Source organism: Anolis sagrei, chromosome 1 (genome assembly GCF_037176765.1).
Source record: "Anolis sagrei isolate rAnoSag1 chromosome 1, rAnoSag1.mat, whole genome shotgun sequence".
NCBI lineage: Eukaryota > Metazoa > Chordata > Lepidosauria > Squamata > Dactyloidae > Anolis > Anolis sagrei.
Window position 1 is genome coordinate 4,759,982 of NC_090021.1, and position 71,240 is coordinate 4,831,221.

At 45.6% G+C, this 71,240-nt stretch overlaps 5 protein-coding genes across 6 annotated transcripts in view; 1 reads left to right on the top strand and 4 right to left on the bottom strand.

The window, feature by feature from the left end:
• Positions 1 to 900, bottom strand: part of LOC132777565 (zinc finger and SCAN domain-containing protein 2-like) — a 7,899-nt gene extending 6,999 nt beyond the window's left edge. The window contains exon 1 of the mRNA XM_067461900.1: positions 868 to 900. The gene's annotated coding sequence lies outside the window, so the exon portion shown is untranslated. The remainder of the gene's footprint in view (positions 1 to 867) is intronic.
• A 6,443-nt stretch (positions 901 to 7,343) lies between these two features.
• LOC132778955 (zinc finger protein 135-like) lies at positions 7,344 to 33,937 on the bottom strand. 2 transcript variants are annotated; one of them, XM_067461277.1, is made up of 2 exons: positions 33,895 to 33,937; positions 7,344 to 10,127 (listed from the first exon to the last, which is right to left on the bottom strand). In XM_067461277.1, exon 2 carries the CDS (start codon positions 9,944 to 9,946, stop codon positions 8,702 to 8,704), a length of 1,245 nt encoding a protein of 414 aa, XP_067317378.1. In that variant the 5' UTR covers positions 9,947 to 10,127; positions 33,895 to 33,937; the 3' UTR covers positions 7,344 to 8,701. The 2 variants fall into 2 exon arrangements, with proteins under 2 accessions (XP_067317378.1, XP_060638559.2); XM_060782576.2 differs by lacking the exon at positions 33,895 to 33,937 and adding an exon at positions 16,132 to 16,388.
• LOC132761656 (zinc finger protein 420-like) lies at positions 20,580 to 33,948 on the bottom strand. The gene is made up of 2 exons (XM_067460579.1): positions 33,895 to 33,948; positions 20,580 to 25,441 (listed from the first exon to the last, which is right to left on the bottom strand). Exon 2 carries the CDS (start codon positions 25,258 to 25,260, stop codon positions 23,650 to 23,652), a length of 1,611 nt encoding a protein of 536 aa, XP_067316680.1. The 5' UTR covers positions 25,261 to 25,441; positions 33,895 to 33,948; the 3' UTR covers positions 20,580 to 23,649.
• A 13,233-nt stretch (positions 33,949 to 47,181) lies between these two features.
• Positions 47,182 to 51,456, top strand: LOC132761682 (zinc finger protein 658B-like). Its single transcript, XM_067460700.1, has 2 exons — positions 47,182 to 47,239; positions 49,123 to 51,456. The coding sequence occupies exon 2, from the start codon at positions 49,293 to 49,295 to the stop codon at positions 50,745 to 50,747; it is 1,455 nt and encodes a 484-aa protein (XP_067316801.1). The 5' UTR covers positions 47,182 to 47,239; positions 49,123 to 49,292; the 3' UTR covers positions 50,748 to 51,456.
• A 10,637-nt stretch (positions 51,457 to 62,093) lies between these two features.
• Positions 62,094 to 71,240, bottom strand: part of LOC132761652 (zinc finger protein 850-like) — a 14,907-nt gene continuing 5,760 nt past the window's right edge. The window contains exon 2 of the mRNA XM_067473265.1: positions 62,094 to 65,611. Coding sequence (XP_067329366.1) covers positions 63,092 to 65,437 — 2,346 coding nt within the window. The 5' untranslated portion in view covers positions 65,438 to 65,611 and the 3' untranslated portion in view covers positions 62,094 to 63,091. The remainder of the gene's footprint in view (positions 65,612 to 71,240) is intronic.

Below are 71,240 nucleotides of genomic sequence, written 5' to 3' on the forward strand. Positions count from 1 at the left end.
CCTCTCTTGTAGTTTGAAGCCATTGTTCCGCGTCCTAGTCTCCAGGGAAGCAGAAAACAAGCTTGCTCCTTCCTCCCTGTGGCTTCCTCTCACACATTTATACATTATTATTATTATTAACTTTATTTGTACCCTGCTAGCATCTCCCGGAGGACTCGATGCGGCTTACAAAGGCCAAGGCCTCAAAACACAACACAACAAGACCTAAAGCAAATTAAAAACAGTTAAAGCAATACATGGCTATCATATCTCCTCTCAGCCTTCTCTTCTTCAGGCTAAACATGCCCAGCTCCTTAAGCCGCTCCTCATAGGGCTTGTTCTCCAGACCCTTGATCATGTTAGTCGCCCTCCTCTGGACACATCCCAGCTTGTCAAGTTACAGCAGAAATGAAACACATTATAAACATGATTTTAAAATCCTTAAAATACAAATACTAAACTGTGCTTCTATAAAAGGTGCGCATTAAAACGTGTTTCTGTAAAATACAGGTTGAAATGCACAGAACAGAGATTGAAACACAAGAAGCAGCGTTTAAAATCTATGCTGAAAACTAGATGGGAAGCTGAATGCAGGCTCTGCGAGGAGGAGACTCCCTCCAGAAGGGCCCGGATGTCTCTCTCTCTCTCTCTCAAGGCCTGGCCTCCAGGGAGGAAGGAAGGAATCCCTCAGGAAAGAGGAGGCCGCGGCTGAGTTGGGAAAGGAAGGCCTCCCTCCCTCTCTCTTGATCTGCCTGAGGCAGGAGAAGAATCCCTGGCCCAGCTCAGCCTGCCTTGGTCGAGTGGGAAGAGGCCCAAAGGGGTCCCGGGTGGAAAACAGAGGAGGAGGAGGAGGAGGAGGGCATGAGGCTCCACAGCAACAACTCTCACCTGCTTCTGCCTTCCTTGTCTTTCTCCCAGACAGTGGCGGAGGGGGCGTGGCCTGGGTGACGACGGCGCCACTGTGACGTAAAATGGGCGTGGCCACGGGGGCACACAAATGGGGCGGGGCCTGCCGGCAAAAGGTGGCTGGACTAGACGGCCTTTGGGGCCCCTTCCTCCCACTCGGGGCTTCTCTCCTTCCTTCCTTCCTTCCTTCCGGAGGGCTGCCAGGCTGTCTTGGCTGCAGGGAAGGTGCTGCCCTCTGCTGTCCATTGTGAGGCTCAAGCAGCTCCCAAGCCCAGACTAGGGATCATTCCCAGGCTGAACCCTCAGGAGAGAGGGCTCTGTGCAGGGCGAGGGAGGAGGGCCCAGCCCCCAAGAATAACAAAACATGGTCCCTTCTGGGTCTGCCTGGCCTGAGTCCCCCGAAGGAAGGAAGGAAGGCCCCGCTCTTTCCTGGCTGGCCTGCGAGGCTGAGCAGGGACAGCCCTGGATGGGGCTTGGGTGGGAGGCCCCCAGGAGCCCCAAGAGGGAGAGAGGGAAGCCCAGCTGCTCCCACCCAAGGAAGGAAGGAAGGCTGGCCCTCCAAGAAAGGAGATTCCATCTGAACATGAGGAAGAACTTCCTGACTGTGAGAGCCATTCAGCAGTGAAACTCTCTGCCCTGGAGTGTGTGGAGGAGGCTCCTTCTTTGGAAGCTTTTAAACAGAGGCTGGGTGGCCATCTGTCAGGGGTGATTTGAATGCAATATTCCTGCTTCTTGGCAGAATGGGGTTGGACTGGATGATAGCCCAGGAGGTCTCTTCCAACTCTTTGATTCTAGGATTCTATTACTGTGAGAGCCGTTCAGCAGTGGAACTCTCTGCCCCAGAGTGTGGTGGAGCCTCCTTCTTTGGAAGCTTTTAAACGGGCTGGATGGCCATCTGTCAGGGGTGATTTGAATGCAATATTCCTGCTTCTTGGCAGAATGGGGTTGGACTGGATGGCCCATGAGGTCTCTTCCAACTCTTTGATTCTAGGATTCTATGACTGTGAGAGCCGTTCAGCAGTGGAACTCTCTGCCCCGGAGTGTGGTGGAGGCTCCTTCTTTGAAAGCTTTTAAACAGAGGCTGGACGGCCATCTGTCAGGGGTGATTTAAATGCAATATTCCTGCTTCTTGGCAGAATGGGGTTGGACTGGATGATAGCCCAGGAGGTCTCCTCCAACTCTTTGATTCTATGCTTCTATGATTCTAGGACTCAGGAGTGGAGGGGGGGGGGACCCCAGGAGGGCCTGCCTGGCCTCCCTTCCCCCCACATGCAAGCCCCACACCAGCACACAGGAAGCAACAACACTCTCCAATCAGGAACACAAGCTGGTTCACATTGTGTTACATAGTTCTGCTGCTGCTATTATTATTATTTGAAACACAACAAGATGAGTCCACAGCAGACACTCTGCTGCCTGTTGAATTGGACCACACGTTGGACCCTTCCCAAGTGTCTAGGACTGTGTGATGTATCAGCGAATAATGCGTGCAGATCCCAGGAAGGTGGCCTTTTGCAGCTAGCAGATGGTAATTTTGTCAGCGCCAATTGTGTTTAAGTGCAGGCCAAGGTTTTCAGGCACTGCACCCAGTATGCCAATCACCACTGGGACCCACTTGACTGGTTTGTACCAGAGTCTTTGCAGTTCGATCTTTAAATCCTCATATCGTGTCATCTTTTCCAGTTGTTTCTCTTCAATCCTGCTGTCACCTGGGATGGCAACATCGACGATCCATACTTTGTTTTTTAACACGATCATAAGGTCAGGAGTCTTGTGCTCCAAAACTCTGTCTGCCTGAATCCGGATGTCCTAGAGTATCTTGACGTGTTCATTCTCTGTAACTTTTTCTGGCTTGTGATCCCACCAGTTCTTTGTCGCAGTTATTTGTGGCACAAGTTCCAATGAATCATCTGAGCAACGGTGTTATGCATCTGCTTGTAGATTGTCTGCGCGATCTTCTTCTTCTTCTTCTTATTATTATTATTATTTATTGTGTCAGGAGAAAACCAAACAGTTGTACTGCATTAAAAAACACACAAAGTTTGCAGGCTTGGTATTCTATTAAATGTCCTTTGAGCAGTATCTGGCCACTTGGAGTGCCTCTGGTGTTGCTGCAAGAAGGTCCTCCGTTGTGCATGTGGCAGGGCTCAGGTTGCATTGCAGTTGGTGGTCTGTGATTTGCTCTTCTTGCATGTTGTAGACTCTACTTTGTGGCCCCATTTTTTAAGGTTGGCTTTGCATCTGTCCAGCGCCTTCCAAGTTACCCAGTCTTCTGTTTGCTCAGGAGGGAGTCTCTCATTTGGTACCAGCCACGGATGGTGCTGGGTTTCTCCAGTGGTGCAGGGTGCAGACAGCCTGCGATAATTGCGGCATGTCTCATTAAGAGCCACATTCACTCATTAAGAGCCACATCCAACACACTGTTGCTCTTGCTGGGGGAACATTAAGAGGAGTGGTGGTTCTCATGAAGCTTTCCCTTCATTTGAGTGTACTGGGAAGAGGCTGATAGCCATGCAGTGGGTGGCTTTCACACATTGCGGGGGGGGGGGGGGGGAATGCGGCTAGTCTGTAGAGTTTATCAACAGGTGTAGGTTTGAGACATCCTGGTTTCTAGGGTAGGGGCTTTCCTAATCTCACCAGGTAGTGAGTTCCAGAGTCAGGAGCTGGAGAGGAAGCGAAGCAGCAGGAGAAAAGAGAGGCACGCTTCTCTCCCTCTCCGGCTCCTGCTTGGAAAGGAGAAGGCAGCGATGGCGGGGAAAGAAGGAGAATATATTCCCCTTCCTTCCTTGCTATCGCTGCCTTTTCCTTCCCAAGCAGGAGCTGGAGAGTGAGAAAAGCAGCAGGAGCAAAGGAGGCCCGCTGAGGGCAGCGAGGTAGGCCCTGGCGGCAGCAGTGAGGAGGCAAAGGAGGAGAAAGAAGCAGCAGCAGTAGCAGCAGTGTGAAGAAGGGAGTCACTACTCACACACACACACACACACACACACACACACACACACACACAGGCCTGGGTCAATTTTGACCCTCCGTCCAGGTGTTTTGGGCTTCAACTCCCACCATTCTGGCTGTTAGGAATTGTGGGATTTGAAGTCCAAAACACTTGGAAGAAGGGCCGAAGTTAGTTTAGACCTGATAGACAAATATATGTACATGCACACAAAAAGTGAATAGGAAGAAGACGGGGAAAAATGCGGGGAGGGGGGAGGTAGGAAGGGGATATCTCTAACACACACACACACAAAGAATAGGAAGAGGGGAGGGGAAAGGCGGAGAAAGGAGGACAGGGAAGGTAAGAAGGGGAAAGACAATAGGAAGGGGGCAAGGAAAAGGGTGAGGAGAAAGGAAGGACCCACACAAAGCGAATAGGAAGAGGGCAGGGAAAAGGATGAGGGCCCTTCCACACAGCCCTATATCCCACAGTATTAAGGCAGAAAATCCCACAATATCTGCTTTGAAAATCCTGAGTCCACACTCAGATAATGTGGGATTTTCTGCCTTGATATTCTGGGGTATAGGGCTGTGTGGAAAGGCCCTGCTAAGGAAGGAAGGGGAATAATAGATCTAGATATAGACTCACATACACACAAGAGAATAGGAAGAGAGCAGGGAAAAGGGTGGGCGGGAAGGAACGGGAATACACACACACACACACATATACAGGCCTGGGCCAACTTTGACTCTCTCTCCAGGTGTTTTGAACTTCAGCTCCCACAATTCCCAACAGCTGGAATTGTGGGAGTTGAAGTCCAAAACACCTGGAGGGACGGCCGAAGTTGGCCCAGGCCTGAGATAGATAGATAGATAGATAGATAGATAGATAGATAGAGATATAGACACGTGCACACACACAAAGAGAATAGGAAGAGGGCAGGGGAAAGTGTGAGGGAGGAAGGGAGGAAGGGAGGAAGGGAGGAAGGAAGGAAGGAAGGAAGGAAGGAAGGAAGGAAGGAAGGAAGGAAGGGGAATATATATAGAGATATGTACAGATATATACCCACACAAAGAGAATAGGAAGAGGGCAGGGAAAAGGGCGAGAAGAAAGGAAGAAGTGTGTGTATAATGCTCTGTTCGTTTTGAGTGACATCATAACTCAAAATCCACTGAACAACTGGCCACCAAATTTGGCCACAAGACACCTGCTAACCCAAGGAGTGACCATCACTAAAAAAAATTGAATTTGTCACTTGGGAATTGTAGTTGCTGGGATTTATAGTTAATTACAATCAAAGAGCATTCTGAACTCCACCAATGATGGAATTGGGCCAAATTCGGTACACAGGACTCCCATGGCCAACAGAAAATACTGAAAGGGTTTGGTGGGCATTGGCCTTGCGTTTGGGAGTTGTAGTTCACCTACATCCAGACAGCACTTTGGACTCAAACAATGATGGATTTGGACCAAACTTGGCACAAATACCCAATATGCCCAAATTTAAACACTGGTGGAGTTTGGGGGAAAATAGACCTTGACATATGCAAGTTGTAGTTACTGGGATGTATAGTTCACCTACAATCAAAGAGCATTCTGAACTCCACCAATGATGGAATTGAACAAAATATGGCACACAGAACTCCCACGACAAACAGAAAATACTGGAAGGGTTTGGTGGGCATTGACCTTGAGTTTTGGAGTTGTAGTTCACCTACACCCAGAGAGCACTGTGGACTCAAACAATGAAGGATTTAGACCAAACTTGGCACAAATACTTCATGTGCCCAAATATGAACACAGATGGAGTTTGGGGAAACAGACCTTGACATTTGGGAGTTATAGTTACTGGGATTTATAGTTCACTTACAATCAAATAACATTCTGAACCCCACTAACGATAGAATTGGGCCAAACTTCCCACATTGAATCCCCCATGACCAACAGAAAACACTGTTTTCCGGTGGTCTTTGGCGACCCTTCTGACACCCCCTCCCAACCCCCAGGTTGAGAAATGCTGTCTTATGGCCATCCCGACCAACTCCCTTCAGCAGGGCAAGAAAACATAATCAAAGCCCTCCTGACAAAGAGCCATCCAGCCATAGATATAGATAGATCTATAGGATTCAAACACACACACACGTAAGATATAATATCATAGATTTGAAAGGGATCCCTAAAGAAGGACAATATGTTTTATGTTCCAGAGTAGGCAAACCAGATAATCGCTACATCAACACTGACAAAGAAACAACAAGAAATACTGTTTACCCACAAACATCAAGAAATTACATATATTAGAAACCAACTTTCTCATTACTTTCTTTTCAAGATCACCAGACAGGATCACAGCAACGCGTGGCAGGGAACGGCTAGTGTGTGTGTGTGTGGTGTGTATATATATGGATGGTATGGGCCAACTTCGGCCCTCCATGTGTTTTGGACTTCAACTCCCACAATTCCAAGCAGCCAGTAGGAAGTCCAAAATACCCAAAGGGCCAAAATTTGTCCATGCCCATATATATATTACAGTACTACAGCAGCTGTTATGGCTTAGTTGGGTGTGTTATCTTACTGTATAAAACAGAGGTCCTCAAACTAAGGTCCGAAGGCCGGATACGGTCCTCCAAAGTCATTTACCCAGTCCTCGCTCAGGGTCAACCTAAGCCTGAAACGCCTTGAAAGCACACCACAACAACAATCCCATATCATCAGCCAAAAGCAGGCCCATACTTCCCATTGAAATACTAATAAGTTTATATTTGTTAAATTATTCTTCATTTCAATTATTGTATTGCTTTTAATTTTTTTGCACTACAAATAAGATATGTGCAGTGTGTATAGCAATTCATTCATGCTTTTTCCAAATTATAATCCAGCCTTCCAACAGTTTGAGGGACTGTGACCTGGCCCTGAGTTTAAAAAGTTTGAGGACCCCTGGCATAAAACAAGGCACAAAGTGTGTGGTTGTTGAGCTTTGCATTTTCTAAGCTTGGTTCCGTTTTAGAGCTGGTAGCTTGTCAGAGATGGAAGCAACAGGTGGCCGTTTTTTGTTGCTGGGAGCTGACATGCAACTGGAAACTGAAGCTGAAGTCAACACCAAGAAAAACTACTTGTCTGCGGCAAGTCAAGGGCATCTTATTTTCAACAAAGTAGACAAAAACTGAAATAATTACTATCCATATTTCCCTGTTGTAGTTAAAAGATGACGACTCGCTGAAGAAAATGTTTGTTGATATACTTTGGTGAGATCAACTATTCTGATTTGCTTTGTATTATTACTGAACAAAAGTGACTGAACAATTTTTTCTACTTAAAGTCACAACTGATGCGTGTATGTTTGAGTTGCGGGTCACACTGTATTAAAAGGGGCTGAAATATCTTTAACAGGCTAGATGCTTCCTTCCGCGGTCTGCTATCACCAGCCTGACATGGGGTGTAGAGATACAGGAACACCCAGACTCAGATGCTTATTAAAAGTGGTTTTCTTAAAGTCAAGAATTTGCCCACAAGAATATATGATACATGTAGATTTATAAGAAAATACATCTTTAAATACAAGATGCTACAATTCTAACAGCAATTATGGCAAAAAGAATGAATGCATTTTATACACACACACACACACATATATATGGTTTCATAGCAGGGAGAAAAATGTCAAGTTTAATGGACAGGGTTTTAAATATAATATATAATATAAAAAGAGAAATGTAATGTTGGTGTACAGGAAAAGAGATTTAAGGATGAGTTTAAAGCCAACTTTAAAAACTGTGGCACAGACACAGAGAACTGGGAATACCTGGCCCTTGAGAACCCTAGCTGGACATCAGCTGTGACCAGCAGTGCTGCAAAATTCGAAGAGGCACGAATGGAGGGCGAAAGGGAGAAATGTGCCAACAGGAAGGCGTGTCAAACCAACCCTGACAAGGACCGCCTTCCACATGAAAACTGATGCGGATCAAGAAGAGGGCTCCACAGCCATCTACGGACCCAGCGCCAAGACACTACACTTGGAGGACGATCATCCTCGGTCTATGAGGGATCGCCTAAGTAAGTAAGTGTTGTGAAAAAGTGATAAAGAAGTCCCAATCTTTCTTGAAGTTGCTCAAATATTTCCCTTCAATCAACAGTCACTTTTTCTATCTCAGATCGGTTGTAGATTTCAATTAGCCATTCTTCTTGTGTGGGATAACGACTTCCTCCCATCTCTGAGGATAAATGATGCTTGCTGCAGTTATAATATATTCTAGGCATCTTCCAAATGTTTCTAGGCAACTGTCAAGCATTCCTATGAAACAAAATTTGTGTTTCACTGTAAATTTAAACTGTACAATTTTTATCCAGGATCATATATTTTTGTCCAGTCCAGTATTTCTGGAAAAGCACCACAATATCATAAAAATATCCCAACAATATTAACGAATATTGCCTTTGTATATTTCAGATCAGAGCTTTCCAAACTGTGTGCCATGACACAATAGTGTGCCATTGTAGTACACAGAATCTATATAGATTTCAACTCTTAAAGACCTAAATTATGAGTGAAGCTCTGTGCACACTCCAAGTATTCACAAGGTTTCTCCCCAGTGTGGGTCCTTTGATGGGAAGGTAGATTTGAATTATGAGTGAAGTCCACGTTTCATGCACTTCTAGGGTTTCTTTTTTTGTCGTGTCAGGAGCAACCGCTCCTGTTGTGAGAGAATTGGCCGTCTGCAAGGACGTTGCCCAGGGGATGCCTGGATGATTATTTTGATGTTTTATCATCCTTGTGGGAGGCTTCTCTCATGTCCCCGCATGAGGGGCTGGAGCTAATAGAGGGAGCTCATCCGCCTCTCCCCGGATTCGAACCTGCGACCTGTCGGTCTTCAGTCCTGCAGGCACAGTGCTTTAACCCACTGCGCCACCAGGGGCTCCCTCCTCAATGTGAGTCCTTTGATGTGAAGGTATATTTGAATTATGAGTGAAGCTCTGTCCATGTTTCATGCATTTATAGGGTTTCTCCCCAGTGTGAATCCTTTGATGCGAACGTAGACTTCCACTCTGAGTGAAGCTCTGTCCACACTCCAGGCATTTATAGGGTTTCTCCCCAGTGTGAGTCCTTTGATGTGATTGTAGGTTTGCACTTTGAGTGAAGCTCTGTCCACACTCCAGACATGTATAGGGTTTCTCCCCAGTGTGAGTCCTTTGATGCCGACGTAGACTTGAATTGTGAGTGAAGTTCTTTCCACACTCCAGGCATTTATATGGTTTTTCCTCAGTGTGAACCCTTTGATGTGAATGTAGATTTCTACTATGAGTAAAGCTCTGTCCACATTCCAGGCAAGTATAGGGTTTCTCCCCAGTGTGAGTCCTTTGATGTGATTGTAGATTTCCACCTTGAGTGAAGCTCTGTCCACATTCCAGACATGTATAGGGTTTCTCCCCAGTGTGAGTCCTGAGATGTGATTGTAGATTTCCACTATGAGCGAAGCTCTGCCCACATTCCAGGCAAGTATAGGGATTTTCCCCAGTGTGAACCCTTTGATGTGAATGTAGATGTCCACGTTGAGTGAAGCTCTGTCCACATTCCAAGCAACTGTAGGGTTTCTCCCCAGTGTGAGTCCTTTGATGTTTTTGTAGATTTCCACTATGAGTGAAGCTCTGTCCACACTCCAGGCAAGTATAGGGTTTCTCCCCAGTGTGAGTCCTTTGATGTGAATATAGATTTCCACTATGAGTGAAGATCTGTCCACATTCCAGGCAAGTATAGGGTTTCTCCCCAGTGTGAGTCCTTTGATGTGATTGTAGATTTCCACTTTGAGTGAAGCTTTTTCCACACTCTAGACATGTATAGGGTTTCTCCCCAGTGTGAGTCCTTTGATGACGACGTAGACTTGAACAGTGAGGGAAGTTCTGTCCACACTCCAGGCATGTATAGGATTTCTCCTCAGTTTCAATACTTTGATGCGAACATAGATCTGAATTCTGAGTGAAGTTCTGTCCAACCTTTAGGAATTTATAGGGTTTCTCCCCCGTGTGAGTTCTTTGATGTCTATGCTCCTCACCAGTATGGATCTTTTCATGGTGCTGGAGATGATCCCTCTCTGTGAAATACTTTCCACACTCCAGGTCTTCAGAAGCGTTCTCCTTCATATCAATAGTAATATGGGTGTTGAATTGCAACACAGATACTTGGCTCTCCTTTTTTCCTTTCTTATCTGTAAGTGAGGTCAAGAATTCAGCAAGGTTATCACATTGAGAGGATTTCTTCTCTTCCTATATTAATGGTTTCCTTACTGCACCCAAGAGGTGGCTCCATAGAATCCTCATCTCCCTGGTCAAGAAAGAAGCAAAAGATCAGTGATGAAACTTAAAACCTTCTTTACCTGCAAGATGTCCCCACTTTCCCGTCACAGGTCATGTTGAACATGGAAATGACAAGAAATGCTGGACTCAAGGTCTCAAGCACATACACTGATACCAGCAAAGGCAGTAACGGTTCTAAAAAAGGATTTAATTCAGAAAAAAGAAGAAAAAGAAAGGACTGAGGAAAGAAGAAAAGAAAAAATAATGGAAGGAAGGGGAACTCTTTCCAATACTGGAGCATCACACTGATTTCATTGGTTTCAATACTAAAAAGGTGAAGGTAGGCAAACAGGCAGAAATATTAAAGGGTGTCACTCACTGGATAATGAGTTTCACTGAATTACCAGGATGTGCTAAATGCTGAGGGTCTTAAAGATTACTGGGCTGCCCCCCTCCCACACTGGGTCCCAGGTCCGCTTCCAGAACATCTCAAATTAGATGTTTGCTGTTCTCTCTCTCTCTGTTTACATGGAACACTTTGAGAAACAAGCACCAACAGTTTTATCCAGGGAGTGGGCAGGGAGGACAGCGAGGGTGTGGAGAGTCGGCAGGGAAGGCACCTTGGATGTGAAACAGTAGGCATGGAGGGTGTCTTTAGTGTGGTGAATGGGAAGGGAGGGGGCTTGGGTGTGGGGAATGGGCAGGGAGGGCAACTTGGGAGTGCGATTTGGGTGTGGGCAGGGTGGGCAGCTTGGGCATGAAGAGTAGGAAGGGAAGGTGCCTTGGATGTGGAGAAGTGGGCTTGGAGGGCGCTTTGAACAGGGAGGACAGCTAGAGTGTGGGGAGTGGGCATGGAGGGGTGGTTTGCATATGGGCAGTGGGCAGGAATGGCAGCTTCCATGTGGGCAGGTGTAACAAGAAATTCAATGTGCAGATTTGACAAATATGAATTTAATATGATGAGTGGGAATGAATGGAAGAATGAAAACTGTATGGATGGATGTATTTTGGAGACACCAGTATAATATTAAGGCCTGCAATGACTAACTACCTACTTGCTGCTTTGTGATTAAAACCTGTTGATGAGATCTGAAGAGTAAACTCTCATAAGAACGGGACAGTGATAAAGGAAATGTTTTCAACCTTCCTTATGTTAAGAAGGAAGTCAACACAAGCCTTGTGTTGGTTAACACCAATCAAGAAGATCAACACTGAGATGGATCCAGGATGGAAGACGTCTATCATTAATTTACAACTTTGGGACTACATCAACAGAATATTATTATAAAACTCAGTCTAATAATTTATTTATTTATTTATTATTTACTTTACTTGTATACCGCTGATCTCAGCCCGAAGGCGACTCACAGCGGTTCACAGCCAACAGGAACAGCAGAAATTCAATGCCAGATATAAAACAGTTAACAATCCCGCGCAACACACAATTAATAAACACTTACTACAATAACTAATCACTATTGTCTCATCCACAAAAACATAATCCAAACATAATGCTCAAATTATGACAGACAGAGACGCTGTTCACCCACCATGCTCTGCTCCATGGGAAGGAGAGAGATGGTGTATTTGGAGAGTGGCAGATCTGCAAGGGAGCAGTCTGGTCACTTTGAGGCTTCTTTCTCAAGGGAAGAGGAAGAAGTGCGATTTTGGAGTCTTGAATTTTGTGCAGGGAGTCAGGTTCTGCTGTATGGAAAACACAATTAATTGTATGGACAATACAATTAATTGTATTGTCCTTGGCATTGTGCTTAGGGAAGAAGTTTTGGCATTTCGGTGTTTTGAAGTTTTGGCATTATGGAAGTTTTGGAACTATGCATTGGCAGGCTGCAGGAAATCAGGGTTTGGCCTAACAGGAGTTACTCCAAGGAGGGAGAAAATGATACGGTAATATTTTGGATGCATGTGGATGAATGCGTGTACATGTGTGTGAATATTGAGTGTAAATATAATTCCCCTTTGTTTGTTTGTTAACCAATGAAAGTGTGAATCCAATGTAGTTGCACAGAATCTGAATGTCTGTATGTCCAATGTCATTCTTTATCTAAATGTTTTCTGTAATCTGCTATACCTTCTCACACTGGAAATTGCAATAAAAAGAACCTATGCTTCAAAGTCATGACATAATTGGTGTCAGAAGTGGGATATTCTTTTCCAATGTGGGAAAGTTATTCATAACATTATATTTTTATTTATTTATTTATTATTCAAACTTATATGCCGCCACTCCCCTAGGGCTTGGAGCAGCTTACAAAACAAACTGGAATCTAACACAAATTAACACAACAGATCAAAGGTCAAAAGCCTGTTGAAACAAATATGGCATCACGAACAGGATTATTATTTTCCAGTATGAGAGAACAAAGCAACACTTTTGGTTTCTGGAGTAGGATATTTTTTTTTTCAGTGAAACAAAATAAATTTGGAGTAGTGAAAGGAATTTTTCTTCCTTTAGAGAAATAAAGTGTTTAGAACATCTTGAAGAATTGCAGAAAATGAGGGAACAAGGGAGAGTCCTAATTCTCCGAAAAGTAAATGTCCTGGAGTAGTTTAAATGGATTGGAATCCCCATATGGAGAGGGGGAGGAAGATCACTGGTGTGGAAACTTACTAAGTTGCTTGTTGTTCTTTAGCCATGGAAGGGTTAAATATGTTTAAGTTTTTAAAGGGAATTTAGAGAAGTCTTTCCAATGAGGGAAGATAGCCCTTCCCATGGACCAGAGCACAACGGGTGAACCAGACTCCTCAGGTCTGTCACAATTTGCGCATTATTAGATTGAGTCTTTTATAGGAATATTCTGCTGATGTTTTCCCAAAGTTGTAAATTAATGATAAAGGTCTTCCATCCTGGCTCCATCTCAGTTTCCTGGCCAGATGTTGATTCTTCTTGATTGGTGTTAGCCTTGTGTTGACTTCCTTCTTAACATTGTAAACATTTCTGTTATCATTGTCACAGTTCTTATCACAGTTTACTTTCTGAGCTGTCATTAGCAACTTCTAATTACAATCCAGCAAGCAGGTTTAGTCATTGGAGGCCTTAATATTATATTGTTTTTTCCAAGATTATTAACTCTATCCATACAACTTCCATTCTTCCATTCATACCCATACATCATATCAAATCCATATTTATCGAACTTGCACATTAAATTTCTTGTGACACCTGGATATGGGGAACAGGCATGACCGGGCCAAATGTAATGAATAAATTAAAAGTGCTGGACATGACAGGTGAAGTGTAAGGATTTTAGGGTAGGTGCAATGTGCAGGCAATCTTAAATCTCTGGTAAAGTGCGTTTGGGACATGATGCTGGGAGAGGGCCTTCTCTGTGATGGCCCCTCGACTCTGGAACTCACTTCCTAAGGATATCAGGCAAGCCCCCACATTGGCAGTCTTTAGGAAGAGCCTGAAAACGTGGCAGTTCCAGTGTGCCTTCCCTGAATAAGGAAATAATTCCCAGCGAAATGTCCTCAGAAGCACTTTAACTACTCGTTGGGTTGCTCTCCCTTCATTTCTTTTAAAACCCTCCTATCAGATACATCCTTCCTCTGTTCATTCCCAGCGCTTATTTTTTTAATTTTAAATTATTACATTTGGCTCGGCCATAGGTTTTTAAATCCTTGTGTGTTACTGTTTATGTGTGAGTTATATTAATTGTATTGTTTTTACCTACTGTTTTTTGTTTTATTGATATGTTGTCAGGCTTGGCCTCATGTAAGCCACTTCGAGTCCCCTTGGGGAGATGGTGGGGAGGTATAAATAGTTTTATTATTATATTATTATTATGTTATGTATTTTATTTTGCTGTACTTGTATTGCATTTTGTTGTAATTCTGGGCTTGGCCTCATGTTAGCCGCTCCGAGTCCCTTGGGGAGATGATGGTGGGGTATAAATAAAGTTTTATTATTATATTATTATTATGTTATGTATTTTATTTTGCTGTACTTGTATTGCATTTTGTTGTAATTCTGGGCTTGGCCTCATGTTAGCCGCCCCGAGTCCCCTTCAGGGAGATAGTGGCGAGGTATAAATAAAGTTTTATTATTATGTTATGTATTTATTTTGCTGTACTTGTATTGCATTTTGTTGTAATTCTGGGCTTGGCCTCATGTTAGCCGCCCCGAGTCCCCTTCAGGGAGATAGTGGCAAGGTATAAATAATGTTTATCATTATTATTGTTGTTGTTGTTGTTGTTGTTGTTATTCTACAGCCTGAAAAACTGACAACAACCCAGTGATTCTGGCCATGAACTCCTTTGGCAATACAATAATAATAATAATTGTATTTCTAACCCACTTCCCCTTGTTTGATAAGGTGGGTTATTTTATTTATTTATTTATTTATTGACACACCTTGTGTCTCAAGGTGGGTTGCAGCAGAACTAAAATACATTATAAACATGATTTTAAAAATCCATAAAATACAAATATTAAAATGCATATCTATAAAAGGCGCACATTCATAGAATCATAGAATCATAGATGGTTGAACAGAAGCTCTCCGCAGCTCTAGGTGCCCTTACTGCCTATTACAGGGAAAACCAGCTGATCCCTAACCTATCTAAAACACAGACATGTGCTTTTCATCTCAAGAACAGACAAGCATCCCGAGCTTGTCCTAGTCTCCAGGGAAGCAGAAAACAAGCTTGCTCCCTCCTCCTCCCTGTGGCTTCCTCTCACATATTTATACATGGCTATCATATCCCCTCTCAGCCTTCTCTTCTTCAGGCTAAACATGCCCAGCTCCTTAAGCCGCTCCTCATAGGGCTTGTTCTCCAGAACCTTGATTAAAACGTGTTTGTATAAAAACATTAGACATCATTGTATAAATACATTAAAACGTGTTTGTATAAAATACACATCAAAATGCACAGAACAGAGATTAAAACACAAGAAGCAGAGTTTAAAATCTATGCTGAAAACTAGATGGGAAGCTGAATGCAGGCTCTGCAAGGAGACTCACTCCAAAAGGGCCCTGATGTCTCTCTCTCTCTCTCTCTGTCAATGCCTGGCGTCCATGGAGGAAGGAATCCCTCAGGAAAGAGAAGGCCCCCCTCCCTGACCCTGTTGATCTGCCCGGAGCACAAAGGAGGCCCAGAGGCAGGAGACAACAAGTTAAACATGAGCCAACAATGTGATGTAGCGGCAAAAAAAGCCAATGGGATTTTGGTCTGCATCAATAGGAGCCTAGTGTTTAGATCTAAGGAAGTAATGCTCCCCATGCTCTATTCTGCTTTGGTTAGACCACATCTGGAATATTGTGTCCAATTCTGGGCACCACAATTCAAGAGAGATATTGACAGGGTGGAATGTGTCCACAGGAGGGCGACTAAAATGATCAAGGGTCTGGAGAACAAGCCCTATGAGGAGCGGCTTAAGGAGCTGGGCATGTTTAGCCTGAAGAAGAGAAGGCTGAGAGGAGATATGATAGCCATGTACAAATATGTGAGAAGAAGCCACAGGAAGGAGGAGGGAGCAAGCTTCCTTTCTGCTTCCCTGGAGACTAGCACACAATGGAACAATGGCTTCAAACTACAAGAAAGGAGATTCCATCTGAACATGAGGAAGAACTTCCTGACTGTGAGAGAGCTGTTCAGCAGTGGAACTCTCTGCCTTGGAGTGTGGTGGAGGCTCCTTCTTTGGAAGCTTTTAAGCAGAGGCTGGATGGCCATCTGTCAGGGGTGATTGGAGTGCAATATTCCTGCTTCTTGGCAGAATGGGGTTGGACTGGATGGCCCATGAGGTCTCCTCCAACTCTTGGATTCTAGGATTCTATGAGGCTGGATGGCCATCTGTCAGGGGTGATTGGAGTGCAATATTCCTGCTTCTTGGCAGAATGGGGTTGGACTGGATGATGGCCCATGAGGTCTCTTCCAACTCTTTGATTCTAGGATTCTATGAGGCCCTTCTCAATATGTATTTCTCGAGTTAGAAGAGACTGGAATGGCTCCCGGATGGAAAGCTGAGGAGGAAGGGGGGGAGGGGGGGGAGAGACCTCGTTCAAAACCCTCACCTTCTCCTCAGGAAAGAGCAGGCCGCGGCTGAGGGAAAGGCCTCCCTCTCACACTCTCTCTCTCTCTGGGCCTGGCCTCCAGGGAGGAAGGAAGGAAGGAATCCCTCAGGAAAGAGGAGGAGGCCGCGGATGAGTTGGGAAAAATGGCCTCCCTCGCTCTCTCTTGATCTGCCTGAGGCAGGAGAGGAATCCCTGGCCCGTCTCAGCCTGTCTTTGTCGAGTTGGAAGAGGCCCAAATGGGTCCCGGATGGGAAACAGAGGAGGCTGTGGCGCAGGGGGCGGGGCCTGGGTGACGTCGGCGCCTTCCTGCCGCAAAGTGGGCGTGGCCACGGAGCTCACAAAGGGGGAGGGGCCTGCCAGGCGAAAGGGGGCGGGGCTGAATGGCCTTTGGGACCTCCCTCCCTCCCTCTCTGGGCTTCTCTCCTTCCTTCTCAAGGGCTGAGAGGCTTTCTTGGCTGCAGGGAATGTGCTGCCCTCCCTTCTCCATTGTGAGGCTCAAACCCCAAAGGGATCCCAGGCTGCATCCTCAGGAGGGCCCTGGGGAGGGGAGGGGATGGGTTTATATATCTGTGGAATGACCAGGGTGGGACAAAGGACTTTTGTCTGCTGGGGCTAGCTGTGAATGTTTCAGCTGGTCACCTTGATTAGCATTCAATGGCTTGGAAGCGTCTGGGGGGAATCTTTTGTTGAGAGTGATTTTGAACAAATGAACAAAATCTGGCTACCAGTATTAAAAAAACTCAAAAATTACAACAGCAAAACAACAGAGGGGAAACAAACAGGCACATAAAATCACTCTCAACAAAAGATTCCCCAGACCTTGGCATATGCGAGTTGTAGTTACTGGGATATACAGCTCACCTACAATCAAAGAGCATTCTGAACTCCACCAATGATGGAATTGAACCAAATATGGCACACAGAACTCCCATGACCAATAGAAAATACCAGAAGGGTTTGGTGGGTTTTGAACTTGAGTTTTGGAGTTATAGTTCACCAACATTCAGAGAGCACTGTTGCTCTCTGAACATGGCACAGATGTTCAATGGTGGAGTTTGGGGAAACAGACCTTGACATTTGGGAGTTGTAGCTGCTGGGATTTATAGTTCACCTACAATCAAAGAGCATTCTGAACTCCACCAATGATGGAATTGAACCAAATATGGCACACAGAACTCCCATAATGAACAGAAAATATATATCAGTCATTGGTTGGGGGGGGGGGGACCAAAATACTGTTTGCTTACCGTTGAAAATTACCTAGAGCCACCTCTGCCCCCAGGACAGCCGTCATAACCCCAACGGGTCCCTTCTGCCTGCCTATGTACTTTATTTCTTTAAAACATGCCTCCAGAAACAAGATTAAAATTAACCAAATAAGTTTACTGGAACAAACAGAGGGAATTCCTGTTGGAGCTCTAAAAAGGTGAATCAAAACAAAGTATGACACAGACGCACTTTGATTATTCAAATGATACAGAATTAGAATGCCGAAGCACAGATATAAGGTATAAACTCTGAGGTAAATACTACTATAATGGTAAGCACTCTCTACAGGCCCATACCCAGGATTTTGATTGGGGGGGGGGGGGGGGGAGTTGAGTTTGATTCGGGTGGGTGGGGGCTGAGTCTGAGTGAAAGAGGGTCTACCCTAGCAAACCTTTTGTATTGTTACCCCAATACCTCCATGCATATGGGATATATTGAGCATGGTGATAAGATAATGATATACATTTATTTATTTATTTACTTTATTTGTATACCACTGTTCTCAGTCCTTAGGCGACTCACAGCGGTTAACAACAAGAACAGCAGAAACAGCAGAAATTCAATGCTACAACACCACGGTATACAAAAACAATTAACATCATAAAGACATTAACCGTTACCAACAATAACCATCCACTGACGTCTCATAACTAAAAACATGATCCAGATTCGTCATCCATTGTTCCATTCCTATGTTCATTACATAGGAAGCCACCTCATAGAATCATAGAATCAAAGAGTTGGAAGAGACCTCATGGGCCATCCAGTCCAACCCCATTCTGCCAAGAAGCAGGAATATTGCATTCAAATCACCCCTGACAGATGGCCATCCAGCCTCTGCTTAAAAGCTTCCAAAGAAGGAGCCTCCACCACACTCCGGGGCAGAGAGTTCCACTGCTGAACGGCTCTCACAGTCAGGAAGTTCTTCCTAATGTTCAGATGGAATCTCCTCTCTTGTAGTTTGAAGCCATTGTTCCGCGTCCTAGTCTCCAAGGAAGCAGAAAACAAGCTTGCTCCCTCCTCCTCCCTGTGGCTTCCTCTCACATATTTATACATGGCTATCATATCTCCTCTCAGCCTTCTCTTCTTCAGGCTAAACATGCCCAGTTCCCTAAGCCGCTCCTCATAGGGCTTGTTCTCCAGACCCTTGATCATTTTAGTTGCCCTCCTCTGGACACATTCCAGCTTGTCAATATCTCTCTTGAATTGTGGTGCCCAGAATTGGACACAATATTCCAGATGTGGTTTAACCAAAGCAGAATAGAGGGGTAACATTACTTCCTTAGATCTAGACACTATGCTCCTCTTGATGCAGGCCAAAATCCCATTGGCTTTTTTTGCCGCCACATCACATTGTTGGCTCATGTTTAACTTGTTGTCCACGAATGCTAAAACCACAGACCACCTATCACAATGCAGCCTGAGCCCTGCCACATGCACAATGGAGGTCCTCCTTATGGCAACACCAGAGGCACTCCAAGTGGCCAGCTACCGATCAAAGGACATTTAATATAATGCCAAGTTTTTAAACTTTGTGTTTTTAAATACATCACAACTATACCCTCGGTTCGCTCCTGATGCAATAAATAAAATCTGAAAGGGTCACATCTTTAGTGGAATGAATGTAAAGTGACACCACCACCTCAACCACCATGGCTCAATGCTCTGGAACAGGGATCCTCAAACTAAGGCCCGGGGGTCAGATATGGCCCTCCAAGGTCATTTACCCGGCCCTCACTCAAGATCAAACTAAGTCTGAAACGACTTGAAAGCACACAACAACAATCCCATCTCATCAGCCGAAAGCAAAACCACACTTCCCATTGAAATATTAATAAGTTTATATTTGTTAAAATGGTTCTTCATTTTGGTTCTTGTGGGTTTTTTCGGGCTATATGGCCATGTTCTAGAGGCATTTTCTCCTGACGTTTCGCCTGCATCTATGGCAAGCATCCTCAGAGGTAGTGAGGTCTGTTGGAATTAGGAAAATGGGTTTATATATCTGTGGAATGACTGGGGTGGAGCAAAGAGCTCTTCTCTGCTGGAGCTGGGTGTGAATGTTTCAACTGACCACCTTCATTAGCATTTGAAGGCCTGGCTGAGCCTGGGGGAATTTTTTGTTGAGAGGTGTTAAGATGTACCTGGTTGTTTCCTCTCTGCTGTTTTGCTGTTGTAATTTTAGAGCTTTTTAATACTGGTAGCCAGATTTTGTTCATTTTCATGGTCTCTTCCTTTCTGTTGAAATTGTCCACATGCTTGTTCTTCATTTTAATTATTGTATTGTTTTAAAGTGGGTTTTTTTGCACTACAAATAAGATATGTGCAGTGTGCATAGGAATTCATTCATGTTTTTTTTTTTCAAATTATAATCTGGCCCTCCAACAGTTTGAGGGACTGTGACCTGGCCCTCTGTTTAAAAAGTTTGAAGACCCCTGCTCTGGAATGTCCCCTTTGGGAAGATAAAGCTGGGTATAAATAAATAAATAAATATAATAATGATGATAATGTCTGGAATTAAGTTGCAGTGAGAGAGAAATAGACAGTTGGATAAAATCAATCAATAAAATAAAACATCTAAAGATTAAAGAAATGCCACAGAAAATACTGACAAAATGGTATAGAACTCCTGTGCAATTGGCGCATATTACAAAAACGTGCCCAAAACAAATTAATTGGAACAAATTCCCCCGTCTGTGGAATTCTCTCCCCAGGAATATCAGATATGCCACCTCCCTCCTGTCTTTCAGAAGGAAACTCAAGACTTGGTTATGGGACCAAGCCTTCGACTACTGAATAGTAGCAAGCAAGAAGAAGTAAGCAACTGGCAACAAGGAATTGACCTGGATCCCGCTTTGGATTTTAATTGGCGTGTGTAATTAATTGCTTTTTAATTAACTATTTTAATTAACTGTTTTAATTGTATTTGTTGAATGTTTATGTGAAAACACCGATCGTGCACGCTGTGAGGCAACCCTGAGTCCTCTTTCAGCGGTGAGAAGGGCAAGTTATAAATGCAGGGGGGAAAAAATCAGAAATGTTATTTAATTACTAGGAACAAGAGATTAAAAAATTAAAAAGAGGAGAAAATTAAAGACTAAATTGTTAAATACTTGAGAATAAATATAACAAAAAACTTAAGAGACAAATAATTTTATTAAATTTAAAAAAGAAAAACATATAAAAGCATTAGAATAAGCTAAACCCAAATTATCATGGTTTGGAAGTACAGCATTGATTAAAGTGACGACAACAGAGCAATTGACTGTTTCTCCAACCCGATATTTTCATCACCTTCTGCAATAAATACCAAGTCAAGAGTTTGTCCAGCTACATGGGTGGACCCAGATATAATTTGGGATAGCCCCATAGTTGTCATGGAGGCCATGAAGTCCTGAGACACTCCCGACAGAGACTCTATAAGTCTAGTTTTTCAGCCCTTTTTTAGGCTGAAAAAGCCCCCCTCGGCTTCTACTCGGGTGAAGGTCCTGGCAGGAAGGCGTGGGACTGAAAGGGCATATTTCAGCCCCACACCTTTCTGCCAGGACCCTCACCTCTCCACACAAGAACCCAGGTCTCCATCCTCTCCTGCGCAGCACACGCCTTCCTCTCCTCCTCTCTCCACACAGCGCATGCCTTCCTCTCCTCCTCTCTTGCGCAGCACACGCCTTCCTCTCCTCCTCTCTCGGCGCCAATCTTTCCCATTTTTCCTTAGTCACATACACACAGCATTTTCCCCAAAATGTATAGTTAAAACAAGCTATGGTGATTATTGGAAGGATACATACGCACATTTACATTGATGACGGTTAGAATAATGATTTAATCAGAGTTAGATAGTCTTATCTTATAGTTTTATGTAAATATTCAAAAACATTTAACCTACTGATGCCTCAATTAATGTACATTTATTGGTATCTATTTTTATTTTGAAATGTACTAAGAGCTGTTGCATTTCACATCCTCAGCTTATACTTGATTTCCCAGTTTTTGTGGTAAAATTAGGTGCCTCGGCTTAGATTTGGGTCAGCTTAAACTCAAGTATATATGGTATGTGTTTTGTGCAGTGGCATATCTTTGTTCCTAACAGTTCAAAGACATACCTAGGTACATCAGTTTAACAGCTGAGAAACCTAGTTGCCTTGCAGGAATGCCATTCTCCCAAAAGGTTATGACTCTAACACCTTTTTTTGACCAGGGACCACTTTCCAACATTAGTACCAAAAGGATTACGAATCAGTTTTTGGTTGATTTTAGTCGGTTTGGTTATTTGGTATGCTGATTCAGAAAATGGCATTGGGTAGACCACATCACCTCTAGTTTTTGATGCAGAACATATGCCATCCAGCAGTCGTCATCTGTTTTCCCACAGAAAACCGTATCTAATAATCTAGAGCTGATGTGACTATCCAATGCCATTTTCTGAATCAGCACTCCAAATAACACCGGGAACAGGCCTAAATAATGAAAACACCAAGAAATGTTTTTTTTTTGGTCAGGCTGTGTTATTATCTGTAATTGTAACAGTGCGGCTGCGGAGCATATTTTAGTTATTGTGGACCACCGGTGGTACCACTGCTCTAACAGGTCATGCTCTTTACCAAGAGGTTATGGCATCATCTTTCAAAAGGTTGTTACTTCTAACAAGATCATGCCTTTCCAAAGATCATAAAATCTCCCAAAGGTTATGGAGATTTTCATTTTCCAAAACAAACAAACAAACTTGGATCTAATTCTAAGATCTTCAAACTGAGTTAATTGTATCCCTTATTATTCTATTCCACTTAGATAATTCTATGTAAGTACACTTCTGTGTTCAATAGGTACAGCTCCGGCGGGAAGGTAACGGCGCTCCATGCGGTCATGTTGGCCACATGACCTTGGAGGTGTCTATGGACAACGCTGGCTCTTCGGCTTAGAAATGGAGATGAGCACCACACCCCAGAGTCAGACATGACTGGACTTAATGTCAGGGGACAACCTTTACCTTTATACACTTCTGTGTTTGGCAACACTCTTCTGATACATAAATCCAACAACTGACATTTATCCCTGTTGTTTTGAAAACATGCTGACATTTGTTTTTGCGTGTTTTCACAACAATCAATGTCAGCATGCTGGAAGAAGCAAAGACCACCAGCACTGAAACGATGCTCCTATGCTATCAACTCCACAGGACTGGCCACATTGTCCGAATACCCGTTCATCATCTCCCAAAGCAGTTACTCTAATCCCAACTCAAGAACAGGAAACATAATGTTGGTGGACAGGAAAAGAGGCTGAAAGATGGGCATCAAACTAACCTTAATAACTGTGGCATAGACACCAAGAACTGGGAAGCCTTGGCCCTTGAGAGCTCTAACTGAAGGTCAGCTGTGACCAGCACTACTGCAGAATTCGAAGAGACATGAATGGAGGGCAAAAGGGAGAAACGTCCCAAGAGGAAGGTGCGTCAAGCCAACTCTGACCAGGACCGCCTTCCACCTGGAAACCAGTGTGTGTTTTTGGTTTTACTCTATTGTAATTTGTTGTTTGGGCTTGGCCTCATGTAAGCCGCTCTGAGTCCCCATCGGGGAGATGGTGGTGGGGTATAAATAAAGGTGGTTATTATTATTATTATTATTATTATTATTATTATTCACTGTGGGAGAACTTGTGGATAAAGAGTAGGGCCCCACAGTCACCTACAGATCTACCACAAAGACACTACACTTGGAGGATCACCATCCTCGGTCTACAATGGAGCGCCTAAGTAAGTAAGTGTTTTGAAAAAGTAATAAAAATTTCCCAATCTTTCTGGAAGTTGATCAAAGATTTCCCTTGAGTCACTTTTTCCATCTCAGATCAGACGCGGATTTTCATTAATCATTCTTCTTGTATGGGATAATGACTCCCTCCCATCTCTGAGGACAAATCATGCTTGCTGCAGTTATAATATATTCTAGGCATCTTCCAAATGTTATTTCTAGATGACTGTCCAGCATTCCTATGTAAATCTAAATAGTACAATTTTCATCCTGTATCATATGCATTTCAATCCAATATTTTCTGTATTTCTTCAAAGGCACCACAACATCATAAAAATATCCCAACAGTGTGTTCTTCTTTTTCTGCATTAATGAGCATTGCCTTTCTACATCTCTCATCAGAGCTTTCCAAATTGTGTGCCATGTCACACTAGTGTGTCATTGGAGTCCAGTGTCTATGTAGATTTCATCTCTCAGAGAAGCTCTTTCCACACTCCATGCATTTCTAGGATTTCTCCCCTGCATGAATTCTTTGATGTGTATGTAGACTTGAACTCTGAGTGAAGCTCTGTCCACACTCCAGGCATATATAGGGTTTCTCCCCAGTGTGAGTCCTTTGATGCGATCGTAGATTTCCACTCTGAGTGAAGCTCTGTCCACATTCCAGGCATATGTAGGGTTTCTCCCCAGTGTGAATCCTTTGATGTGATCGTAGATGTCCACTCTCAGTGAAACTCTTTCCACACTCCAGGCATTTATAGGGTTTCTCACCAGTGTGAGTCCTTCGATGTGAACGTAGACCAGAATTATGAGTAAAGCTCTGTCCACACTCCAGGCATGTATAGAGTTTCTCCCCAGTATGAGTCTTTTGATGTGAACGTAGATCTGAACTCCGGGTAAATCTGTGCCCACACTCCAGGCATGTATAGGGTTTCTCCCCAGTGTGAGTCCTTTGATGCAAACGTAGATTTGAATTATGAGTGAACCTCTGTCCACACTCCAGACATTTATAGGGTTTCTCCCCAGTGTGAGTCCTTTGATGTGAACGTAGATCTGAACGCAGAGCAAAGCTTTGTCCACACTCCAAGCATGTATAGGGTTTCTCACCAGTGTGGGTACTTTGATGCGAATGTAGACTTGAATTACGAGTGAAGCTTTGTCCACATTCCAGGCATTTATAGGGTTTCTCCCCAGTGTGAGTCCTTTGATGTGTATGTAGACCTGAATTATGAGAGAAGCTCTGTCCACACTCCAAGCATGTATAGGGTTTTTCTCCAGTGTGAGTTCTTTGATGTGAACGTAGATGTCCACTCTGAGTGAAGCTCTTTCCACACTCCAGGCATTTATAGGGTTTCTCCCCAGTGTGAGTCCGTTGATGCGAATGTAAATTTCCATTCTTAGTGAAGCTCTGTCCACACTCCAGGCATGTGTAGGGTTTCTCCCCTGTGTGAGTCCTTTGATGTGTTCGTAGATTTCCAATCTGAGTAAAGCTCTGTCCACACTCCAGGCACATATAGGGTTTCTCCCCAGTGTGAGTCCTTTGATGCGATCGTAGATTTCCAATCTGAGTGAAGCTCTGTCCACACTCCAGGCATGTATGAGGTTTCTCCCCAGTGTGAGTCCTTTGATGTGAACTTAGACCTGAATTATGAGTGAAACTCTGTCCACACTCCCGGCATGTATAGGGTTTTTCCCCAGTGTGAGTCCTTTGATGTGAACGTAGATCTGAACTCCGAGTAAAGTTCTGTCCACACTCCAGGCATGTATAGGGTTTCTCTCCAGTGTGAATCCTTTGATGCGAACGTAGACTTCCATTCTCAGTGAAGTTCTTTCCGCACTCCAGGCATGTATAGGGTTTCTCCCCAGTGTGAGTATTTTGATGTGAATATAGATCTGAATTCCAAGTGAAACTCTGTCCAAACTCCAGGCAATTATAGAGTTTCTCCCCAGTGCGAGTCATTTGATATCTATGTAGACTTGAATTATGAGTGTTCTTTCCGCACTCCATGAATTCATAGTGTTCCTCCCCAGTAGGAATATTTTCATGTTGCTGCAGATGATCCCTCCACGTGAAACACTTTCCATACTCCAGGCCTTCAGAATCTTTGTCCTCCATTTCAACAGTGATATTGATGTTGAATTGCAATATAGGTCCCTGGCTCTTCTTTTTTTTTTCTTATCTGTAAGTGAGGTCAAGAATTCAACAAAATCATCACCTTGAGAGGATTTCTTCTTCTTCCTATATTAATGGTATCCTTACTGCACCCCAGAGGTGGCTCCATAGAATCCTCATTTCCCTGGTCAGGAAAGAAGCAAAAAGTCAATGTTGAAAACCAGAAATCTTCTTTACCTTCCAGATTTCCCCACTTTCCCTTCACGGGTCATGCCGAAAATGGAAATACCAAGAAATAGAGAAATGAAGGTCTCAAGCGCATACATAGATACAGCAAAGGCAATAACTGGTTTTAGTAAGTGAAGGCAGATGGACAGGCAGAAAAAAGCTGTCCTTTCCAATATTAAGGGGCATCATTCACTGGATAATGATAATGTGCTAAATGCCGAGGGACACAAAAATTACTGGATTGCCCACCATCCCACAACAGGTCCCAGGTCCGCTACCTGAACATCCCAAATGAGGTGCCCCCTGCCACCAAAATGTCTGTCTTTTTCCAAAGGAATCCCCCTGCTAACCATGGTCCTGCCTGCCCACCCATCTAATTCAGAACCACATTGTGACTTGTTGGGATGTTTACGAAATGAGTCTCTGCTGAAGGAAGCCCCCTTTCAACCATTCACCCCTCTCAGATGCAAAGACAAGTGCAGCTCCATCCACAATGCCTTTCCCCCCCTGCTAACTCCTTAGACCTTTGCCCATTTCCCCCTATGTGTCCCTTTGGGATCTGTCTGTCATGGTGGATGACAATCCTGTTGAAACCCTGGGTATCTCCATAACACCGAAATAGCCAGGGCATTAGACACAACCGCCCCCAAACGTCCTCTCTCGTTGCGCAGAATTAATCCAGCTCCTTGGTTTCTCTGAGGAGTTGGCATTGATGAAGCGTTCAAGATGGAGACTAGAGTGCCTTTGGTAGAGATCTCGGAGCGTTGTCGATCGAGCACGGGCTAGAGCCTCTATTAAGGCCTACTCTGCAGCTTTGTGGGCAGCCAGGAAGGCTTTCACAACTGCCTGCATTGTGTCTGCAACTAACAGAACTGCGGAATTGTTTTGGGTTGTTGGAGTGCTCCTTCACCCCTGAGTGAAGGAGGAGTGATTACTTGATGCAGTGAGTTCATGAATCATTTTGCAGACAAAGTCGCTCGGATGCGCTCCGACCTGGACGCCAGATGAGGTAACCGAGGTGCCTGTCAGGTCGATCTTGTTGGATTCATTTCAGCTTGGCAGGCTGATGACATGGATAAGATCCTTGGGAGTGGTGAGATCAACCACATGTGCACTATTTGGCTTATAAAACTTGCTGGAGGAGGATTGGCTGAATGGTTATTAAGGATAATAAATGCCTCTTTGGATCAAGGGCAAATTCCATCATGCCTAAAGCAGACTATAGTAAGACCAATCCTGAAAAAGACATCCCCTGACTCCTCAATTTTGAACAACTATCGGCCAACTTAAAACCTTCCTTTTCTGGGCAAGGTTCGGGAGCAAGTGGTTGCCTCCCAGCTCCTGGGATTCTTGGATGAAATTGATTATCTGGACCCATCGCAGTCTGGGTTCAGGCATGGTCATGGTACCGAGATGTATTTGGTCACCTTCATGGTTGACCTCCGCAAAGAACTTGACAGGGGGTGAGTGTCCTTGTTGGTTCTCTTGGATATCTCAGCGGCTTTTGATACCATTGATCATGGTATCCTTCTGGGACAGCTATCCGGAGTGGGCCTTGGGGGCACTACCTTGCTGTGGCTCCACTCCTTCCTGGAGGGTCGCACCCAGTTGGTGAAGCTGGGGGGTCACCTGGTCAGATCCCTAGCCTTTGACCTGTAGGGTGCTGCAAGGTTCTATTCTTTCTCCCATGCTTTTTAACATCTACATGAAACCATTGGGCAAGGTCATCTGGAGTTTTGATGTTTGGTGCCATCTCTACGCAGATGACATACAACTCTAGTACTCCTTTCCACCTAATTCCAAGGAAGTCCCTCGGATCCTGGACAAGTGTCTGGCTGTTGTGAAGGGCTGGATGAGGGCCAACAAGTTGAAGTTGAATCCTGACAAGGCAGAGGTCCTCCATGTCAGTAGTTCAGCCGATCGGGGTATAGGGTGGCAACCTGTGCTCGACAGGGTTACACTCCCCCTAAAGACACATGTCTGCAGTATGGGGGTCCTCCTAGACTCAGCGCTGGCACTTGATGCTCAGGTGTTGGCAGTGGCTGAGAGGGCTTTCGCACAGTTAAGACTCGTGTGCCAGCTGTGACCATACCACGAGAAATCTGACTTAACCATGGTGGTCCATGCATTAGTTACATTAAGGTTGGATTACTGTAATGCACTCTATGTGGTGCTGCCCTTGAAGACAGCCCGGAAACTGCAGTTGGTGCAAAGGTCAGTGGCCAGTTTGTTAACTGGAGCAAACTACAGGGGGCGGTCAATCCCTTGTTTAAATGGCTCCACTGGCTGATGATAAGTTTCTGGTCCCAATTCAAGGGGAAGGTCATCACCTATAAAGCTCTAAACAGTTCAAGACCTGCCTATCTTTGTGATCGTATCTTCCTCTACAAACCCACACGCTCTTTAAGATCCTCGGGGGAGGCTCTTCTCTCACTTCCACCTCAGTTTCAGGCTCGTCTGGTGGGGACGAGAGAAAGGGCCTTCTCAATCGTGGCCCCCCAGCTCTGGATTTGCCTCTCCAAGGAGATCAGGCTACCACCCTGCCCATCTTCCACAAGGACTCAAAGACATGGATGTTCCGTTATGGTTTTAACTAGCTGGCATCAGTTAGGACCCAAAAATCTTGTCCTCAAGCACTTTATGATTGTTATATCCAAATCCTTAACGGTAAATTGTTCGCTGCTATATGATATTTGCATTTTACTCATTAACTCCATCCTTTAATGTTGTGGCACCAGATTGCCCACCCACAAGACACTGAACTTTTCTATTGGTTGTAGGTTTTGATGTTAGTTTTATACACTGTTTAATATTGTTTTTATTTTGCTATATTATATTTATTATTGTATTGTTGATATGCATTTTAATGTTATGTTTTAACTGTTCTGTTGGGCCTGGGCCCATGTAAGCCACCCCAGGTCCCTTTGGGGAGATGGAGGCAGGGTATAAATATAAAGTTATTATTATTATTTGAAACACAAGAAGATGAGTCCACAACAGACAAGATCACTCTGCTGGCTGTTGTATTGGATCACACGTCGGACACTTCCCAAGTGTCTAGGACTGTGTGATGTATCGGCGAATAATGCGTGCAGATTACAGTAAGGTGGCTTTCTGCAGCTGGCTGATGGTAATTTTGTCAGCGCCGATTGTGTTTAAGTGCAGGCCAGGGTCTTTAGGCACTGCACCCTGTGTGCTGATTACCACTGGGCCCACCTTTACTGACTTGTGCCATAGTCTTTGCAGTTTGATCTTTAAATCCTCATATCATGCCAGTTTTTCTAGTTGTTCTCTCGAATCCTGATGTCACCTGGGATTGCAACATCGACAATCCATACTTTGTTTTTTAACATGATCCAAAAGTCAGGAGTATTGTTCTCCAAAACTTTGTCTGTCTGAATCAGCGTGTTCATTTTCATTATTATTATTGCCAGGTGAAATGGCCCTCTGTGATGTCACTGGGAAAGAAAGGTGACATATGTGAGGGGACAGGAGAAGGAATGAGGGGAAAGAAGGAAGGAGAAAAAGAAGAGAAAGAAAGGAAAGGAGAAGTCAGGGAGAGGGAAGGATGGAAGGAAGAAAAAGGATAGAAGGAAGGGAAATGAAAGGGGGAAAACTATGAGGGGGAAGGGAAGGAAGGCAGGCAGGCAAGGTATCAAAAAACCAAAGTTCTCCTTCTCAGAGGCCGAGAGAGTGCCACCTTTGTTTTATTTTCACTCTAATTAATCCTTATGAATTTCTCAAGGTTGAATTCAGCAAATTGATAGGAAAATAATGAGAACAGGTGTAAAAATAGAAAAAGGAATAATACAGAAATAATACTCTCATATATTGTTGAAGGCTTTATGACCATACTCCAGCAGCATTCTCTCCTAACATTTAGCCTGCATCCATGGCTGGCATCTTCAGGACCCGACCAACAAAATCAACAGAAAACAAACCACTTCGATTAAGAACTCCTCAATTAATCTTAACATACGCAAACATCCATGCAAATTGGAAGTCTCCTAGGCAACAAGGACCCAACTCTGGTCAGTCCACTTTAGACAGACCCATTGTGAGCATCACTAGATCTCTCACATACAATTTTGCAAAAGAATTGGCAGCACAGCTACAAACCCATATTGGGTTCACTACATGCTACATTAAGGACTCAGCCAACTTCATAGAAAAAAATCAGGAATCTCAAACTCAAGGCCAATGACAAACTGATCAGCTTCAATGTGATGTCTCTATTCAACAAGGGCCCTGTAGCAGACACCGTCGTACTCATTAACTGGCATTTCCCAGAAGACATCACAGCTGTGTTTCAACACTACCTCACAACAAGCTACTTCCAGTGGGACAATGAATTCTATGAACAGAAAGATGGGGAGCCCCCTTAGCCCAGTCAATGCAATTTTTTTACATGGAACACTTTGAGAAACAAGCACCAAAAAAAGGTCACAATATGGTTCCAATAGGTGGATGACACTTTCACCATTTAGAGACATGGAGAAGAAGAACTAAACAAGTTCCTGGACCACATCAACAACATCCACCCAAGTATCCAATTTATCAGGGAAAAAGAAAATGAAGGAAAACTGCCCTGGATGTCCTAATCATCCACAAACTAAATTCAACAATTGGGTTACACGATTTACAGAAAACCTACACATGCTCATAGATACCTACATAAAAACTCCAACCCTCATCCAGTTCAAAAAAGAGGCACAATTAAAACCCTGGTAGACTGCGGATAGAATCTGTGAACCCCATCTCCTCCAAGGTGAACTGAACCAGCTAAAGCGGGTTCTACAGGCCAATGGGTATGTAGACTACACTAGAAATTAGAAGAGCTGCAAGAACAAGAACAAGTCACGAGAGTAAAGACAAAGACTCACCCAGAGAAGTGTTCTTACCATGCACCAAGGGAACCACCAACCACATAGGGAAACTGATGAAGAAACACAACCTACAATCTACAGTTTCACCAAGATAATTCAACCAATGCTACGTTGAGCAAAGCATAAGAGGGATCTTCTAACCCAGAGGTTCTCAAACTTTTAAAGCCATGCATCCCTTTTTAAAGGAAAACTTTCACATGCAGCCCCAAGAAACTTCCGGGTATCAGGGCCAGATTGCATTTTAAAATTTGACAGAGGGGCCAGTGGCAGATGGTGAATGTTTATGTGAACTAATTGAAAAATACATGAGTCTTGGGTGTGGGAAATGGGCAAGGAAGGGAAGGGGCTGGGTAAAAGGAGTGGGAATGAAGGGGACTTGGGTGTCAGGAGTGGGAAAGGAGGGGCCTTGGATGTGGAGTGGGCAGGAAGGGCAGCTTGGGTGTGTGGCTTGGGTGTGGGCAGGGAGGGTGGTTTGTCTGTGGGTAGGGAGTGCGGCTGGGGCACAGGGAGTGGGCATGGAGGGCAGTTGGGTGTGAGAAGAAGGGACACGAGTGTGGGGAATGGGAACGGAGGGGCCTTGGATTTGGGAAAGTAAGCATGGAAGGCGCTTGGGTGTGGGTAAGAAGGACAGCTTGAATGTGGGGAGAGGGCAAGAAAGGCAGCTTGGGAGTGCGGCTTGGCCGGAGGGAGGGCGAATTTGGTGTGGGGAATGGGCAGGGAGGGTGGCTTGGTTGTGTGGAGTAGGCAAGGAGGGTGGCTTGGGTGTGGAGAGTGGGCAGGGAGGACAGCTTGAGATTGTGGCTTGAGTGTGGGGAGTAAGTAGGGAGGGTGGCTTGGATGTGAGGAGTGGGAAGGGAGGGTGGCTTGGGTGTGGGGAATGGGCAGGAAGGGCAGTTGGGTGTGGGAAAGAAGGTCAACTTGGGTGTGGAGAGTGGGAAGGAAGGGGCCTTGGATGTGGAGAAGTGGACATGGAGGGTGGCTTGGATGTAGGGAGAGGGCAGAGAGGGCGGCTTGGATACTGGCAGAAAGGGCAGCTTGCATGTGGTGAATGGGCAAGGAAGGCAGCTTGGGAGTGCGGCTTGGGTGTAGGGAGGGTGGCTTGCTTGTGAGGAGTGGGCAGGGAAGCCAGCTTGCGTTTGGAGACTGGGCAGGGAGGGTGGCTTGGGTGTGGACAGTGGGCAAGGAAGGCAGCTTTGGATTGCGGCTTGAGTGTAGGGAGTAAGCAGAGAGGGTGGCTTGGATGTGAGTAGTGGGAAGGGAGGGTGGCTTGAGTGGGGGGGAGTCGGCAGGAAGGGCAGTTGGGTATGAGAAAGAAGGTCAACTTGGGTGTGGGGAGTGGGAAGGAAGGGCCTTTGGATGTGGAGAAGTGGGCATGGAGGGTGACTTGGGTGTGGGGAGTGGGCGGAGAGGGCGGTTTGGGTACGGGCAGAAAGAGCGGCTTGTATGTGGGGAGTGGGCAAGGAAGGCAGCTTGGGAGTGCAGCTTGGGTTTGGAGAATGTGAAGGGAAGGTGAGGATAGTCAGCAGGGAGGGCAGATTGGGAATGCTGCTTGGATGTTGGGAGGGGAAAAGGAAGGGCAGCTTGGGTGTGAGGAGTGGGCAGGGTGGGTGCCTTGGATGTACGTAGTGGGCAGGGAGGGCTCCTTGAGTCTGACCAGGGAGAATGGCTTGGATGTGGGAAGTGGAAAGGAACGGCAGTTAGGTGTGGGTAGGAAGGCAGCTTGGATGTGGGGATTGGGAAGGGAAGGGGATTGGGTGTGAAGAGTGGGAAGAGGGGCGGCTTGGGGGTAAGCAGGGAGGGGAGCTTGAGAATGTGGCTTGGGTGTGGGGAGTGGGCAGGGAGGCTGTTGCTCTATCCACTGAAGGGAGTCTACCATATACCGTGCTGCCGTGGACAAGTCTGCATAAGGATTTCCAAAGGGACGCAGCTGCCAGACACAAAAGGCATGCAGACTAATTCAAGCCACAGCCGAGCACCTGATAAACCAACCTGAACACAGAATCTTATTTGAGAACACAGAAATGCTGAACCACTCTGAGAAACCATCATGGCTGAATAAACAGAGAGGCCATTGAAATCCACAATATATTGAAATGTGGACAATTTCAATATATTCCAATTCAAAGCAGAATATACATGTGGGATTTTATTCCAGCTGTGCGGAAGGAGCCACAATGCTATCCAAGCCTGTTTGACATAAACAATGGTTCTTTCCTCTGACCCTGGACATTCCACAGAGATTACGCACACCCCACTTGCCTGACCAACAGAATTATTATTTATTATTTTATTTAGCAGTTTTGTATACCGGTCTTCTCACCTCTGTTTGAGGGACTCAGGCCGGTTTCCAACATCAATATTACAGACAGTCATTAAAACATCATATTCTAAATCACACTAAAACATTAAAATAGCAAAATACAATCATATAATTACAGTGGTCAGTCATCATCAAGTCATTATTTGTCGTCATCCATCCATATCACAGGATCATGGCTCATTCCTCAAATGCCAATCCCAAAAGCCAATCTCTGATGGTGCCAATAGCCACAGATGCAAGCAGGCAAAACGTCAGGAGAGAATGCTGCAGGAACACGTTCGCCATACTGCCTGAAAAACTCCCAGCAACCCAGTGATTCCGGCCATGGATGCCTTCAACAATACAATAATAATAATATTTCTTACCTGCCTCGCCTTGCGTCCCAAGACAGGTTACTGCAGAAGGAGAACACCTTGTAAACATTCTAAAAATCCCATAAATCATAGAATCATAGAATCAAAGAATTGGAAGAGACTTCCTGGGCCATCCAGTCCAACCCCATTCTGCCAAGAAGCAGGAATATTGCATTCAGATCTCCCCTGACAGATGGCCATCCAGCCTCTGTTTAAAAGCTTCCAAAGAAGGAGCCTCCACCACACTCCAGGGCAGAGAGTTCCACTGCTGAACGGCTCTCACAGTCATTAATATTAAAATTTATTTATTTGTTGTGTCAGGGCAACCAGTCAAATTATATTACATTTCTAACAGAACAAAGCAAACAAACAGACAAAATACAAAATTTGTGAGTTTGGTAGTTGATTAAATGTCCTTTGACCAGTCTCTGGCCCCTTGGGAGTGCCTCTGGAATATTAAAATGTATGTCTACAAATTGTGTTTCTATAAAATACATATTAAAATGCACAGAACAGAGTCTAAAACACAAGGGATAGAGTTTGGAATCTATGCTGAAAACGGGATGGGAAGCTGAATGCAGGCTCTGCGAGGAGGCTCACTCCAGAAGGACCCGGATGTCTCTCTCTCTCCCTCTCTCGGCCTGGCGCTCAGGAAAGAAGAGGCCGCGGCTGAGGGAAAGGCCTCCCTCCCTCCCTCTCTTTTGATCTCCCTGCAGCACAAAGGAGGGCAAGAGAGGAATTCCTGGCCCACCTCAGCCTGTCTTTGCCCAGCTGGAAGAGACTGAAATGGGTCCCGTGTGGAAACCAGAAGAGGGGGGGGGGGGCAAAGAGACGCCACAACAACTCTCACCTTCTTCGTCCTTCCTTCTCTTCCTCCCAGAAATGGCGGCTGTGCAGGGGGCGGGGCGTGGGTGACGTCAGCGCCTCTGTGACGCCAAGGGGGCGTGGTCACGGGGCTTGCAAAAGGGGCGGGGCCTGCCCCGGCAACAGGGGGCGGGGCTGGATGGCCTTTGGTGTTGTTGTTGTTCATTCGTTCAGTCGTCTTTGGTATCTTCTGGATTGAGAGAATCAGCCGTCTGCGAAGACGTTGCCCAGGGGACGCCGGATATCTTGCAATCCTGCGAGGAGGCTTCTCTCATGAGTTCCAGGGCCAGAGAAGCAGATGGCGGAAACAGACGAACGGCCTGCCTCAGGGGAGCGTGCTTGCTCCATCCATGTTCAACATCTACACAAATGACCAGCCACTGCCAGAAGGGACAGAGAGCTTCATCTATGCTGATGATCGTGCCATCACCACTCAAGCAGGGAGCTTTGAAATGGTTGAACAGAAGCTCTCCGAAGCTCTAGGTGCTCTTACGGCCTACTACAGGGAAAACCAGCTGATCCCCAACCCATCTAAAACACAGACATGTGCCTTTCATCTCAAGAACAGACAAGCATCCCGAGCTCTGAAGATTATGACCTGGGAAGGAATCCCACTGGAACATTGCAGCGCACCCAAATACCTGGGAGTCACTCTGGACCGTGCTCTGACCTACAAGAAGCACTGCCTGAACATCAAGCAAAAAGTGGGTGCTAGAAACAATATCATACGAAAGCTGACGGGCACAACCTGGGGATCACAACCAGATACAGTGAAGACATCTGCCCTTGCGCTATGCTACTCTGCTGCTGAGTATGCATGCCCAGTGTGGAACACATCTCACCACACTAAAACAGTGGATGTGGCTCTTAATGAGACATGCCACATTATCACGGGGTGCCTGCGCCCTACACCACTGGAAAAATTACACTGTCTAGCCGGTATTGCACCACCTGACATCTGCCGGGAAGTGGCAGCCAATAGTGAAAGGACCAAGGCAGAGACATCTCCAGCTCATCCCCTGTTTGGGTACCAGCCAGCACGTCAACGACGTTTTCTAAATAGTTTTCTAAGATCTACAGAGACACACGCTGGAACACCTCAGCAAGCAAGAGTCCAAAAGTGGCAGGCTCAAACCCAGAACCTCAACCAATGGCTGATACCAAACGAGAGACTCCCTCCTGGGCACACAGAGGACTGGGCGACCTGGAAGGCACTGAACAGACTGCGCTCTGGCACCACGAGATGCAGAGCCAACCTTCAGAAATGGGGCTACAAAGTGGAATCCTCGACATGCGAGTGTGGAGAAGAGCAAACCACTGACCACCTGCTGCAATGCACCCTGAGCCCTGCCACATGCACAAGGGAGGACCTTCTTGCAGCAACACCAGAAGCACTCCAAGTGGCCAGATACTGGTCAAAGGACATTTAATCAACTCTCATACTCACAAATTTTGTAATCTGCTTGTTTGCTTTGTTCTGTTAGAAATGTAATATAATTTGACTGGTTGTTCTGACACGACAAATAAATTTGTTCAGTCATCTCCGACTCTTCGTGACCTCCTGGACCAGCCCACGCCAGAGCTCCCTGTCGGCCGTCACCACCCCCAGCTCCTTCAAGGTCAGTGCAGTCACTTCAAGGATGCCATCCATCCATCTTGCCCTTGGTCGACCCCTCTTCCTTTTGCCTTCCACTTTCCCCAGCATCATTGTCTTCTCCAGGCTTTGCTGTCTCCTCATGATGTGGCCAAAGGACTCTAGTATTTGTCTCTAGTCTCCTTCCCTCCAGTGAGCAGCCGGGCTTTATTTCCTGGAGGATGGACTGGTTGGATCTTCTCGCAGTCCAAGGCACTCTCAGCACTTTCCTTCAACACCACAGCTCAAAAGCATCAATCTTCCTTCGCTCAGCCTTCCCTAAGGTCCAGCTCTCACATCCGTAGGTGACTACAGGGAATACCATGGCTTTGACTAGGCAATGGATCTTGGTTGCCAGTCTGATGTCTCTACTCTTTACTATTTTATCGAGACTGGACATTGCTCTCCTCCCAAGAAGGAAGCGTCTTCTGATTTCTTGGCCACAGTCTGCATCTGCAGGAATCTTTGCACCTAGAAATACAAACCCTGTCACGGCCTCCACATTTTCTCCCTCTATTTCCCAGTTGTCAATCATTCTTGTTGCCATAATCTTGGTTTTTTTGACGTTTAGCTGCAACCCGGCTTTTGCGCTTTCTTCTTTCACCTTGATTAGAAGGCTCCTCAGCTCCTCCTCGCTTTCGGCCATCAGAGTGGTGTCATCTGCATATCTGAGGTTGTTCATGTTTCTTCCAGCCATTTTCACCCCAGCTTTGCATTCCTCAAGCCCCGCACATCCTCGCATGATGTGTTCTGCATACAAGTTGAATAGGTTGGGTGAGAGTATGCAGCCTTGCCGGACGCCTTTCCCAATCTTGAACCAGTCTCCTGTTCCGTGGTCAGTTCTTACTGTTGCTACTTGGTTCTTGTACAGATTCCTCAAGAGAGAGGGAAGGTGGCCTTTGGAGTTCCCTCCAATTCAGGGTTTCTCTCCTTCTGGAGGGCTGCCAGGCTTTCTTGGCTGCAGAGAATGTGCTGCTATCTGCTCTCCATTGTGAGGCTCAAGCAGCTCCAAAGCCCAGAGGGATTCCAGGCTGCCCCCTCAGGGGGGCCCTGTGCAGAGAGGAGGGGGGGCACGGCCCCCAGAAGAGCCCTCCTAACCCCAAGGGGTCCCTTCTGGGTCTGCCTGGCCTGAGTCCCCTTGAGGCCCCCGCTATTTCTTGGCTGGCCTGGGAGGCTGAGCAGGGACAGCCCTGGGAGGGGGGGGGGGACTTGGGTGCAGGGCCGTAGCCAGAAAAAAATTTCGGGAGGGGTTGAAATTTTGGGGGGGGGGGTTGAAATTTTCGCGGGGGGGGGGTTGAAACCTGCCTCCTAGCTCACGCTGAAGCAAAGAGCACAGCAGGGGGCAGAGCAGCCTTCAATAGCCTGCAGCTCCGCCCTTGTCAACCACCTCCACCAAGTCTGGCCTCCTTAATGAGAGCATTCAACATCCCCCCTCCCCAACTTGGTTGCTTCACTACTGTTCTGTCACGCGCTGGGCCTGTAAATAATTGTCTTTAGAACAGGACGTGCAACCTTTGCCCAGCGGGAAGCCAGGGGGCCTAAAGAGAAGTTCTCAGAGGTTTCCACCACAAACAGTCTTTAGATGGCTTGAGAAGTACAACAAAGTCTTTTATTAATGAACAATCAAACAGAAACTTCTCTTGTCTTCAGTAAAGTTAAGCAAATGATTCCAAGCTTTTAGGCAACTGGTGAATTCCTAATCTTGCCCACGAAGGACAGGCAACTGTCTTCAATAACTTCTTCTTTAAAGGAAAATCCCCGTTTTAACTTCTCCCAGGCTGACTGTAATCTAACCCTTACTGATGTGGGCTCCACTACCGGGTTGAACTGCATCTCAAACGCCGAGTGGACCTACCAGCAAGGCAGTAGATGTTCTCCAGCTGGAGTTCTTTGGTCTTTAGGGCTGTTTTCCTGGAAATTCTTTGGAGACTGTTAAGATCTTTCTCCCCTGGAAGGTCTTAAGGGTTGAAGCTTTTGTACAGGGGAAGCTTGCACACGTCCTGCTGAGACTAACTAAAAAATGGCTCCCTTCCCAATTGCCCTGAGCAAGGGGCGGGACCAAAACTTAACAATGATGAACAGGTGACTTGCCCTATGACTGCAACCAAAGAAGCCACCTATCTGCAGAGTCCCTGAAACCTAGGACTGCAAGCAAACATTTAATATAAAGCAAATAAAGTTGGAGCTCCTGGTACAGCTGTACCAGAACAACTACATCGGCTATTGCTGCAAGTAATGACAGTGTGAATAAATTGTCAATATTTGCTTGAGATTGTGCTTGCAGTTCTGGAGGGACTCTTGATTTTTTGCATCTCATAGACTTAGCAGCATGGGGATTGGGTTAAGCAGTTAAAATTCGTGAATAAATCAGGTTTTTTAAAAAAATCTGAAACATTTCGGGGGGGGGGTGAACCCCTAAACCCCCCCCCCTCGCTACGGGCCTGCTTGGGTGGGAGGCTCAGGGGCCCCAAGAGGGAAGCCCTGTTGCTCCCATCCAAGGAAGGAAGGAAGTCCCTCCAGGACTCAGGAGTCTGGGGGGGGGGGGGGGGAGGGGAACCCCAGGAGGGCCTCCCTGGCCTCCCTTCCCCCCACATGCAAGTCCCACACCAGCACACAGGAAGCAACAACACTCTCCAATCAGGAACACAAGCTGGTTCACATCCTGTTATTCTTATTCTATGTCTTTCTATGTTGGGCAGGCTTGGGTTGTATGTCTTCCTGCATGGCAAGAAGGGCGGAGGTCAGACTAGATGACCTTTGAGACCCCTCCCAAATGTAATAGAGACTTCTTTGGAGTTTGGTTGAGTCTTCATCTCTGGAGCTCTTTAATAAAAGGCTGGGTGGTCAATTGTTGGGCAGACTTCAATTGTGTATCTTCCTGCCTAGGAAAAGGGGCCAGACTAGATGCCCTTTGAGGTCCCTTTGTAGCAGAAAACGTAGTTTCCCAAGGTTCTTACCAGTTTGCTATGAATCTGAAGCAGGAGTCCAAACACTTTTAGCAAGCAAGCACAAGCCTTTATTCTCTATTGCGCAATAGGAGACAGACAGAGAAGTCATGTACATAACATGGCAGTCCAAGTTCTGTCTGCCCCAGACTCTGGGTCCTGGGGCTTTTATAATAGGGCTGTTTATGAAGTAGAAGTTCCCCTTTCTCCTATCGACAGTTTAGGTTGGGCAACCCATTCCTCCTGCGTCAACAGTTCGGGGAATTGGGCCACCACAAACCTTCCAGATTTAGCAAGACCCTCTCTCTGTCAACATCCCCCCATATACATTAAATATAGCAAAACCTATTGCATACATTTCTTAACAGTAACTAGCTAACCACATTGGCTGACCACAAACGGTCTCTTGGAACAAGCTGACACTATTGCAACACCTGCTTCCAGAGGGCAGAGAGGCAAAGTTTGCTCTTTAGATTAAGAAGTTGGAAATATGCTTTTGCTGATACATATTAAGATAGACAGTATTCAAAATGGAGTCACTTTGGTTCATGGCTCCCATCACCTTCCAAATCCCATATAGAATTCCTGGCAGTTTGGTGGAGTCTCCATCTCTAGAGGTCTGTGAAAGAGAGGCTGGATGACCATCTACTGGCCAGCTTCCCCCCCCCCCCCCCCCCGCTTCAGGGCTGGCCCTGCTCTGTCTCTCAGGGCAGCCAGGAAAGAGCAGGGGCCCCAAGGTGACTCAGGCCAGGCAGACAGAAGGGACCCCTTAGGATTATTGTGGCTCTTTTGGGAGCAGCCCCCCCCCCCCGGGCCCTCCTGAGGACGCAGCCTGGGAATGATCCCTCTGGGCATTTGGGCTGCTTGATCTTCACAATGGAGAAGGGAGGGCAGCACATTCCCTGCAGCCAGGAAAGCCTGGCAGCCCTCCAGAAGGAAGGAGGGAAGCCCAGAGTGGGAGAGAGGGCGGAGGTCCCAAAGGCCATCCAGTCGGGCTGGCCCCTGCCCTTTTGTAAGCCCCATGGCCCCGCCCCCTCGCGTCATAGAGGCGCCGTCGTCACCCAGGCCACGCCCCCTTTGCCGTCGCCATTTCTGTGAGGAAGAGAAGAAGAAGCAGAAGGAGGAGGTGAGGGGTTTGGCCTCAGCCTCTTTCTTTTTCCTTCTTCTTCTGTTTTCCATCCGGGACTCATTTCGGGAGGGAGGAGAGAGGGAGGGAGGCCTTTCCCAACTCAGCCACTGCCTGCTCTTTCCTGAGGGAATTCCTTCCTTCCTCCCGGGAGGCCAGGCCTTGAGAGAGTGAGGCAGGCCCAGGCCCTTCTGGAGTGAGTCTCCTCCTCGCAGTGGCCGCATTCAGCTTCCCATCCCGTTCTCAGCACGGATTTTAAGCTCTCTGCTTCTTGTGTTTTGATCTCTCTTCTGTGCAATTTTAATATGCATTTTGTAGAAACACATTTTAATGCGCATCTTTTATAGACGTACAGTTTAGTATTTGTATTCAATGGGTTTTTATATTGTTTACAATGTGTTTGAGTTCTGCGGTAACCCGCCTTGAGGCACAAGGGGAGGTGGGTTAGAAACACAGTTATTATTATGCGTATATAGAATCATAGAATCAAAGAGTTGGAAGAGACCTCCTGGGCGGATGGCGAATGGTCCAACCCCATTCTGCCAAGAAGCAGGAATATTGCATTCAAATCACCCCTGACAGATGGCCATCCAGCCTCTGCTTAAAAGCTTCCAATGAAGGAGCCTCCACCACACCTCCTGGGGCAGAGAGTTCCACTGCTGAACGGCTCTCACAGTCAGGAAGTCCTTCCTCATGTTCAGATGGAATCTCCTCTCTTGTAGTTTGAAGCCATTGTTCCGCGTCCTAGTCTCCAAGGAAGCAGAAAACAAGCTTGCTCCCTCCTCCCTGTGGCTTCCTCTCACATATTTATACATGGCTCTCATCATATCTCCTCTCAGCCATCTCTTCTTCAGGCTAAACATGCCCAGCTCCTTAAGCCGCTCCTCATAGGGCTTGTTCTCCAGACCCTTGATCATTTTAGTCGCCCTCCTCTGGACACATTCCAGCTTGTCGATATCTCTCTTGAATTGTGGTGCCCAGAATGGGACACAATATTCCAGGTGTGGTCTAACCAAAGCAGAATAGAGGGGTAGCATGACTTCCCTAGATCTAGACACTAGGCTCCTCTTGATGCAGGCCAAAATCCCATTGGCTTTTTTTGCCGCCACATCACATTGTTGGCTCATGTTTAACTTGTTGTCCACGAGGACTCCAAGATCTTTTTCACACGTACTGCTCTCGAGCCAGGCATTGTCCCCCATTCTGTATCTTTGCATTTCATTTTTTCTGCCAAAGTGGAGTATCTTGCATTTGTCACAGTTGAACTTCATTTTGTTAGTTTTGGCCAATCATCTCTCTAATCTGTCAAGATCGTTTTGAATCCTGTTCCTGTCCTCTGGAGTATTGGCTCTCCCTCCCAATTTGGTGTCGTCTGCAAACTTGATGATCCTGCCTTCTAGCCCTTCATCTAAGTCATTAATAAAGATGTTGAACAGGACCGGGCCCAGGACGGAACCCTGCAGCACTCCACTTGTCACTTCTTTCCAAGATGAAGAGGAAGCATTAGTGAGCACTCTCTGTGTTCGTCCACTTAACCAATTACAGATCCACCTCACCGTAGTTTTGCCTAGCCCACATTGGACTAGTTTCCTTGCCAGAAGGTCATGGGGGACCTTGTCGAATGGTCCAGTTTTGAGCACCTGGCGTCTTCAGAGGTGCAGTTGGAGGTCAAGCGAGTGGGGTGTGCCTAATATCTGCAGGATGTCCAGGGTCAGAGGAAAGAACCCTTGATTGTGCCAAGCTTCTCAGCCTGCCCACTCCCCACACCCAAGTCACATTCCCAAGCTTCTCCCTCTGCCCACTCCCCACACCTAAGCCACCCTCACTGACCAGGCCCCACAACCAAGTCACATTCCCAAGCTGCTTTCTCCGCCCACTCCCCACACCTAAGGTGCCCTCCCTGCCCACTCCCCACACCAAAACCGCCCTCTCTGCACCCAAGCAGCAATCCCAAGCTGTTCTCCCTCCCTACCCGCAAGGGGCCTTCCCTGCCCACTCCCCACACCCAAGCCGCACTCCCAAGATGCCTTCTTTGCCCACACCCAAGCCGCCCTCCCTCCCCATGCCCAAGGCAGCCTCCCTGCCACTCCCCACATCCATGCCAGATTCCCAAGCTGCTCTCTGCCCACTACCCACACCCAAGCTGGACTCCCTGCCCACTCCTCACAACCAAACCACCCTCCATGCCCGGACCCAGGGTGCCCTCTCTGCCCTGATCCATGCCCTCCCTGCTCATTCCCCACACACAAGCTGCATTCCCAAGCTGTCCTTCCTCCCCACTCCCTGCACCCAAGGTACCCTCTCTGCCCACTTCGACACACCCAAGGCCCCACCCTTCCCACTCACACCCAGACTGCACTTCCTGCCCACTCCCCACACCCAAAGCACCCTCTCTTCCCACTCCCCGTACCCAAGGTATCTTCTCTGCCCACTTCGCTACACCCAAGGCCCCACCCTTCCCACTCCTCACATCCAAACTGCCCTTCCCACCCACACCCAAAGCACCCTCTCTTCCCACTCCCTGCACCCAAGGTACCCTCTCTGCCCACATCGACACACCCAAGGCCCCACCCTTCCCACACCTCACACCCAGACTGCACTTCCTGCCCACTCCCCATACACAAAGCACCCTCTCTTCCCACTCCCCGCACTCAAGGTCTCTGCCCACTTCACTACACCCAAGGCCCCACCCTTCCCACCCCTCACACCCAGACTGCACTTCCTGCCCACTCCCCACACACAAAGCACCCTCTCTTCCCACTCCCTGCACCCAAGGTATCCTCTCTGCCTACTTCGACACACCCAAGGTCCCACATTGCCCACTCCCCACACCCAGACTGCATTTCCTGCCCACTCCCCACACCCAAAGCACCCTCTCTTCCCACTCCCCATACCCAAGTATCTTCTCTGCCCACTTCACCACACCCAAGGCCCCACCCTTCCCAATCCTCACACCCAGACTGCACTTCCTGCCCACTTCCCACACCCAAAGTACCCTCTTTTCCCACTCCCCATACCCAAGTATCTTCTCTGCCCACTTCACCACACCCAAGGCCCCACCCTTCCCAATCCTCACACCCAGACTGCACTTCCTGCCCACTTCCCACACCCAAAGCACCCTCTCTTCCCACTCCCCATACCCAAGTATCTTCTCTGCCCACTTCACCACACCCAAGGCCCCACCCTTCCCAATCCTCACACCCAGACTGCACTTCCTGCCCACTTCCCACACCCAAAGCACCCTCTCTTCCCACTCCCTGCACCCAAGGTATCCTCTCTGCCTACTTCGACACACCCAAGGCCCCACCCTTCCCACACCTCACACCCAGACTGCACTTCCTGCCCACTCCCCATACACAAAGCACCCTCTCTTCCCACTCCCCGCACTCAAGGTCTCTGCCCACTTCACTACACCCAAGGCCCCACCCTTCCCACCCCTCACACCCAGACTGCACTTCCTGCCCACTCCCCACACACAAAGCACCCTCTCTTCCCACTCCCTGCACCCAAGGTATCCTCTCTGCCTACTTCGACACACCCAAGGTCCCACATTGCCCACTCCCCACACCCAGACTGCATTTCCTGCCCACTCCCCACACCCAAAGCACCCTCTCTTCCCACTCCCTGCACCCAAGGTACCCTCTCTGCCCACATCGACACACCCAAGGCCCCACCCTTCCCACACCTCACACCCAGACTGCACTTCCTGCCCACTCCCCATACACAAAGCACCCTCTCTTCCCACTCCCCGCACTCAAGGTCTCTGCCCACTTCACTACACCCAAGGCCCCACCCTTCCCACCCCTCACACCCAGACTGCACTTCCTGCCCACTCCCCACACACAAAGCACCCTCTCTTCCCACTCCCTGCACCCAAGGTATCCTCTCTGCCTACTTCGACACACCCAAGGTCCCACATTGCCCACTCCCCACACCCAGACTGCATTTCCTGCCCACTCCCCACACCCAAAGCACCCTCTCTTCCCACTCCCTGCACCCAAGGTACCCTCTCTGCCCACATCGACACACCCAAGGCCCCACCCTTCCCACACCTCACACCCAGACTGCACTTCCTGCCCACTCCCCATACACAAAGCACCCTCTCTTCCCACTCCCCGCACTCAAGGTCTCTGCCCACTTCACTACACCCAAGGCCCCACCCTTCCCACCCCTCACACCCAGACTGCACTTCCTGCCCACTCCCCACACACAAAGCACCCTCTCTTCCCACTCCCTGCACCCAAGGTATCCTCTCTGCCTACTTCGACACACCCAAGGTCCCACATTGCCCACTCCCCACACCCAGACTGCATTTCCTGCCCACTCCCCACACCCAAAGCACCCTCTCTTCCCACTCCCCATACCCAAGTATCTTCTCTGCCCACTTCACCACACCCAAGGCCCCACCCTTCCCAATCCTCACACCCAGACTGCACTTCCTGCCCACTTCCCACACCCAAAGCACCCTCTCTTCCCACTCCCCATACCCAAGTATCTTCTCTGCCCACTTCACCACACCCAAGGCCCCACCCTTCCCACTCCTCACACCCAAACTGCCCTTCCCGCCCACTCCCTACACCCAAGGCACTCTCCCTTCCCGTTCCTCACACCCAAGCCTCACTTCCCACTCCTCATATCCAGCCCCTCCCCATAGCCACCCTATTTTTCTGTTCATAGATTTCTTTGTCCCACTGTATGTAGCCTGTCGTGAGGCAACAGGGCTGTGATGTCTTCTGGGAAATTCCGGTTAATGAGTACGATGGTGTCTGCTGCGGGGCACTTGGTGAATAGAGTCACCACATTCAAGATGGTCATTTTGTCATTGGTATTGAGTTTGAGATAGCTGATTTTTTTTTTCCTATGAAGTTGGCTGAGTCCTTAGTGTCGTGTGTAATAAGCCCAATACAGTTTTGTAGTTGTGCGGCCAGAAATTTTGCCAAAATGTATCTGGGGGATCCAGTGGCGCTCGCTGTGAGTCTGACCGGAGTGGGGTTCTTGTGGATTTTTGGAAGTCCAAAAGCCTAGAAGGGAGGGCTTCCGATCTGTGTAGATATTTTTATCATTGCAATTAGCTGACCAAAGGGCTCATTCTAATTCCATGAAGTCACTTCAAGAGTCTTGCTCTGCTGTTAAGATCAATTGAGGAGTTCTTGATCAAAGTGTTTGTTTTTCCTGCAGGGTTTGTTGGTTGGGTCCTGAAGATGTCAGCCACAGATGCAGGCAAAATGTTAGGAGAGAATGTTGCTGGAACATGGCCAAACTACAAGAGAGGAGATTCCATCTGAACATGAGGAAGAACTTCCTGACTGTGAGAGCCGTTCAGCAGTGGAACTCTCTGCCCCAGAGTGTGGTGGAGGCTTCTTCTTTGGAAGCTCTTAAACAGAGGCTGGATGGCCATCTGTCAGGGGTGATTTGAATGCAATATTCCTGCTTCTTGGCAGGGGGTTGGACTGGATGGCCCATGAGGTCTCTGGTTGTTGTGGGTTTTTTGGGCTGTATGGCCATGTTCTATGTGGAAGCATTCTCTCCTGATGTTTTGCCTGCATCTGTGTCAGGCATCCTCAGAGGTTGGACATAAAGCCTTTGACAATATATGGGGCTCTTGTATCAGTATTGTTGCTTTTTCTATTTTTTCAGCTGTACTCATTACTTTCCTTTCAATTTGCTGGATTAAACTTAGAAAAATTCATAAGATTTAATTAGTCAGTCAAAATAAAGCTAAGGTGCCACTCCCTCAGTCTCCCAGGTGGAGAACTTTGGCCTTTGGATATCCGTCTGCCTTCCTTATTTCTTCCTTCCCTTCCCTTCCCTCCCCTCCCCTCACCCAAATAGCTTTCCCCCTTTCATTTCCCTGCCTTCCACCCTTTTACTTCCTCCTCACTCGTTTCTCCTTTCTTTCCCTTCTTTACCTCCTTCCTTCTCCTCATACACACGTCACCTTTCTTTCCCAGTGACATCACCTGGCAACAGCCTTTGTGTCACAAAAGGACACAATATATGCATACATATTTTAATTTTTATATTTGTAAATATATTCTCGTTTTTTTGCCCCATGTACAAAGAAACCTACGACCTGCTTTCCACCAATTGCCACTGCAAGAAGCTGACTGTTAAATTATCTTAGAAAGGGGTGACCCTAGTAGGGGATGTTGGGAGCGACCGTCCAAAAAAGGCTCCTTTTCCCCATTGCTATGGGAGTTCTGGCCTGCAGCATTTGGTGCAAAGGGACAAAAACCTGATCCGCCGGTTTCCTATTGACTTATGAGATTTGTAAGGTTTGTCTTGGGCTAGAAGTGATCTGGGACTCCTTGGTGGCATCCCATCCAAGTCTGAACAAGAGCTGGCCCTGCTTAGACAGGATCTGTTGACTTTAGGGAACTGAGACCAAGTAGCCAGAATATATTTTTGTTACTGTTATTGTTATTGTGGTTGTTATTATTATTAGTGCCAAAAGAAGTAGTGGTGATGCCATTATGAGGAGCAGCTTAAAGAGCTGTGTATGTTTAGCCTGCAGAAGAGAAGACTGAGAGGAGACATAAATGAGGGTCATGTATACATATATGTGAGGGGAAGTCATAGGGAGGAGGGAACAAGCTTGTTTTCTGCTGACCTGGAGACTAGGATGCGGAGCAATGGCTTCAAACTACAGGAAAGGAGATTCCATCTGAATATTAGGAAGAACTTCCTCATTGTGAGAGCTGTTCTTATTTCTCTGCCCTGGAGTGTGGTGGAGGCTCCTTCTTTGGAGACTTTTAAACAGAGGCCGGATGGTCATCTGTCGGGAGTATTTTGAATGTGATTTTCCTGCTTCTTGGCAGGGGGTTGGACTGGATGGCCCATGAGGTCTCTTCCAAATCAATGAGTCTATGATTCTATGATACCAAAGAGAGGGGGGACTAAATTTACCAGACCTAAAAACATACTAAGAAGGCACCTGCATGAGCTGGACCAGAGACTGGATACAATTCAAGAATACAAACCTAGATAATTTAGAAGGACACGGAATAAGATATTAAAAATTGGAAGGATTAATTGTGGGATTATGCACAGATGGATAAGATTTCTACCAATGTAAAATATGAAAATCATGAATTTTTTTGAAAGAAACTGGGAGCTGGCCTTGGCATACTTGACAGGAGATCTTAAGAATTAACAACAAGAGGAATTCATTGAGCTTGAAATACAGAGGGTTAAATAAAATGTGTACAAACTCCGTGAGGTTCAGTGACAGAAGTTAAGGTGGTGGGTAGGTTGTGGGGTTACTGTATTGTGGGTGGTGAGTTGTCTTTGTATGTGTATATGTCTTTTAAAAATACAATGCCAGATAATATCTATCTCGCTCTCTTTCTATCTATTTATCTAAATGCCCCCTCTTTCCTCCTTCAAAAAGCTTTTAAAAACCTATCTATGCAATCTATCTTATGGAGAGGCAGAAGATTAATAAATTGATCTACCTCAGCCCGCTGGACATGGCATACTATTTTATTTTAATGTATTATGTTTAATTTTATGACTCCTTGTGTTACATTATGTTTTCTTAATTTAATTCTTGGCTAATTTTTGATACGCAGATGACACCACTTTGATGGCCAAAAGCGAGGAGGAGCTGAGGAGCCTTCTAATCAAGGTGAAAGAAGAAAGCGCAAAAGCTGAGTTGCAGCTAAACATTAAAAAACCCCAAGATTATGGCAACAAGAATGATTGACAACTGGGAAATAGAGGGAGAAAATGTGGAGGCCGTGACAGACTTTGTATTCCTAGGTGCAAAGATTACTGCAGATGCAGACTGTAGCCAGGAAATCAGGAGATACTTACTTTTTGGGAGGAGAGCAATGACCAATCCCGATAAAATAGTGAAGAGTGAGCCCCCGGTGGCGCAGTGGGTTAAAGCACTGAGCTGCTGAGCTTGTTGATCGAAAGGTCGCAGGTTCGATTCCGGGGAGCAGCATGAGCTTCCGCTGTCAGCCCTAGCTTCTGCCAATCTAGCAGTTCAAAAACATGCAAATGTGAGTAGATCAATAGGTACCGCTCCGGCGGGAAGTTAACGGCGCTCCATGCAGTCATGCCAGCCACATGACCTTGGAGGTGTCTACGGACAACGCTGGCTCTTCGGCTTAGAAATGGAGATGAGCACCACACCCCAGAGTCAGACATGACTGGACTTAATGTCAGGGGACTATCTTTACCTTTTTAGAGACATCACATTGGCAACGAAGATCCACATAATCAAAACAATGGTATTCCCCGTAGTCACCTACGGATGTGAGAGCTGGACCTTAGGGAAGGCTGAGCGAAGGAAGATCGATGCTTTTGAACTGTGGTGCTGGAGGAAAGTTCTGAGAGTGCCTTGGACTGCAAGGAGAGCCAATCAGTCCATTCTTCAGGAAATAAAGCCCGACTGCTCATTGGAGGGAAGGATAGTAGAGGCCAAGATGAAATATTTTGGCCACATCATGAGGAGACAGGGAAGCTTAGAGAAGACAATTATGCTGGGAGAAATGGAAGGAAAAAGGAAAAGGGGCCAACCAAGGGCAAGATGGATGGATGGCATGCTTGAAGTGACTGGATTAACCGTGAAGGAGCTGGGGGTAGTGACGGCTGACAGGGAGCTCTGGCGTGGGCTGGTCCATAAGGTCACGGAGAGTCAGAAACGACTGAACAAATGAACAACAACAACAATTTTTGATTGAGTGCGACAGAAGGATTGAAGCTTGGAAGAATGGACACTTTGAGACTTCAGTAAAAGCAAACATTTAGCTTTACTGAGCAGATCAAATATACAACATACATCAGCATTTACATCCAACCAGACAGACAGGAACAAGACAAAAGACACACTCACTGAAGTAAGAAGGACTTATCTCTGGATCCTCCCTACGCGCTCAAGGCAAAACTCAGGGTCACATCTTCACAGCTCATTAAAGGCTTGGCTGTTTAACTCTTTCAGTGTCAATATACTCTCTGGTAATGCAATCCAATAACATTCACAGGCATTGCACAAAATTACATTTAAACATTCACAATACATTAATCTTACACTGACAATATCGAGATCATTTTATTCCTTGTTTATGTCTTTATTGCTATGTGGCTGTTTTTGACTTTGCTATGTGGCTGTTTTTGTATTTGCCATTTTTGTTATTTCCTGGAAACTACCCTGAGTTCCTTCAGGGAGAGAGGGTGGGTAATAAATAAACTATTATTATTATTATTATTATTATTATTATTATATTTATACCCTGCTTTATCTTGCCAAAGGGATATCCATTCATTCATTCATTCATTCTTTTAATTCTCCATTCTTTCCTTTTTTTCTTTCTGGATTCTTTCCCTTCTTGTTTAAGAATCGGTGATTGCCTTTGTTGACATCTGTGTATATTCTTGAGACCCTGATGTCTGAATTTTTGGTATTCCCATTTTCTACATGACCCATGAAGGGAAGGGGAAAAATTTGCAGGTAAAGAAGACTTCTGGCTTTCATCATTGATTTTTTGCTTGTTTCTTGACCAGGGAAATGAGGATTCTATGGAGCCAATTCTTCGGTGCAGTAAGGAAACACTTAATATAGGAAGAAGGAAGAAGTAATCTCAAGGTGATGCTCTTGCCGATTGTTGACTTCACTTAAAGATAAGAGAGGGGGAAAGTAGCACCAAGTATCAGTATTGCAATTCAATACCCATATGAATTGCAAGAGAAGAATGGAGAAGAAAGAATTTACATGCCTAGAGTGTGGAAAGAGCTTCACTCGTAATTCAGGTCTACGTGTGCATCAAAGGACTCACACTGGGGAGAAACCCTATAAATGCCTGGAGTGTGGAAAGAGCTTCACTGAGAATGGACATCTATGTAGACATCAAAGAATTCACACTGGGGAGAAACCCTATAAATGCGTAGAATGTGGACAGAGTTTCTCTCGTAAATCAGGTCTACGTTTGCATGAAAGGACTCATACTGGGGAGAAACCCTATGCATGCTTGGAGTGTGGACAGAGCTTCACTGAGAGTGGACATCTACGTAGTCATCAAAGAATTCACACTGGGGAGAAACCCTATGTATGTCTGGAGTGTGGACAGAGCTTCACACATAATTCAGGTCTACATGTGCATCAAAGGTCTCACACTGGGGAGAAACCCTATAAATGCCTGGAGTGTGGAAAGAGATTCACTGAGAGTGGACATCTACGTACACATCAAAGGACTCATACTGGGGAGAAACCCTATGCATGCCTGGAGTGTGGACAGAGCTTCAGTGAGAATGGAAGTCTACGTGTGCATCAAAGGACTCACATTGGGGAGAAACCCTATGCATGCCTGGAGTGTGGAAAGAGCTTCGCTGAGAGTGGACATCTACGGAGACATCAGAGAATTCACACTGGGGAGAAACCCTATGCATGCCTGGAGTGTGGACAGAGCTTCACTGAGAGTGGACATCTACGTAGACATCAAAGAATTCACACTGGGGAGAGACCCTATAAATGCCTGGAGTGTGCAAAGAGCTTCACTGAGAGTGGACATCTACGTAAACATCAAAGGACTCATACTGGAGAGAAACCCTATGCATGCCTGGAGTGTGGACAGAGCTTCAGTGAGAAAGGAAGTCTATGTGTGCATCAAAGGATTCACACTGGGGAGAAACCCTATGCATGCCTGGAGTGTGGAAAAAGCTTCGCTCATAATTCAGGTCTACGCGTGCATCAAAGGACTCACACTGGGGAGAAACCCTATAAATGCCGGGATTGTGGACAGAGCTTCAGTAAGAATGAAAGTCTACATTTGCACGAAAAGACTCACACTGGGGAGAACCCCTATGCATGCTTGGAGTGTGGTAAGAGATTCTCTCATAATTCAAGTCTACGTTTGCATCAAAGGACTCATCCTGGGAAGAAACTCCATGCATGCTTGGAGTGTGGAAAGAACTTCACTGGTAATTCAGGTCTACGTGTGCATCAAAGGACTCACACTGGGGAGAAACCCTATAAATGCTTAGAGTGTGGACAGAGCTTCACTGAGAGTGGACATCTACGTAGACATCAAAGAATTCACAGTGGGGAGAAACCCTATGCATGCCTGGAGTGTGGACAGAGCTTCACTCGTATTTCAGGTCTACGTATGCATCAAAGGACTCACATTGGGTAGAAACCCTATAAATGCTTGGGGTGTGGTAAGAGATTCTCTCATAATTCAAGTCTACGTTTGCATCAAAGGACTCACACTGGGGAAAAAGCTTATACATGCCTGGAGTGAGGTAAGGGTTTCTCTGAGAATTGACTTCTACATTCACATAAAATTACTCACTCCGGAGTGTAGAAAGAGCTTCACTCATAATTCAGGTCTCCATTTGCACCAAAGGACTCTCACTGAGGAGAAACCCTAATAGTGCCTGGAGTGGATACAGCTTCACTCGTAATTCAAGTTGACTTTTGCATCAAAGGACTCATACTGGGGAGAAACCCTATGCATGCCTGGTGGGTGGAAAGAGGTTCATTCATAATTCAAGTCTATTTTTGCATCAAAGGATCTACACTGGGAGAAACCCTATGCTTCTAACACACCTCCCCTTGTGCCTCAAGGCAGGTTACAGCAGAATTAAAACACATTGTAAACACTATAAAAATCCATAAAATACAAATACTAAACTGTATTTCTGTAAAAGGTTCACATTAAAACGGGCCTCTCTCTCCCTCTTAAGGCCTGGCCTCCAGGGAGGAAATCCCTCAGGAAAGGAGGCCACTGCTGAGGGAAAGGCCTCTCTCTCTTTGCTTCCTCCCCAAATGATTCCCAGATTCCTTCCTTTTCTTCCTCGCAGAAATGGCGGCTACGAAGGGGGGCAGGCCCTGGGTGACAGCGGCGCCTCTATGACGTGAAGGGGGTGGGGCCACATGGATTACAAAAGGGGAGGGGCTTGTCCGACTGGATGGCCTTTAGGACTCCCTCCTGGGCTTTTGCCAACCTCCAGAAGAGCCATCGTAACACCAAGGGGTCCCCTTGAGGCCCCTGCTCTTTCCTGGCTGGCCTGGGAGGCTGAGCAGGGCCAATCCTGGGGGGGGGGGGGACTTAGGGGGGAGGCCCCCGGGGGCCCAAGAGGAAAGCCCTTTTGCTCCCAGCCAAGGAAGGAGGGAAGGATGGCTCTCCAGGTTGTAAGCCGCCCCGAGTCTCCCCTTGGGGGTTGAGAAGGGCGGGATAGAAGTGCCCTAAATAAATAAACAAACAAACAAACAAACACTCTCCAATCAGAAACAGAAGCCGGTTCTCATTCTCTTATTATTCTATGTCAGTGATGGGCAACCTTTTGAGCTTGGTGTGTCAAAATTTGCCAAAAACCAGAGCATAACTTGGGTGGGGTGTCAACTTTGAGAGAGAAAAAACATAATTTTGCAATATTTATAGTTCAAATAAGAAAAATGTATATTCCACGCTGAGTTATGGAGTGAACAATGCTCAAACGTGCAGATGTTAAATTTGTAGAGCCTTTTACAAATTTAAGGATGGAATTAGATTGGCTCTTATAAGGTGTACTTCTCTGTATGCGGCTGCATGTGGCCACGTGTCATCAAAATAGCCATGTGTGTCAGTGCTGACATTTATTTATTTATTTATTTATTTATTTCTGGTACTTTTACCCTGCCCTTCTCAACCCCCGGAGGGGGACTCAGGGCGGCTTACAGAGAAGGCAGAATTCGATGCCTTTATACACTACACATAGTGTACAAAAATATACAAAAACAAATATACAAAAATATAATTAAAACGATCATCACAGTTAAAACATCAGCAACCGGTGCCCAACATATTATATAAAATATCATATAAAATTCTTGTAATCAGCGTTTCGTTTCCAGAGTTCCTCGTGTCCAGTCCGTTAGTCATTACCTAGCCATCCATAAAGTTCTCTCTTTATCTGCCTGCCTGACCAAATGCCTGGTCCCAGATCCATGTTTTTAGTTTTTTCCTAAAAGAAAGGAGCGATGTTGCAGATCTAATTTCCCCGGGGAGTGAGTTCCACAGGCGGGGGGCCACCACCGAAAAGGCCCTGCTTCTCGTCCCCGCCAATCTCACCTGTGATAGAGGCGGGGTCGAGAGCAGGACCTCTCCAGAAGATCTTAGGCTCCGGGGTGGGACATAGAGGGAGATCCGTTCGGACAGATACACTGGGCCAGAACCGTATAGGATTTTATAGGTCAAAACCAGCACCTTGAATTGTGCTCGGAACTGGATCGGCAGCCAGTGGAGCTGACACAACAGGGGGGTGGTATGCTCCCTGTATGACGCTCCGGTGAGCAATCTGGCTGCCTCTCGCTGGACTAATTGTAGTTTCCGTGTCATAGGTTCACCATCACAGCTCTATGTCTTCCCGGTCTCTAGTTGGATTGTATATTCCAGCATGGCAAGAAGGAGGGGGGGGGGGCATACTAGATGATATTTCAGGTCCCTTCCAAACCTAATATAGACTTCCTGGGAGTCTGGTGGAGTGAGCCTCCTTCTCTAGAGGTCTGTGCAACAGAGGCTAAGTGGCTACTTGATGGGCAGACTTGGATTTATGTCTTCCTACATGGCAAGAAAGGGGGGGGGTGTCAGACTAGATGACCTTTGAGATCCCATCAAAGTGTAATATAGACTTCTTTGGAGTTTGGTGAAGTATCCATCTCTAGAGGTCTTTAAATCAAAGGCTGGATGGCCATCTGTTGGGAAGACTTGGATTGTATATATTCCTGCCTAGCAAAAAGGGCCAGACTAGATGCCCTTTGAGGTCCCTTCCAAGTCTCATAGAATTTCTGGCAGTTTGGTGGAGTCTCCATCTCTAGAGTTCTGTGAAAGAGAGGCTGGATGGCCATCTACTGGCCAGGCTTGGATTGTGTACTTTCCTCCCTGGCAGAAGGGGTCAGACTAGATGGCCTTTGGGAGGAGGTCTCTCTTGCCTCCAGGATTCTATGCTACCTCCATGGGTCCCTATTGCCTTTTCTTCTCTCTCCCTCTTCCTCCTCTCTTGGAGCCACTCATACTTTGTGACGCCTTGGCAGCTGCTCAGGGGTGTTTCAGGGGTGCCAGTTTCCAACAGCCCTACATCTCCCAGAGGAAAGTGATTGGCACCTGGAGCTGCAGCTCATCTTTCCCTAGTCACTCTGCTGGTGTCTGCTGCTGCTGTTTCCATTGTGACACATTCCCATGACATTTAAGGGATCACAGGAGGAGGAGGAAGAGGAAGGGGGCTCCTACCAAGAGACCGGCATCTTCATGGCTGACCTTCCCTGTCCCTCTTTTCTTGGAGCCACTCATACTTTGCAAGAGGAGGGGAAATCAGACTAGATCACCTTTGAAATCCCTTCCAAATGTAATATAGACTTCTTTGGTGGAGTCTCCATCTCTGGAGCTCTCTTTAAATCAAAAACTGGGCGGTCAACTGTTGGGTAACACATTTTTTGTTCCTGGAGTCTCCATCTGTGGAGCTCTTTAAATCAATGGCTGGATGGCCAGCTTTTGGGCAGATTTGAATTGTGCCTTCCTGCCTAGCAGAAGGGGCCAGACTAAATGACCATTGAGGTCCCTTCCAAATCCCATATAGACTTTCTAAGGGTCTGGTGGAGTCTCCTTCTCTAGAGTTCTGTGAAACAGAGGCTGGATGACCAGGTTTGGATTGTGTGCTTTCCTCCCTGGCAGAAGGGGTCAGACTAGATGGCCTTTGGGGGGTGGTCTCCCCCGCCTCCAGGATTCTATGCTGCTCCCGTGGGTCCCTATTGCCTTTTCTTCCCTCTCCCTTTTCCTCCTGTCTTGGAGCCACTCATACTTTGCAAGAAGGGGGGAGGGGGGTCAGACTAGATCACCTTTGAGATCCCTTCCAAATGTAATATAGGCAACAGCCCTACATCTCCCAGGGGTAAGGACTTGGCACCTGGAGCTGAATGCTCATCCTTCCATAGTTACTTTGCTGTTGTCTGCTGCTGCTGCGTCCATTGTGACACGTTCTCCTGACATTTGAGGGATACTGAGGAGGAGGAGGAGGAGGGAGGGGGCACCTACCGAGAGACTGGCATCTTCAAGGCTGACCTTCCCTGCTGAGACCCTGCTAGGCGCTATGTGTGTCATATTTACTCGAGTCTAATGTGCCGTAGAATCTAATGAATGTAATGCCCAGTGCCATAACGCACCCTCTTTTTGTCACTTGGCCATTGCAGTCTGCCTGCTGAGACTCCCACAAAAGTGTTGCAGCACCAAAGCTTCCAGTATTGGAACTTCCATAGCCTATTGGAAATAAATGACCTTATCGAAAAGGTAAACACAATGTCACATCCGTTTGGCAAATGTGAATCTCCCTGAACATGTGGAGACCACTTTTTGAAAACCACTAGTTAAGAAAAGCATGACCTTGTTAGGTCAATTCTTTGAACAAGCGATATTCATAAGCGTTCATGTAATGGCACACGGGTAACTCAGCTGTTAAACTGAAGAACCAGGTCTTTAAACTGCCAAGGATGTCACTACAAAAATAGATTTGGATAGCAGAGGATGGTTGGGATTTTTTTGAAGTAGAATTTGCAGTTGTAATTGCAGTTGCCCAAAAGATATACACTCCCTTAAAACACTGTTAAACGGAGAAAAAGTTGCGGGCCTGAAAATAGTTGTTCTTTTATGATTTTGGGGTGCTGAAAATGAAAATGACATTTAAAAATGTATATTGGCTCTAGTTTTGATGATATAAGCAATCCCGTGATCACGTATGGTTGAAAAATTGCATGTTGCGACTTACACTATGGAAGATTCTAGAATACTCTAGAAAGTTTGATAACGCAGTATTAGTGCCGTGTGCAAAAGCCAGAAAGCCCTATATAAGGCCAGACTTTTGAACGGTGAGGGTCAGTCAGTTGAAGACTGAGACAGTATTGTTAAACATTGTTTTACATTGTTTTTTTTACTGTAGTTATTCCTCGCACGTGTGTAAATAAAGCACTATGGAAAAAAGATATCAAGACAAATGGACTCCGTCAATGCTGTCAGACTCCTGCTGGAGCATTGCAAGAGGGAATCCTTTCCTTGAATACAAAAGAAAAGTCAAGAGAAGCAAACAGGATATAAACTAAAGTCACAATTAAAGCGACATTTAAACTTTCAGACTTTTCAACTGCATTAGGCCTACTAATATAGTTTCTTGCCGCACAAAAATAAACAATAGACTAATTAAATAAATATTTCTCATGTATAAACTATTGGCAATATAATTTGACTAAAATTTAGTAAATATTCACGGTTCATATACATGCAGTAAGGTTAGGCGCATTATCATAATAGTAACGAATTACCTATTGTGGAGAAAATTGAAATAGCTGTTGCATAAAAACCAGAGCCAATTAACAGATTTAATTATTATATTTGAATTCAGCATGTTAAATTTATTAAGAAACGGCACATTTCGTTTCCGCAACTGAGAAAAACTGAAAATTTGTAGAACAGTGAAACCTTTTAGTTAAAATACAAACTCAGAGATTGAAAAAACAAAGTAGTCTTCTTTAAAAATAACATTTCAGATTTACTAACAAGCTTCTTGTATATGTTCAGCATACTAGTTCCTAGTTCCAGTGTCTTTAAGTATCGCTGTACTCGTTGAAGTCCATAAGTCATACTTCTCAACTAACGTGCAAACAGCCACATGCGTCCACCTCCCCTGAAGTCTGTACGCAAAACTGAACACCAAATGGAGTCCTGTGTCCGAAGCCCCTCCCACACCAAAGAGATACAGTCAAACCAGCAAACCATAATGTACATACAATATAGGTTAACAATTATGCATATTTACAGTTAGTGGAGGTTGCTATTTCCAACATCCAGTGAGGGAAAGGAAAACCCTAAACTGGAGCAGAACAACAGGCTGGTTTTGCATCATCTTCAGAAGAGGGTTTTCAAATTTTGTTACCTAGTGTTAAAATACTTTCATTATAGTAATTCCATAAGTTAATGCAAACACCCCTATTATAATTCTTTGATTGGTTTATAATGCTTTGGAATTAACTTGGGTGGGGAGAATAGCGGTGATAAAAATGATGATCTTACTCAAAATGCTGTTTTATTCCAAAATCTATTAATATTTAAAGGAGGGAGAATTTTGAAACATTGGAGGAAGGATTTGATTAAATTTATATGGAATGGGGAAAAAGCTAGCATTGCTTACAAAAACCTAATAGATGCCAAAAATACAAAGTGCTAGGCTTCAGCTGGCTAAAGGAAGGGGTAAGATTAGAAAATCGAGCTTTACTCAACCTAGAGCAGTGGTTCTCAACCTTTTTAATGCTGTGACCCCTAATACTGTTCATGTTGTGGGGACCTCAACCATATTTTTGTTGCTACGTAATAACTGCTACTGTTATGAATTGCAATGTAAATATCTGATATGCAGGATGTATTTTCATTGTTAAAAATTGAACATAATTAAAGCATAGTGATTAATGATAAAAACAATATGTTTGGGGGAGTATGGACAATGGATGAAGGGATTTGAAGTATCTTCAACTGATTCAGCTCTGGCTTCCACAGCCCAATGAGACTGTGACGATGTGTATTTTTATTCCTATAGTTATATGTTGCTTAGACAATAGTTAATAATGGTAAGTATGTAGAATTATATTTTGTTAGAGATGGTGGCTGGTTTGGCTTGCCTTTAGCTGAGTTGCCATAGCAACGGGGGCGGAGCCAACTGCCACTTAACAGCGCAGCTGTTTGAAAGTGGGCAGTCTGTAAGCCGGTGAGCTACAGAGAAGACTGGTTGTGTAGTGGGAGAATCAGGGAACTAGTCTGTGGCCAGGGAACCACAGAAGTTGATCCTGTGTGGGTGTGGAAGTCCAGCAGGAATCCTGTAGTGGTAGAACTACAGGGACGACTAATTCCTTGGTTAAGAATCAGGGTTTGGCTTGGAGCCAATACAGTTAAATAAGTCAGGTGGCTTATTTGTAGTAAAAGAACGCTTGTTAAAGAAAGAAACATCTTCCTAAAGAAACCTTTTGAAGTTTGTTTAGTACCTAAAGTTATTCAAGAAACCTTATCAATGCAACCAACTAAGTTTGTGCCTCTAAAGAAGTAACATTGAATCTGTTATACTCCTGTTAAATAAATTTGTTACTGTTTTCCTCAAGCCTTGCCTGATACAGTTTCTTCTAAGACAAACAGCCTTGCATAAGATGTAAGACCAAATCAGGGACATTAAACGCTACGCTATCAAATAAGTAAACCCTTTTAAATTAGTGTTCCCTTTGTAAAACAGCTCCTAAATTGATATTGATAATTACTGGGCTTCCTCACAGAGACCCTCACAAATTACAGACCTGGACCAAACTTGGCACACAGAACTCCCATGACGAAGAGAAAATACTTCATTTCGGAACCATTGGCAACCATCTTTGAGAGTTCTTGGAGAACGGGAGAAGTTCCAGCAGATTGGAGGAGGGCCAATGTGGTCCCAATCTTCAAGAAGGGAAAAAAGGATGACCCAAACAACTACCGTCCGGTCAGCCTCACGTCAATACCAGGCAAGATTCTGGAAAAGATTGTTAAGAAAGTGGTCTGCAAACACTTAGAAACAAAAGCGGTCATTGCTAGTAGTCAACATGGATTTATAAAAAACAAGTCATGCCAGACTAATCTGATCTCTTTTTTCGATAGCGTTACAAGCTGGGTAGATGTGGGGAATGCCGTGGATGTGGCGTACCTGGATTTCAGTAAGGCCTTCAACAAGGTCCCCCATGACCTTCTGGCAAGGAAACAAGTCCAGTGTGGGCTAGGCAAAACTACGGTGAGGTGGATCTGTAATTGGTTAAATGGACGAACCCAGAGGGTGCTCACCAATGGTTCCTCTTCATCCTGGAAAGAAGTGACAAGTGGAGTGCCGCAGGGTTCCGTCCTGGGCCCGGTCCTGTTCAACATCTTTATTAATGACTTAGATGAAGGGTTAGAAGGCAGGATCATCAAGTTTGCAGACGACACCAAATTGGGAGGGATAGCCAATAGTCCAGAGGACAGGAGCAGGATTCAAAACGATCTTGACAGATTAGAGAGATGGGCCAAAACTAACAAAATGAAGTTCAACAGTGACAAATGCAATATACTCCACTTTGGCAGGAAAAATGAAATGCAAAGATACAGAATGGGGGATGCCTGGCTCGAGAGCAGTACGTGTGAAAAAGATCTTGGAGTCCTTGTGGACAAGTTAAACATGAGCCAACAAGGTGATGTGGTGGCAAAAAAAGCTAATGGGATTTTGGCCTGCATCAAGAGGAGCATAGTGTCTAGATCTAAGGAAGTAATGCTACCACTCTATTCCGCTTTGGTTAGACCACATCTGGAATATTGTGTCCAATTCTGGGCCCCACAATTGAAGAGAGATATTGACAAGCTGGAATGTGTCCAGAGGAGAGCGACTAAAATGATAAAAGGTCTGGAGAACAAGCCCTATGAGGAATGGCTTAGGGAGCTGGGCATGTTTAGCCTGAAGAAGAGAAGGCTGAGAGGGGATATGATAGCCATGTATAAATATGTGAGAGGAAGCCACAGGGAGGAGGGAGCAAGCTTGTTTTCTGCTTCCCTGGAGACTAGGACGCAATGGAGCAATGGCTTCAAACTACAAGAGAGGAGATTCCATCTGAACATGAGGAAGAACTTGACTGTGAGAGCCGTTCAGCAGTGGAACTCTCTGCCCCAGAGTGTGGTGGAGGCTCCTTCTTTGGAAGCTTTTAAACAGAGGCTGGATGGCCATCTGTTGGGGGTTATTTGAATGCGATGTTCCTGCTTCTTGGCAGGGGGTTGGACTGGATGGCCCATGAGGTCTCTTCCAACTCTTAGATTCTATGATTCTATGATTCTACTGGAGGGGGTTGGGAGGAACTGACAGTAATTTAGGGGAGATGCAGTTCGCCTTCATCCAGGGAGCACTGTGATCCCAAACGACTATGGATCTGGACCAAATGGCACAAATACTCAATATGCCCAAATTTGAATACTGGTGGAGTTTGGGGGAAAATAGACCCTGACACTTGGGAATGGCAGTTGTATGGATTTATAGTTCACCAGGCATCAAAGAGCATTCCGAGCTCCAACAACAATTGAATTGAATCAAACTTGGCATATAGGACTTCCATGATGAACACAAAATATTGGAGGAGTTTGGGGAGGCATGTACAATAGATTTCATTTGCAGTACCTTCAATCACTTCAGTTCCCGAAGAGGCCTCCTTGCCGCCGTTGGCAAGTGTGTGGGGAAAGAGGTGCGATGCAGGGATCGTGCGTCCTGTACTAGCCCTTTTCTCCTGTGCACTTGCCAATTACGAGGGACACGCTCCGGCGTTGTCAAGCGCGCAGGGGATGAGGGCTGGGAGCGCAACACCCAGGGGCCGATGGAGCACGGCCCCTGGATATGTGCTCCCAGTCCTCTTCCTCGTGTGCTTGCCAACGCTGAATGAGGGACACGCTCCGGCATTGGAGAGTGCGTGCGGGAAGAGGCCTTGTGTAGGGAGCATGCACCCAGGGGCCGGTGGAAGGAGCACAGCCCTTGCATGCATGCTCCCAGGACCTCTTCCCCCACATGCTTGCCAACGTCCCTCTCCCAGTAGCTTCTCTGAAGGCCCCAGTGTCTCTTTGGTGCGCTGTTGAGGGTGCATGGAGCCTACAGGAGGAGGCGGGGTCTAATGAGACCATGCCACAACCCCTCCAGAATAACCTAACGACCCCTCCGGGGGTCGCAACCCCCAGGTTGAGAACCGCTGACCTAGAGAGATATGACCTAAGATTTGGCTGGCATGTGTATTTAATTGAATGGAAAAGATGGAATTAATACAGTTTTCCATACACATTTCATAAGAAAAAGTCTATTAGCGATTTGAAAAAGATATAAGGTGGGAATGGAACAAAAAAAACCCAACATTATGGATATGATCCCTGGAAGCAAGGTTATACATAAATTATGTGTACTGGATTATCTTTATTTATTTATTTACAGTATTTATATTGCGCCCTTCTCATCCCGAAGGGCACTCAGGGTGGATCACAAAGCAAACATCCAATGCCAATTTTGACATACAAGAAATACACATAGATACAGGCCATTCAACAGTTCATCCACTTCAGATTCTGGAGGTTGCTGGAGGATGAAAGAAATGTTTTTCTTTCTCATATTCTGTATGGAATTAATTCACGTAATAAAAAAACTTATTCAAAATGAAAAGACAACACTGTCCAAAAGAACTTGATGTATTATCATAGAATCATAGAATCAAAGAGTTGGAAGAGACCTCATGGGCCATCCAGTCCAACCCCCTGCCAAGAAGCAGGAAAATCACATTCAAAACACTCCCGACAGATGACCATCCAGCCTCTGTTTAAAAGTCTCCAAAGAAAACCCCAGTCGTATCTGCCTTTCCAGTCTCTGATATTATGACCCTTCTAAATTCCCTTTTTGCAAACACATTTTTAATTAGGAAAAAGAGAAACACAGTAATATATATATGTTCAAATTATACAGCTCACTGAGTGGCCACCACAAACAACTACAAAAATAAAATTTACTAAACAGACCAATAAAAACACCTAGCTAGACACACAAAGTATTCTAACAAACAAATCAACAAACAGACTTGGGTTTAGTTGTAAGAACTTTACTCTGAGTTGATTATATCCCTTATTATTCTATTTCCCTTAGACAATCCTATGTAAGCACACTTCTGCTTTTGACAACACTCTTCTAAATTCATAAATCCAACAACTGTCATTTGCCCCTGTTGTTGTTGTTGCGAAAAAGTGATAAACAAGTCCCAATCTTTCTCGAAGATGCTCAAAGATTTCCCTTGAATCAGCAGAGCCTCTTTGTCCATCTCTGATCGTTCGCAGATGTTCATCAGTCATTCTTTTTGTGCGGGATAACAACTTCCTACCATCTCTGAGGATAAATGATGCTTGCTGCAGTTATCAGCCAGGCAGGAAGGCAACCATGGAAGGCTTTGCAGCCTCTGTTTAAATACATTTAGAGAGGTGTCATCACGACCAAAGGGGAATGCTGGTGTGTTCAAGTGTAGGTTCTGTTACAACTTTTGTTATTTGCACAATAATGACCAGAAATAATTAAGAAAATAAAATCTGTTGATTCCCAATTTTTTTCTGTTTTTTTCTTTGTTGTTGTTGTTCATTCGTTCAGTCGTTTCCGACTCTTCGTGACCTCATGGACCAGCCCACGCCAGAGCTCCCTGTCAGCCGTCACCACCCCCAGCTCCTTCAAGGTCAGTCCAGTCACTTCAAGGATGCCATCCATCCATCTTGCCCTTGGTCGGCCCCTCTTCCTTTTGCCTTCCACAAATAGGCATGCCATCTTTGTCTAAGGTCCTGGCCTTCCAATGTTAGTATTCTTGGTTTATTTAAAAATATCCAGTCCATAAGCCAATCTAAAACACTGGACTCATAATATAGTTTGAGATCTGGTAGGCCTAATCCCCCTCTACTCTTGTCATCTAACAAATTAGTATATTTCTTGCCCTTCCAAATAAATTTTATAATCTTTGAATTCAATTTTTTTAAAATTCCCTTATTTCTTATTATCAGGAGGTTTTGAAAGATATACAGTAGTTTTGGTAATATATTCATTTTTAGTGCTGAGAGTCTATCTTTTTCTTTTTTTGTCGTGTCAGGAGTGACTTGAGAAACTGCAAGTCACTTCTGGTGTGAGAGGGTTGGCCATCTGCAAGGACGTTGCCCAGGGGACGCCCAGTTTTTTTTTGATGTTTTATTATCCTTGTGGGAGGCTTCTCTCATGTTCCCGCATGAAGAGCTGGAGCTGATAAAGGGAGCTCATCCGCGCTCTCCCCGGATTCGAACCTGCGACCTATCGGTCTTCAGTTCTGCCGGAACAGGGGTTTAACCCACTGCGCCACCGGGGGCTCCAATCTGTTGATAAAATATAATAACATCTCATCAGCTATAGCAGAAACTACACAATAATCTTTTATATAGTAGAGAGTATATTAAACAAATATTTCTATATCATATTTATATTCAAAATCTTATAAGGGGTTGGTTTAAGCTGTGGTCACTAGTTAAACTGAATAACCATGTTGTGAATGGATGAATGTCTAAAAAGAGTGTCACCAACATAAAAGTTTGGAAAGTTCTGTTTTAGGGTGTCCCTCTGGGGTCAAATAATACAGTTATTTCCAATGTGAATTCTAGGTCTATGTAGATTTCAACTATCAGAAAAGGTTTTTCCACACTCCATGCATTTCTAGAGTTTCTCCCTAGTGTGGGTCCTTTGATGGGAACATAGACTTGAATTACGAGTGAAGCTCTGTCCACACTCCAGACATTTATAGGGTTTCTGCCCAGTGTGAGTAATGTAGACTTGAATTATCAGTTAAGCTCTTTCCACACTCCAGGTATTTTTAGGGTTTCTCCCTAGTGTGAGTCCTTTGATGCACACACAGACTTGAATTATTAGTGAAGCTCTGTGCACATTCCAGACATTTCTAGCACTTCTCCCCAGTGTGAGTCCTTTCATGCAAACGTAAATTTGAACTCTGAGTGAAGCTTTGTCCACACTCCAGGCATGCATAGGGTTTCTCCCCACTGTGCTTCATTTGATGCAAGTGCAGGTGTGTATGCTGAGTGAAGCTCTGTCCACACTCCAGGCATGCATATGGTTTCTCCCCAGTATGAGTCCTTTCATGCAAACATAGACTTGAATTACGACTGAAGCTCTGTCCACACTCCAGGCATGCATAGGGTTTCTCCCCAGTGTGAGTCCTTTGATGCAAGTGCAGGTGTGTATGCTGAGTGAAGCTCTGTCCACACTCCAGGCATGCATAGGGTTTCTCCCCAGTGTGAGTCATTTGATGCAAGTGCAGGTGTGTATGCTGAGTGAAGCTCTGTCCACACTCCAGGCATGCATATGGTTTCTCCCCAGTATGAGTCCTTTCATGCAAACATAGACTTGAATTACGACTGAAGCTCTGTCCACACTCCAGGCATGCATAGGGTTTCTCCCCAGTGTGAGTCCTTTGATGCAAGTGCAGGTGTGTATGCTGAGTGAAGCTCTGTCCACACTCCAGGCATGCATAGGGTTTCTCCCCAGTGTGAGTCCTTTGATGCAAGTGCAGGTGTGTATGCTGAGTGAAGCTCTGTCCACACTCCAGGCATGCATAGGGTTTCTCCCCAGTGTGAGTTCTTTGATGTCTATGTAGATTTGAATGATCAGTGAAGCTCTTTCCGCACTCCAGGCATGCATAGGGTTTCTCCCCAGTGTGAGTCCTTTCATGCAAACGTAAATTGGAACTCCGAGTGAAACTTTGTCCACAATCCAAGCATGCATAGGGTTTCTCTCCAGTGTGAGTTCTTTGATGTCTATGTAGACTTGAATTATCAGTGAAGCTCTTTCCGCACTCGAGGCATGCATAGGGTTTCTCCCCAGTGTGAGTTCTTTGATGTCTATGCAGACCTGAATTATGAGTGAAACTCTGCCCACACTCCAGGCATTTATAGGGTTTCTCCCCAGTGTGAGTCCTTTCATGCAAACGTAAATTGGAACTCTGAGTGAAGCTTTGTCCACACTCTAGGCATGCATAGGGTTTCTCCCCAGTGTGAGTTCTTTGATGTCTATGTAGACTTGAATTATCAGTGAAGCTCTTTCCGCACTCCAGGCATGCATAGGGTTTCTCCCCAGTGTGAGTCCTTTGATGTAAGCGTAAATCTGAACTCTGAGTAAATCTCTGTCCACACTCCAGGCATGCATAGGGTTTCTCCCCAGTGTGAGTCCTTTCGTGCAAACGTAAATTGGAACTCTGAGTGAAGCTTTGTCCACACTCCAGGCATTTATAGGGTTTCTCCCCAGTGTGAGTCCTTTCATGCAAACGTAAATTGGAACTCTGAGTGAAGCTTTGCCCACACTCTAGGCATGCATAGGGTTTCTCCCCAGTGTGAGTTCTTTGATGTGTATGTAGACTTGAATTATCAGTGAAGCTCTTTCCGCACTCCAGGCATGCATAAGGTTTCTCCCCAGTGTGAGTTCTTTGATGTCTATGTAGACTTGAATTATCAGTGAAGCTCTTTCCGCACTCCAGGCATTTATAGGGTTTCTCCCCAGTATGAGTCCTTTCATGCAAACGTAGTCCTGAATTATGAGTGAAACTCCGTCCACACTCCAGGCATTCATAGGGTTTCTCTCCAGTGTGAGTCCTTTGATGCGAGCGCAGGTTTGCATGCTGAGTGAAGCTCTGTCCACACTCCAGGCATACATAGGGCTTCTCCCCAGTGTGAGTTCTTTGATGTTTACGTAGATATCCACTCTCAGTGAAGCTCTTTCCACACTCCAGGCATTTATAGGGTTTCTCCCCAGTGTGAGCCCTTTGATGTGATCGTAAATTTCCACTCTGACTGAAGCTCTGTCCACACTCCAGACATGCATAGGGTTTTTCCCCAGTGTGAGTCCTTTGATGTGATCGTAGACTTCCACTCTCAGTGAAGCTCTGTCCACACTCCAGGCATGCATAGGGTTTCTCCCCAGTGTGAGTCCTTTGATGCAAGAGTAAATTTGAACTCTGGGTGAAGCTTTGTCCACACTCCAGGCATTTATAGGGTTTCTCCCCAGTGTGAGTCCTTTGATGTGAACGTAGATTTGAATTATGAGTGAAATTCTTTCCACACTCCAGGCATTTATAGGGTTTCTCCCCAGTGTGAGTCCTTTGATGCGAACGTAGACTTGAATTATGAGTGAAATTCTTTCCACACTCTAGGCATGCATAGGATTTCTTCCCAGTGTGAGTCCTTTGATGCACTTGTAGACCTGAATTTTCAGTGAAGCTTTTTCCGCCCTCCATACATTTATCTGGTTTCTCTCCAGTGTGAATCTTTTGATGTCTATGTAGATTTGAACTATGAGTTCAGACACTCCAGACATTTAGATCAGCACCGTGAGATTGTTTCTTCCTTCTTCCTATATTACTGGTTTTCTTACTGCACCCAAAAGTTGGTTCCCTAGAATCCTCATTTCCCTGGTGAAGAAAGAAGCAAAAGATCAGTGATGAAAGCCAGAAACCTTCTTTACCTGCAAGATTTTCCCCCTTTCCTTTCATGGGTCATATTGAAAATGGGAATACCATGAAATGCAGACATCAGAGTCTCAAGCACATACACAGATGCCAACAAAGGCAATCATTGATTCTTAAACAAGAAGGGAATGAATCCAGAAAGAAAAAGGAAAGGAAAGAATGGAGAATTAAAAGAATAAATGATAGAAGGAAAATGGGGACTCCTAATATTTATCTCCCTTTGGCAAGTTAAAGCAGGGTATAATAATAATAATAATAATAATAATAATAATAATAATAACCCACCCTCTCCCCCCGAGGGGAAACAGGGTGGTTTCCAGGAAATAATAAAAATGGCATTCAATGCCAAGAACAGCCAAATAGCAATAAAGATGTAAACAAGGAATAAAATGATCTCACTTTAACTTATAAAACCAACCAAAAATTATCCGAGAATTAAACTAAGGAAACATAATGTAACACAACGAATCATACAAATTAAACACAATACATTAAAATAAATAGTATACCATGCCCAGCGGGCTGAGGTAGATCAATGCGAGGAAATATGTGAAAGGATATTAATCCTCTGCCTTTCCATAAGCTAGATTGCATAGGTAGGTTTTTAAAACCTTTTTAAAGGAGGAAAGCGGGGGCATTTATATAGTATGCTAAGGCCAGCTTCCAGTTTCTTTAAAAAAAATCATGATTTTCATATTTCAAATTGGTAGAAATCTTATCCATTTGTGCATAATCCCACAGTTAATCTTTCAATTTTTAATGCTTAATATTTTTCACCATCCAATTGTCACAAAAATTTAATGTGCAGTTTTTATAAATGTGAATTTAATAATGATATGTGGGGAAGAATGGAAGAGGATTGTATGGATGGAACTAATAATTTGGGAAGCACCAGTAAAATATTAATTGGCCACTGTATCGGACTGGATGAGAGCTAACAAATTGAAATTGAATCCAGGCAAGACAGAGGTCCTACTGGTCAGTCGTAAGGCCGAACAGGGTATAGGGTTACAGCCTGTGTTAGACGGGGTTGCACTCCCCCTGAAGACGCAGGTTCGCAGCTTGGGAGGGATCCTGGACTCATCGCTGAGCCTGGAACCCCAGGTCTCAGCGGTGGCCGGGAAAGCTTTCGCACAATTAAAACTTGTGCGCCAGCTGCGCCCGTACCTTGGGAAGTCAGATCTGGCCACGGTGGTCCACGCTCTCGTTACATCCCGAATAGATTACTGCAACGCACTCTACGTGGGGTTGCCTTTGAAGACTGCTCGGAAACTTCAACTAGTCCAGCGAGAAGCAGCCAGATTACTCATCGGAGAGTGTACAGGGAGCATACCACCCCTCTGTTACACCAGCTCCACTGGCTGCCGATCCAATTCCGAGCACAATTCAAAGTGCTGGTTTTGACCTACAAAATCCTATACGGTTCCGGCCCAGTGTATTTGTCCGAACGGATCTCCCTCTACATCCCATCTCGAAATTTAAGATTGTCTGGGGAGGCCCTGCTCTCGACCCCGCCACTATCACAAGTGAGGTTGGCGGGGACGAGGAGCAGGGCCTTCTCAGTGGTGGCCCCTCACCTGTGGAACTCACTCCCCGGGGAGATTAGAACAGCGACTTCCCTTTTGGCGTTCAGAAAAAAATTGAAGACCTGGATATGGGACCAAGCTTTTGGATATTCTGGCAGCTAAGGAAAGATCTGATGATAAACAAGGGCGAACGGAATGGAATAGATAAACGGACTCTGAACACTGAGCATGAGATTGTTTTGCTATTTTACTATGTATTAATGTTTTTAACTTGTTAATCGTTTAAATTGCTTTTATGTATTGTTTGTTTATTGATTTAGGCATCGACTTGTGCCTTCGTTTGTAAGCCGCCCTGAGTCCCCCCTCGGGGGTGAGAAGGGCGGGGTAGAAGTAATTAAATAAATAAATAAATAAATAAATAAGGCCTGCAATGGCTAACTACCTGCTTGCTGGACTGTAATTAAAAGTAAGCTGTGATAAGAACTTGGACAGAAATGTTTGCACCATTCCTTATGTTAAGAAGGAAGTCAAAACAAGCTTTGTGTTTGTCAACCCCAATCATGAAAATCAACATCTGGCCAGGAAACTGAGATGGATCCAGGGTGGAAGACGTCTATCATTCATTTACAACTTTGGGATGACATCAGCAGAATATTCCTATAAAAGACTCAGTCTAATAATGCTCAAAGTGTGGTAGACCTGAGGAGTCTGTTCCACCCGCTATGCTCTGCTCCAGGGGAAGGAGAGAGATAGTGTACCATGGAGTGGCAGATGTGCAAGGGAGCAGTCTGGTCACTTTGGGGCTTCTTTCTCAAGGGAAGAGGAAGAAGTGCTCTTTTGGAGTCTTGAATTTTGTGCAGGGAGTCAGGTTCTGCTGTATGGAAAACAAAGATCTGGTCCTTGGCATTGTGCTTAGGGAAGAAGTTTTGGCATTTGGCGTTTTGAAGTTATGTAAGTTATGGAACTATACATTGGCAGGCTGCAAGGAAAGCTGGGTCTGGCCTAACAGGTGTGCTTCTCCAAGGAGGGAGAAAATGATAGGGTAATATTTGAATGCCTGAGGATGAATGCGTGTACATGTGGTGTGGATGTTGAGTGAAAATGTAATTGCCCTTTGTTTGTTAGCCATGTAATTGTGACTCCAATGTAGTTGCATAGAATCTGTCTGTCTGTATGTCCAATGTCATTCTTTGTCTAAATATTTTCTGTAACCTGATATACCTTCTCACACTGGAAATTGCAATAAAAAGAACCTATGCTTTAAAGTTATTGAAAAGTCATTCATGACACAATCTTTGGCAGTCGTAATCAGTGCGGCCATGAAGCTATACAGGCAAATTTCTCACTCCGGCTGCTCTAATCTATCTCTGAATATTCCCAATAGGCACATCGGATGTTGTTTTTTTTTACTTTGTTGTGGATCATGTTGTTTGTTTCCTTTATGATTCTTTTCCAGTAGACCTGCACCAATTCACAAGACCACCACACGTGGAAAAAAAAGGTCCCTTTCTTAGTTTTGCATCTCCAACAGGATCCTGATTGTGAGTTATCTATTTTGGCCAGGAGAGCTGGAGATATATAATATCTTATATAAGTTGTCCCTAACTGAAGTTGCCACTGTAAATCTGAAGCCTTTGTTCCACAGGTTTTCCCAAATGTCGAAATCTATACTTCTCCCCAGATCTTTTGCCCATGAAATCATGGAGGTTTTCATGAAACTGTCTTCCAATTTGTAACATAGGATATATTTGTACAATCTGGCTATTAGACTTTCCCCTCTTTATCTGGTATAATTTTCAGTTCCCCCTTTTGAACCTTTCGTATAATTGGTGATAGTGGAACCAGTCTTTGACGCCCAGTTCACCTTTCCCCCTCAACATCCTGATGAGGAATTCCCCGTATGTTCTGACATCATCCTTAGAGGTGGGTCTTGCAAGAGCTCCTCTTGGTCTCACCCACAGGGGTGTTCTTGGTTCCATACCTAACTTCTACCTGTTCCAGACGTCTATTAGTCTTCTTCTAGGCAATCCCCACCCAAGCAACCTCTAAGAAAGATCTAAAAACTGGCCATTGAGCCTGATGAGTATTTCCCCGTATGTTCTGACATCATCCTTAGAGGTGGGTCTCGCAAGAGCTCCTCTTGGTCTCACCCACAGGGGTGTTCTTGGTTCCATACCTAACTTCTACCTGTTCCAGACGTCTATTAAGCTTCTGCTAATTATGTTTATTAAAAGCCTTATTTAATCTCTCTCCTTCATACCATAGATATGCATGCCACCCTTTTCTTATTCCGTGTCCTTCTAAGTTAAGAAGGTTTGTATTCTTGAATTGTATCCAGTCTCTGATCCAGGTCATGCAGGTGCCTCCTTAGTATGCTTTTAGGTCTGGTAAATTTAGTTCCCCCTTCTCCTTGGTATCATAGAATCATAGACTCATTGATTTGGAAGGGACCTCATGGGCCATCCAGTCCAACCCCATTCTGCCAAGCAGTAGGAAAATCACATTCAAAGCACCCCCAACGGATGGCCATCCAGTCTCTGTTTAAAAGTCTCCAAAGAAGGAGCCTCCACCACACTCCGGGGCAGAGAGTACCACTGCTGAACAGCTCTCTCACACACTCAGGAAGTTCTTCCTGATTTTCAGATGGAATCTCCTTTCCTGTAGTTTGAAGCAATTGTTCCGTCTCCTAGTCTCCAAGGCAGCAGAAAACAAGCTTGCTCCCTCCTCCCTATGACCTCCCCTCACATATTTATACTTGCCCATCATATTTCAGGTTATATGGCTGTGTGGAAGGGACCTGGGAGAGACAGAGAGATAGAGAGACCCAGTTCAAGATGCAGGATTAAAGGCAGTTTGGGAAATTGAGACAAGGAAGGGGGGAAGGAGGGAGGGTGGGCGAGGAGAGGCCTTGGTGAAGCAATTGGCAGGATCTGTTTTGGGGGAAGATGGCCAAAATGCTACTGGGGAGGAGCAGAGGATAAGTTCAACTAGCTCCAGATGTGATGACGCATCTAGCTCAAAGCCGAAAGGAAAGCTAGAGGCCGACAGTGCTGGAGGTGAACGATGGATCCGATGCTCTAAAGATCAACACACCATAGGAACCTGGAATGTAAGATCTTTGAGCCAGAGCAAACTGGATGTCGTTACTGGTGAAATGTTAAGACTAAAGATAGACATTCTGGGGGTCAGCAAACTGAAATGGACTGGAATGGGCCACTTCACAACAGATGACCACCAGATCTACTACTGTGGACAAGAGGAACACAGAAGAAATGGAGTAGCATTCATAATTAATAAGAAAGTCACTAAAGCAGTGCTTGGATACAACCCAAAAAATGACAGAATGATCTCAATTTGAGTGGAAGGAAAGCCTTTCAACATTACAGTGATCCAAATATATGCCCCAACCACAGCTGCTGAAGAAGGAGAAGTAGACCAGTTCTATGAGGATCTGCAGGACCTACTGGATAATACACCAAAAAGAGACATTACTTTCATTACAGGAGACTGGAATGCCAAAGTGAGAAGTCAAATGACAACTGGGATCACAGGCAAGCATGGTCTGGGAGAACAAAATGAAGCGGGACGCAGGCTGGTAGAATTCTGCCAGGAAAACTCGCTGTGTATAACAAACACTCTCTTCCAATAACCTAAAAGATGGCTCTATACATAGACTTCACCAGATGGTCAACACTGACATCAGATTGACTACATCCTCTGCAGCCAAAGGTGGCGGACATCCATCCAGTCGGTGAAAACAAGACCCGGGGCTGACTGTAGCTCAGATCACAAACGTCTCATTTCTCAATTTAGAACAAGACCAAAGAGATCAGGGAAAACACACAGACCAGCTAGATATGATCTCACTAACATTCCTAGCGAATATACAGTGGAAGTGAAGAACAGATTTGAAGGACTAGATTTAGTAAACAGAGTTCCAGAAGAACTATGGACAGAAGTCTGCAACATTGTTCCAGAGGTGGCAACAAAGTACGTCTCAAAGAAAAAGAAAACCAAGAAGGCAAAATGGTTGTCTGCTGAGACGC

What these genes read in the sequence shown, in the direction of transcription:
- LOC132761656 (XM_067460579.1), bottom strand. Translation starts at nt 25,260, where the DNA reads ATGGAGGACAAAGATTCTGAAGGCCTGGAGTATGGAAAGTGTTTCACG.
- LOC132761682 (XM_067460700.1), top strand. Translation starts at nt 49,293, where the DNA reads ATGAATTGCAAGAGAAGAATGGAGAAGAAAGAATTTACATGCCTAGAG.
- LOC132778955 (XM_067461277.1), bottom strand. Translation starts at nt 9,946, where the DNA reads ATGAAGGAGAACGCTTCTGAAGACCTGGAGTGTGGAAAGTATTTCACA.